The sequence below is a fragment of the Lygodium microphyllum genome, chromosome 5 (assembly GCF_053477565.2).
Source record: "Lygodium microphyllum isolate KBCC chromosome 5, Lygodium_microphyllum_v1.1.10, whole genome shotgun sequence".
NCBI classification, from domain to species: domain Eukaryota; kingdom Viridiplantae; phylum Streptophyta; class Polypodiopsida; order Schizaeales; family Lygodiaceae; genus Lygodium; species Lygodium microphyllum.
Genome location: NC_141139.1, coordinates 158,459,291 through 158,531,379, shown reverse-complemented (window position 1 = coordinate 158,531,379; position 72,089 = coordinate 158,459,291). Strand labels below are relative to the sequence as shown.

Here is a 72,089-nt window from a genome sequence, read left to right as displayed (position 1 = left end):
CTACATCTTGGGGATTGGCCCCTAGATGCACTGCTTTTACATATAAACACATTCGCACAAGACTCCTCTCTTTGTCAGTGAGATCCAAGAGATACCATGTTTTCTCACCAATAAGTTTCCCCAAGAAACGAACGACTAACCTATGGCAAGGGGAATCTTACCGTCTCAAGCGTGGGTCAATTATAATTCAAACAATTGCTATGGATTTCCAAGAGTTGATACCACATGTATGATCAATGCAATAATGGATGTCTCATCGTACACAAAGAGTTATGTTTCGAAATCAACCTATGTGCTAGTATAGAAAGAGTCTTTTCATGAATTCCAACTAATACGTATATGCTTCGTCGCAAGAATCTAGCACCAAGGCAAACCTTGTGCTACTAGATTCCTTATTTCCAAATAGGCCGTTTCCTAAATGCTATGCATTAAAAAACCAATCATGATTTATATTATTTTAGCCCTCAAACTGTTGTACAAAATCCTACTCCCCCTACCATTTAAGTTTTGCTTCGTTGCATAGGTATATAGAGATTATTTTGTCATGATTTAATGAATAAAGAGCAATAAATCACACACTGTAACAAAAAGATAGGGCAAACTGAGGCCAAACCTCATTCTTTGCCCTACCATACATCCACAACCACTTATTATATTTTTTCGTATTTTTCTAAGGCATATTCCTATTTTTCTCTTATTTTCTCCCATTTTTCTCTATTTTTCCAATTAAAAATGATATATTTTCAAAGCTGTGGCTCTTGATTCTTAGAATAGCAGAAATGTAGATTTATTAGCATTTTCTCCCATGTGTATTGGTTTATCCCACCTGAAAATACCAAAAACCCCATTTTTCTCATAAAAACCATGTTTTACAGGTTTCTAAAAATTATCTCCAGCATTTTAACTTTATTTTTTCTTCTTTTTTCATCATGCAAGGACAGAACAAATAGTAAACAACATGTCTACCAATTTTCACCCCATAAGAACAACATTGGCTCAATCAAATATAAAAAACAAGCAATTTTCCTTTATAAAATAGAATTACCGATTTTTTTCCTTCTTTGCGAGTTTTAAAATCTGATGTGGGACTACAAATCAGCCCTCATTCAAGGCTCAGCCCACCTCAGAATAGCCAACTCTAGCCCTCCATCGATCCGGGAGTGATCCGGTAGTACCATATCGGACAAGCATCCTTCAATCGGTTCTCTTCTTGGTTCTTCCCACATGAATTGCCTCTTGGAAGAGAGAGTGGGAGGAGAGAGAAAGACTAATTTTGGAACTCAACAACCGGGCAGCCATTTCAGAGGTCGAAGGCGGCGATAGGAAGCGTAGACAAGATGTAGATCGGGGATGCAATCAATTGTGGGGGGGGGGGGGGGGGGTACATTGAGGCTCTCCAATCCCCCTCATCAAAAACGTATCCGTCCATGGGGTTGTCTGCAACAGCCGTCGAAAAAAATGCCCCCCCCAACGAAAATCAAAATTTAGGGGGGCCCAAAGGGAGCCCCCAAAGGTCACACCCCTTTGGACCTTCTAAAGACCATTTCCACTAGGCCACTTTGGCCCTTGGCCTCCCGTCCGGCCTATCTCCTGCGTCTGGCCTCAGATTTGGCCACTGAAAAATTATGGGCATTCGTCTCAAAGTCCCGCACTATCAGGCATCTCCAGAAGTCCTATCTGACATGTCGATAAATTATGAAAATTCCCCAACCGCCACTTGGTGGGTCTTTAAAGCACTTTTGGACATTGCCGCTTAAAATCATACTGATTGCAGTTGCTGCCTTCGACGAAGTCTATTTTTCCCTTGTAACTCGAAATTTTTGGCTATTTTTAAGCACTTCTCAGCTTCAAAAATCATCTGTCATTGCTCTCAATGAAAATATTATAAAGATCTTTGAACTTTTAAAGCAATTAGTATGAAAACAAGCTTCGAGCATCCTAGGTATGCCTCTTGAAAATAGGGTTGCTCCTTGAGTCATTGCATCAATAGGGCTATCTTAAGACACCAAGGCCTCTCGTTCTCTTAGTACATATGAGATTTGTAATAATATGTTAAAGAACATGAAGCCACCTATGTTTCAAGGAGAGGAACAAGATTGTAACAAGGATACAGTCAATACCTTTTGACAAACGTGGAGTGATTTGCATTAGTTATGTTATACACCAGATTCTATTAGAGCGCTTGAAGCAAGTCTCAAACTTGAGGGCAAGGCTACAAGTGGTCAATGAGTCTTGATGCCACTACTCATCCTATGACATGGGCCAAGTTTGAGGATTGTTTCAAAATGAATTTCTTCCTGAGAATGAAAAGGATCAAAAAAATTTGGACTACCTGGGATAAGTGTTAGATGGAGGGTCTAACATTAACCCAATACATCTCCAAATTTAGAGAAAATATTCTCAAACTTGATGGCTTAGATGATTTTCAAAAGGTTAGAGGATTCGCTCGAGGCTTGGATAATGAGCACGAGACCAAGGTAAAAACTCAATATTCTAAAACACTAGAAGAAGCCATCAAGAGTACACATATTTGTTATGATATGTTATATAGAAAAACATTTGCATATGCATCTACATGTTCAAAAATTGCATCGACATTAGTAGGGAAGAGAAAGTTCAATGATGCATCCAAAAAGAAGAATGCTAAGAAGCCCAAAGGGGTTAGAGGGGCACTCTGAAGCAAAGAGCTTGTGAGAGCCCATAAGGAGAAGTTAAGCTTCAAATTCTTAAGCCCTCATGAAAAAAAGGATTATCCAAAACTCAAAGGCAATGAAACTAATAAGAACAAGAACAAAGAGAAAGCAATGCGAAAGGTACAGATGCTTCCTTTGGAAGCTTGTTTTAAATATTTGATTGTACAAGTTAGCCATCAAACTAATGAGCATGAGTGTTTCTTCACTACTACGCCATGGTAACCCACATTTGGTCCCCATGACTTGGTCCATATGCATGGTATGATCAATGGACAACAATTCTATATTCTTGTGGATGATGGGTCGGCTCACAACTTCATTAACTCTACATTAGTTAAGAAGCTATGTTTGCCCCAATACCTGCTACTCATACTTATGTCGTCTCTCTCATGAATGGGAATGACAAGGATTGGTGGGATACAAAAGTCTATGATGTTATATTAGAAGTATTAGAAGTGCAAAGGGCGTACTACGAAAGTGAATTTTCAAGTTATGAATATGGGTAGATGTGGCATTGGCTAAGAATGGTTGTACAATTGGTTGGCACATTAAAAGGTAGTTATCAACATAATACTATTTCATTTGAGGACAATGGTATGCATGTTTTGTTATAAGATGAGGAGAATGTTTCGCCCTCCCCTCTTGTATGTATATTTGAACTTCATTATTTGGCCAAACATTATGAAATAGAATATGTCTATTTTTGTTATTTATTATCTTTATTTGTTCCTTCAAATGAGTCTCTGTCTTCTATTAATGATGTTGTGGATATCTCTTTACTAGAATCCATTGATAAATTAAGTGCATACCCCCTCTCTTCAAAAGAAAATTCCTCATTGCATCATCCTCTCACAAACTCTTCTTCTCATTCTCTACCACATGTACATAATAAGATGCGCCAATTGCTTAACAAATACAATGACATAGTTCCTCATGATTTGCCTCTAGGTTTATCCACTAAATGTACTATAATGCATGATATTGATATTTTACTAGGAAGTAAGTCCATTAGTCCACTGTCTTATCGACTTAGTGCTAGTAAAGCTAGTGAAGTAGAGAAGCAACTAATGGATTATCTCTACCAAGGATTTATTCAATGTAATTCTTCTCCATGGGCTTCTCCAATATTATTGGTAAAGAAAAGGGATGGGTCCATTCATATGCGCATAGACTATCGTGGTCCAAATGTGATCATAATAAAAAATATATCAAGATGTGCACAACCTTTAATGTCAGGACAAGGATTTTGAGCAGATACGATCTATAGGATAGCTCGATCATAGCACTAATAGCAAGTAATGGACCATTATGCTAAGGTATTGACAAGGTTAAGGAATCAAGAGAGTGTGTACATTGGGACATATTAACCAAAGAGTCAAGGGATAGGCAATCAATGTGAGTGAACTTACTAAAATTTGATTTAAAAATAGTCCATGGATCTACCTAAATATACCAACGCATTGCTAAAATAAACTATCATATTGAGTGGTTGGGGGGTTAACTAAGATTTTCCTAACTTCTATGTTCACATACATGACACAAGTATCAAAGTAAGGTTGCAGCAAAAGATCAAGGAGTGCATGACACCATTCAAGAATAAGCCACAGTAGCCCTATAACCGCATGGTTGTTACACCGTGAACTACACAATGGCATCCTCTTGCAGCTTATGACTAAGGCAATAACCAAGGCATAGACCTTGGCATACTTAGTAAGAGGCTATGAAGGCTTTGTTGGTGTCATTGTTACGCACGAAGTGGAAGCGTTCATTTGAAGAAAAAACTTTGTGGGAGGTCACCCATCCCACTATTGTCTATGCCTAAGCATGCTTGGGTAAAGCATATTTTAGAGGATATGCCATGAGCATATATAAGCAAAAAAAAAAATCTAACTGGGAAGATTATTTACCCATATTAGAGTTTTCTTACAATAGCGCTAAGCATGTGACTGCAGGGTTTAGTCCATTCATGCTTATGTATGGATTTCAACCTCAATCACCAGTTACAATGGGATTAGTCAATGAGAAATCTAACATATGAAGGACTTTTTTAAAGATAATTTTGATATGCTAAAAGTAGCATACTTGAATGTTAAGCAAGCTCTAGACTATTATATGAAATATACAAATAAAAATAGACATATGGTCACTTTTTAAAAAGGTAATAAGGTCTACTCATGTGTTCTAAAACATTGAAGAAATTTGAATTTTGGACCAGTTTCTAGGTTATCTCCACAATGTTGTGGCCCATTTACAATTCTTAAACGTGTTGGTGAAGTTGCATACAAATTGGATCTACCATCCTCTAATAGAGCCCATCCAGTTTCATGTTAGCCAATTGTGAAGCCAACTTAGTAATGATGATAGTTTAGTGGACAAAGGAGTGTTCATAGAGGTTAATGAACCATCACTTCAGCCTCATAAACGAGAAGGATCTTGGATTTCCATGAGCATCGAACATGTCATCATGTTTGAAAACAAGTTTTGGTGAAGAGTAATGTTAAGACAAGGATCCTGAGTGGACATGGTTCATAGGATAGCTTGACCATAGCACTAATAGTTGGTAATGGACCATAACGCTAACATGTTGAGGGGTTAAGGGGTCAAAGAGATAGTCTACATTAGGGCACAATGATATATGGACCAAAGGGTCAAAGGATAGGCAATCAATATGAATGGACTTGGTAAAAGTCTAAAAATATTCCATGGATTTGCCTAGAGACACCAGTGTAGTGCTAAAGAGGCTATCATCTTGATTGGTTGGGGGTTTAATCGAGCTTTTCCTAACTCTGTGTTCACTTGAGGCAAGGAACCTATGCATGCATGACAGGAAGAAGCAAGAAACATACGCGATGATATATTGATCTATGAGCCCGAAAAGTATAACCACTTCCATTTTGAGGCAAAAGCTCATAAAAATTTGCATCCATTGAAACAAATGCCAAAGCGCTATTATATGCACGTATGTTTTTTCTAATTCTACAGTTTGTGGATGTAAGTCATCCAACAAACTACACAGAGGTTATGGAGGTTGTTGTAAAAGTGGGAGAAGCACTTTTCCACCTTTTAAACAATGTTCTTCAATTGAAATAAAATGTACATGTTTTGTTTCATATTCCACAACTTAACCATGTAATGGTCACAAACCTCACAAAGCATACCAATTATATGCACATTTGATTCTTCGAAGAATAAAATGTTGCTAATGGATGAACTTCCAAAATCTGCCATTTTTAGAAAGAAATACAGGAGTATCATTTCCATAATGCTCATGCGTCATCTCATTATATGTATTATGTATACCTGCAATGTTCTATCAAGCAAGGGGAGGTGTGATGATACTTCCATGGACACAATCATGGAGAGGAGGGAAAAATGGCACACTTGGCATAAGAACCTACATATTTCTTTTATCTGCATCATCTTGTTGATGGATATCAAGTTCATTAAGAATCCCAATTGAAGCTTGTATGACTTTGTATCCATCTCTATCTATTGTAGGTTGTTACAAGTGTTGTATTTATGTTCTACTTCATGCCATGTGCCTATGTTTAGCTCTAGTAGCATGAAGCATTTGCCTACATGCACTTCATCCACTGCTTGGATTCGTTTTGTTTGCATTGAGCCCTTGCTAACATGGCATACATAGCATTTGATTATCTAATTTTTTTCTATGTATGGTATATTACTAGACACCAACTTCATGATGTACTTGCTATAATTCTACTCTTAACTCTTACGGTGTGTCTATGTTTAGCTCTACTCCAGTTGAGTATCTGCATGTGCATATCTAATATGGTGTTTCTACTCATAGAATGCACTTGGAGTACCATGCTTGGGGAGGACCTAAGATAAGACAACAATGAAAAGAATATATTAATATTAGTTTTACTAAAAAAATTAAAATATTTTTTTTCTAATAAGAAATAATGTGAATTCAAAAAGCAAGGTAACATGCACATTACTTAAGGGCAATACTCTTTAATGCAAGCAATCTCACATAAGCAAAGAGACCAATGGCTTTGAGGATGAACATGTGCAATGAAGTGAAAAAAAAGTATTGTACATATGTTAACTAAACTATGATGGATTTGAGAAAGAGCCTATACGATGATTTACCTGGGTTAACGTAGCTAAAAATACATTACAGCAAACTTTAAAAGACATAACTTGCACATCAAGGGAAGTGTTCTCCGGTGCAAGTTACTCCATCAATAGCAAATAGACTATGTGCTAAAGGCATGTCTTACATGTGGTCTTGTGCTTAGCACAATATATTCTAGTGAATGAGAATGAACAAAAAAACAAAGGAAAAAGGCTATTAAAACATGACACTATGTATGTGAAACAATGCAACCATGCAATAGGATTTCCTTCAAGTTAACTTTTATCTTAGTAATGGGATAGAAGAGTACCTTAACCTCAAATCATCATTTATTGCCACATAGGCATTGTATGTATGCATTTTCATGAGGAAGCTAGTAATAAGTCTAATAATAAAACCAATCAAATAGGAAATGCATTTATAAAACTCAATCTTGTAATGAAAGCAATGATAAACATATATTGATGTTTGATGAAACAAATGATCAAATAAGCATTATCACAAGAGTATCATGAAATAGTGGTAGTTTTATAGCATAGCAATATTTAAATGGTCTTGCTATTGTTGTATGCATCATTTGAATAAATATTAAAGCCCAATGAGTTAGGTAAATATTGTTGTACCCCTTGTCCTCATCTCAAAACTAAGGCCCACTAATCATGTACAACTTCTTCTATGTCCCCCCCCCCCCCCCAACCTCACTTCTCTCACAAACAATTTTCTCACTTTTAGGGTAAGGCAACCAATTGGTTGTCACTCGACTTCATCTTATTCTCCTTCTCACCCCTCACTCTCACGCTAATTTTTTAAGAAGGATCCCATGTGTATGAGCCATAGATCGAGCTTAGAAAAATTTATTAGCTACTTAATGGCTGTGACAATAGTTATCATGTCAAAATAACAAATGAATTACCTCACAAATTGGCTCACAAATGTAATTTATGGTGACACTCTGCTGGCACGCTTACCCTAAGTCTCATTATTGTTGTGCTTCTTTGAAATCATCATTCCCTTTGTAAATCCACATTCATTGAAATTTTCAGCTATAAAAGGCACCATATATTACAATTAATCATATGCCAAATACACTTGAGAATGAATTATGATTATGGCCTACATGCTTTAAAATAACTTTATGAATTTATGTAACAATCAAAGATTTTGGGATAATTCACAATGAGACATGGAGGTGACTCTTAAATTTACTAGTACATGTATTGCGGATTAAAGGCTGCATATGCTTATAGTCACCTACATTTACTTGTATATAGTAGTTGCACACCTATACATTGCAAGTGACAGATGCTTATCATTGTCACTTTATTCTTTATTCTTTTAGTGACAATAGAATACGGGAAGATAGGTTGCCTATTGTAACTATTGGAGTTCCCACATACAGTCTTTCTCTTCTTATTAAACCTCCGTAGCTCTTACTCTCTTCTTGCTTCCACTCATGCTTCCACATTTCCCTCCACCTTTCACATGCTCATAAGTACATGAAAGAGAAACCCAATTTGATGGCAATGATCATAGAAACACTCATACATTTGAAATTTTTGGCACGTTAGCATAGGTTATCATATGTGATCTTGAGCATATGCTTGAAAGTAACTTAAAGAATCACCTCAACAAAAGCTGATATTCATCACATATATAAAGAATTTTTTCCATATTAGCCTTTCAAACTACTATATAATTCCTTTGTTTCAATGAAATTTCAAACCTTAGCACACATGACAAATAGAGAAAAACAATATCCAATACAAAGACTATTGTTTATGGGGGTAAGGAGGTGGGATGGGGAGCATGGCAACTAGGAATATCATGCCAACAAGGGTGAGCTAAAGACAAGAATCTGGTGGGCCAAATGTTGGTAGGGTGGGCATGACAAACCACAATAATAGCTTGTAAGATCCTGAAGGATATACACGCAACAAACAAGCTTTTTAGTAAGCCAAGGAGGGATCAACAAGTATTTGGTAAGCTACAAGCTTATTGTTATTTTATAAACCTGCAAAGCAACTAGCAACCGATAAATAACTCAATATAAGATGATTGCTAGAATCAAACCTCTTGCCTAACATTAAAGGCGCCATCAAACAACATGTCGTGTTTTTGTGTTGTAGAATGGAAGACTATATGACAAGTTATTTAGCATGTCAAACACAAATCTAGAACAACTACAATCTTATTACAATGCACCCATGACAAGGAATGGTCATGCAAATTTAAGAGAAGTAAAATCACAAAACTACTACACTCTTGCCAAAATGTTATGTTTATAAGGAATGGTTAAGGAGTCAAGCATGGAGCATGCCATCGATAAAGAAAGCCATCGTCCACGCCATGTGTGAAGAAGGCCGCCATCCATTTGGGAAGCACGTCTCATGGAGATGGAGAAGCCCACCATACCAGAGAGAATAAGAGAAGCGGGAGGTGGAGAGAAGTGCAGATAGGCTACAATGCCAAGATGAGCGCACAAAAGCTGTAAAGCCAGGGACAAAGCAGTGCATGGGAAGTGGTAGTATTGGAGACAGGGTTGCTGAAGACAGTGGATAGAGATGGACATGAGTGTTTGAGTGCTCCTTACACACCAAAAATGAACTTCAAATCACCCACACAGACATGTTGCAAAGAAGAGTAGTTTTACCAAAAAATGCAATGGCTACCAACTTCAATTGGGAGTTAGGTCATATCGAGGTGGTGATGAAAAAAAGGGGGTGATAAAATCTAATTATCGAAAATTAAGGCTATCCCTAGTGCTCGGTACTTCCCATCAACTAAAATGGGCCTAAAATTTTATGGTCATCCAAGAATTTTAAAATTCTAGTTTAAAATTTCGGGTCGATTTTAAATACATAGACTGGGATTACTACGCAGACCAATCGAGGATCGCAATCACTTCTCATCATCAAGTGCATTTCTCCCTATGGATCCCAACTCCACGGGGGTCTTGAAGACCCCGTGGAAGATGATGTTGAGGCTAGCTCACCTATATTCCTAGGATGCACTCCACTTCTTGTGGTGGATCCCACCTAGAAAGGAGGGGATCTCCCCTTCTTTTTACCTCGGTAACTATTGCTTTTTGTCCTCCCTAATGGGATGCACATTCTTCAAAAAGTATCACATTAGCAAGTCGGATTTATTTTTGCCCCAAAATTAACCTTTTACTTTTTTATTAAAAATTATATTTTCTTTTCTCAAATGGTACCAAACCATATTACAAGTTGAAATAATCTTTTTTAAACACACTTTTTTGCATTGAATTGCCTCCAAATCAATTTTACCCATACATTGCAAAGGTAGTTGCATACCCACTTTATGCTCCAGTACTTCTCTTAAGTGCCACATCTACAAGGTAGGCTAATTTTGATCCAAAAAGTGATTTTTTCGTCCCTTATAAAAAATGGTATTTTCCATCTCTGATGGTGTCCAACCATATTGTATATTCATCTAAGCATTTTACATACTTTGTTTTGCCCTCTAGTCCTTCTAAATCAACATTATACTAAAAAACTCGATCTACAACATTTCCTCTCCTATCTTACATCTCCTAATGAAACTGCTTAGAGACATAAGCAATCGTAAAAGGAAAGTAGACTTGCATGTTCATGTGGATGAAGAGTATGCAATTATAAAGTCCCCCTATAGCAAGTATGGCATAAATGCAACAATTGCTTCTCAATATCATTTAGAGAAAAAGAAAAATATTGATATTTGGATAGATGGTTCCTCGTATCCAAACTACCCTAATACTAGATTAGATCCTCATTCTAATTTCATTTTTTCATTGCTCACTTTTATTGGGAATAGTAAACAATATCTATTAGGTTATTACAAATGCTTAGGTAGCAATATTCATATGCATCAATCTTATCAATCAATGTTATATAATACATATCAATCTTTGTTACAATTTCATGGTTCTTTAAATTATTGTAAAAATCCTCGTAATACTAAAAAAATAAAGTACAAAATTTGAAAGAATAATTAAAGCACTTCAAAGACAAGAAATAAGAGATAGCATAGGATACACAAAGAAATTCAACCTTGGAGAAGGGACAATGCTTCACTAAAATCACTTCCAGAGCAAATAGAGAAGGATAAGAACATTCTAGAAGCGAAGTTGTAAAGGTGCAAGCAAAATCCCATGGGTTACAAGGAAAGATATATCGACTACTACTAATGATATCACTATCCTTGAATGGTGGAGGGCTAAAAAGATAAGTGCAAACATTGAGATTCATAATAGTCTCTTATTGAAAGAGAAACTAAAATTACTATATATTGTAACAATGTGTCTCTTTTTTTTAGACGGAACATTTTTTATTATACCGAAGGCCAAGGTAAGGGATAATAGTTAGAGCCTTTGAAGGCATTCTTAAAACATAAGCATCTAGTTGTAAGTTGTGAGATTCTCAACATCAAGCACTCCAACTTGCTACTTAAAATGAGGTTCTTATGAATGTTCATAATAGTTTATCATCAGTAGAAGAAGCTCAAATTGTGTGTGAGCATCTAGGGTTAGTCGATCGGGTTACGAGGCAATATATAATATGATAGCAAATGCACTAGCTTGCAACAAGATAAAACATGTGCTCTTGTCTCATCCACTTCAACTTAGTGGTGTGCACATTTTATCCACCCCCTTTTTCCCCTTGATCCCACCACAAGTACCACAAGGTGTCCAAAAGTTGAGGGAAGAAAATAAATTTCCTTCTCTTCCAAAAGGTCCCCTTTTCCTCAAAAAACTCATTTCATGTATATAGTCAAAGAAGAGTTTTTTAATGTGTTTCTCTAAGAACTATTGTTTCTTTTGGCATTCTCCCTCTCCATTCCACAAATCCATCCATCAAATCTTTCCACTATCTCCTTCCTTTCACTCAGCCATAGCCATAGCCTCGAAGGCACCATTGTCTATTGGTGCTTCATTGCCACCATTCTTTCCTTTTTTATGATTAGCTCCTTGCTTTCTTTCTCCCAAGAACTATAAGTTGATTCTTGTTAAATCATTCTAATGGCATCTACAAGTCATCAATGGTATCCTCCAGATTTTGTCAAGACTATCTAATGTTCATAATACAAAGGACAGGCATGGACAATGGACAGAAGCCTCATTTAAGAAAGATTTATACATGTATATGCAACCAAGAGCAACATGCCCTCATTGAGTAAATCGTCATGATTTATTAAAGAATCTTTGGAAAGATAGATTGCTTGCGTTTAAGGAGATCTGAGATAGTGGTCTACACTGCAAAGGATGTGAAGCTTGTCCCCCATGATACGCATCATATATTACCATCTAATTGCAAGTCTCCATTATAATACTCCCTTTCTTGGTTTAGTTGCTTTGCAATTATGAATTTCATCTACTTATATGTATATTCTTTCCTTATTGATATTTTTCCATCAAATCTAATAGAGAAACAATCCTTCAAAAACATAACCAAAATGTATGAAGCCTTGCATGTTAATATGAGCAAAAACTTGATGGCTAGGAAATCTTTGCAAAGCCTTCTCAAATCTAAAGTTTTTTCAATCGAGTGGTCAATCCTTAATCGATGGTCACTATAGCCACCAATAACAAAGATATTAAATTATATTTAGATCTCAATAAAACTTGAAGATTTGTGGGTTTTATTAGTTTGTACTAATTTATGTTTTCATGCATATTTTCAAAGCTACTACTCCGCATCATTGTTCTTCTACAAAGGTATTGGTAGAGCATTCTCCACATCTATTTTGAAGAAGATAAAAATAAGATAGTAATGTGTATAGAGGTAATGTGTACTCAATAGGGTGCCTAGCAATAGCATCACATTTCGGTACTTGATTATACATTCTTCACTGAAATAAGATAGCAATGTGTATAGCAATAGCATTACATTTCAATACTCCATTACACATTCTTCACTATATTTGCGTTTCCATTATCAATGGTGGATGAAAAGCACAAGCAATTGGACCCCTTTGGAGTCCGAGACTAAGGTGGAGGATCCAACTTTGACAAATAAATCCATATGACAAACAAAATGGTGGAGAAAGTCTCAATGAACAAGTATTGGAGATGATTAAATGTGTGATTATCTAACTTCGATGGATTATCCAACTTCAATGGCAAGTGTGGATATTGATCATTTCAGCTTTGGAGTTGGACACAAAAGGTGCATTTGTTTTGAGTTTTTCTACAATATGCTATGTTATGATGCTTGCATAATTTTTTTTTTCCTGCATGGAAAAAAGAATAGAAAATACTCATAGTATCTACGGCTTTGCATGATGTTGAGATCCATGTACAATCTGATGATGAAATTGAGATCGAAGAATGATGTATTATGCTTCTCTGGGAGAAGCAAATGTCAGGTACCTTAAAACAGCATATAGAAAATACTCAACTGGAACAAAGTGTTGCTTTTTATGGTAGTATGAAAGTTACAAGTCTCCCCGACTTAAAAGCCCAGCCATAAACAGCAAAACCAAAGATTCTTAGAAACTCATAAAATGCGTACTTTGTAAAAAAACAACTGTGCTACCTTGAACAGAGCTCTAGGAATTTATTGGCATCAGAGCAAAAGCATTCTTTCATCATTGCTTCACAAAAGCACACTGAAGCTCAGCAAATTCATAGTACAACTGTGGCTATTCATTGCCAGTAATGGTGGAAAAGATGGTCAAGTTCCTCGAATAGGCATCAAGAGTTGAGTGAAGAGTAAAGATCAGTAGCAAAGCCTCTTGGAAGCTTCAGCAGATGAATATCAGCAAATCATTTTTTGCCTGCCATCAATTACAGGCCAAACCCAGATACAAGCACACATACTGTACAGGAGAGTTACAATTTGAAGGGAGCAAGTGCCATTGTCCACATTCTAAGACCACACCAGCAATACTGCACTACAAGGCCATCTCAGCCTGCAGTGCTGCTAGCTCCTCGTCTTCAACACTTGTTTGGGCTGGTATCCTTTGCGGTTGAATTGGCTGTTTAGATGGTACAGAAGGTAGCCGAGAAACAGGAGCTGTTGTTGCAGGTTTAAGCAGCTGATCTTCCAGTTCTGCTTCCTCAAGATCTTCCAACTCAGCCAAGAGATCATCCTGAGAAAGATGACTGTTTATTAAAAAAGGCCATCTTAAATACTGCTCACAGCATTCTGTATGCAACATTCATACTTACCTCATCAAAATCTGCAGCCACACCGATTGGAGTAGACAAGGCCTCCTGAATTTGCTTCATATTATCTGTCTGCTCATTGATTTCATCCATTGTTTTGTCCACGTCATCTATGTTCCTGCAGGGAATAACATGCATAAGAAATCCAGGCTTATTCAGAACCTGCAAAGATAGAGAAGCTGGGATCTGGCTCTTGTAGTTGCATACGTCGATTTTTGGATGGCTTTCATAGCTGCTGCTCCAGTTCTTAAAGCTGCCACAGTCTCAGTTGTAGCTTTTGCACCTTCTAACAAGATCATCTAGAGCCAACAGGAAATGACATAAGACTACAAGCCAAAAAAAAGGCCATGCATCATGCTTGCAGACCTCTGCCAGGTTCACCTGATCATGTATACGCAGTTGATAGTTCCCAAGCTGCTCAACTTGCACTTCATAAAGTTTCTTTCTCTTTAAGCACTGAATCGCAGCTGCAGATACAAAAATGTAACAATGTCATCATATACTGTAGATGGCACCCTAAAAGAAAGCCAAAGATTGTATGCTCTGGCTGGTGCCCTAAAAGAAAGATAAGGATACCTCTTTTATTTTTTGCTTTTGTGAATTCTTTTGCCCTCTCAATTTCCATTGCGATTTTTTTCTGTAAAACTTTTTCTTTTTTCTCCAGCATCTCTAATGTCTGAGAAGAGAAGTTTCAACCACATGAAAAGGCTTCCATAATAAACACATGCATACAGCTAATACAAGTTCCTAATACCAAAGGTGATTTTATTTTTGTAAGAGATGTATGCAACACAAAGACATGCGCTTGCCGTGTATCTGAACAAAGATCAAGACTTCATTGCAGCCTTATCAGCCTGTTTCTCAATAAAAGGAAACGGACAGACTTAACACTCCTAGTTGTCATACTGTTTGCTTGCATGGGGAGACACCTTGAAGTTTTCTTATGCAATAACTAGGGAAATTTTAATTGAAGAATGTTTGACCTAGCCAGTTTAATAGCAAGTGTAGCACGGCTCAGAAACGCGCCTCAAATAATCCAAACAGTCAAACTTACTTTCCTGACCATTTCAGTCATTGGGTTTCATGAAGAGACAATTCAATCTACACACTTGGCTGGGTATGGTGACCTCTGTACGAATTGTGGCCATCTGCACAATAGGGGGGAAAGTGTCGTCAAAGTCTACACCTGGCTTTTGAGCAAATCCTTTGGCCATCAAATGGGCCTTGTGTTTGTCCAATGTGCCATCACTCTGACAACCTGTCTTAAACAACCACTTCACTCCTACCACCTTGCAAGTTGCAATGAACAAGCCAAGACACTAACTCCCAAGTCCCATTCTATTCAATAGCACCCCCAATTCGTATTCCATGGCCCTACACCAATGATCAACCTTTAGTGCGCCCCGAAAAAATGTAGGCTCCCTATCCACCATGGCAGGAGTCATCAACCCATCATTGGTCTATGAAAGCATTCTGGTATGCACCTATTCTTTATGAGAACACGGTGGCCCTTCCTACCACTCCCACTCCACGAGGATATCCTCAATGCCAACATCACGAAGGATCTGACAAATCAATCAACAAGGAGGCCGATATGCCCCCTGCTCCTCAATCTTTGATGATGTCTCTAGATCAGCACTGGATGGGAATTTGGTAGAAAGGCGATCTCCTCCTTGGGAGCAAAGACTCTGACGGCTCCTCTTGTACTGGCTGCAGTACCTGCTTGTCACCTAGATCTCCAAGCACTAGGTGCTCCTCACCCCCCTCAGAGACTTGAAGCTCTGCAAATCTAACATCTCTACAGCTAGTGTAGACATCCTAAGACTCTAAATCATAAATAAGATATCCTACTAACTAGGAATTATAGCCCACAAACACCTGCTTGGTGGACTTCCTCGAGATGTGGACATACACATCAGCTTTTAGGTCGCCTCGCAAGTTGATGCCTTCAAGTTGAAGCATCTCCCGCACTACTCATAGATTCACCCTTCTCTGTGCCTTTATTCATCTTTCGGCAACTCCATGGGCACTTAAGGAAGCTAGTCGTTAAGCCTTCACATCGTTTATATGCTAGCATAGAAGCTGTCCATATACTTAGAGACAATGTCATCATCAAAGAGAGCCTGGAGTAAAAGGATACACGAAGCAAGACTTTAACGAAGCACATAAAGAAAATGTCCACATCCTACCATTGCTTCTAATGAAAATATTCCACTTTTTCACTGCTACAACTTGAATCAAGTGGAGAGCATCATAGCTCAAGCACTCACACAGTCTGTCTTTAATTACAACTCCAACTAGGTAGACAAACCATCTTCATAGATTCTTTTACACACAAACAATCTGGAGTACCTCAAATTGCATATTGAAGCAAGGGTACTAGCCACCCCATTCAACCAAATAGATGAACTTTCCATCATGCTTGCTACTAAACTTTGAAATGTCATCATCCCTTGTTCTTTCTGGAGGAGAGAAATCTGGAGTCTTATAGCACTTGTAAAGTGCCCAAACATGCTCAAAGAACTCCTAGATGCCCAAAAAGAGATAAAAGGAAACAAGACGACAAATGAGAAGTATGAAAACAATCCCACTCACTTTCACCCTATCCACAATCAAAACATGCTCCATGCAATTCGCTCCACACTCTGAGCCCCTTCAAATTTCTTTCAAAGACTATCATTTTGAAACATTAATCTAGCTTAGTAGAAAGCGAGTTCTTGGCAAAGGGCTGTCGCTTCCACATGTGTTACTTCCACTTGCAACATGAGCTTTGTATGAGGCTGCCATGATGAATAAGGGGCCCTTGCACTGCTATTTTGGAGAAGTGAGAACCAAATGGGCATAACCCTATCGATTTCCACCTAATATAAGTTTAGGATAATGTCACATTTTCAAACTTCAGAAAATTCCCATCGTCCTTCAACATGATCAGCAAACCAATCTCATAACCTAATATGCAGCCTTTTTTTGGTAAGTTAAGATTATTTTATTGAACATGAGAGAGAAAACTATGTGAATATTCTACAACCTTTGATCTAATACATGTATTTTTCCTTTTGCCTACATTATGGGCAAGCAACAAGCCCTTGCATACCCTATTGAGCTAAGATAAGCATTACATGCTGAATTAGCCACTTAAACAGCCCCAAAAATGCTTAATTAACAAAAACCATAAAATAGTGCACAGTTATAGAGAGTTTTAAAACAATGCATAGTATGAGGTCAAGGAACTTTCTATAAATAGACATGTTGCCCTCCATTCAGCCCAATCTAGTCTTTCGCAAGTTTCAAGCCCTCTAGCTTCATTGCCCACACCCCATTTGCGGAGGACATCTCATCCGAAGCTGCTCATTGCTGTCTACATCAGTCTAGCACCTATTTCCAACCTCCACCCTACTATTCTCTCACCTTCTAGCCATCACCTTGTTGATCCAACCACACAATTGCCCCATTTGCTGCCTAGCAACCCCTCTCCATAGTTGGCAATTGCTTTTGGACCACTTCCTACTACTAGTGACCATCCAAACTTTGTCACCTACTAGGAGGACCACATCAACATTTGCGTTTTCAGTTTTTTGTTGTCACCCAGTTTCTCTCTCCTCCGGTACCTACGTTTTCAATCTCTCTCTCCTCACTACCTATCTACATCAAATCCAACTTCCATAGCTGTGTTTGTTGGTGTTCGACTCTCACAGGCTGCCTTTGCTACGTTTCAAGATCCATCAAGAGTACGACACTCTCCCACTCAGCACCTTTACCTCGATCCTTGAGACACAAGAGTTCGGGATACAATTTTCATTCCTGCATAGTTTGTTTGTTGCATGAGCGTTGTATATCAGTATTCGTTCAAATTCCATTGTTTTCATTGTCTCTAAGTTACACTAACCCTAATTGTGCTATTTTGCATTTATGCTTTGTCATATGCTTTCATTTATGTTTCTGCCTTAGGGTATTTCTTCACATGGTATCAAAGCAAGGTTCTCTTCCATGAAACCTCAGCTTTTGACCTGAAAGCCCTCTACAAGAAGCAAGGACAATAGGAGAGCAAGATGACTTCGAACGCATCTTCACCACATCATCATTATGCTCCCAAGCCTAACACATCAAGACATGCGACAGAGTGGACTTCACAACTCGCTCCATCTGACATGGCTGGAGAATCTTCGGACTACCATGGACTCCATAGACCATACGAGATATCATGAGCCGAAAGCGATTGACCTCAAATCGAGCTCAACAATAGATTGAAGATAAATTTTAGTTTTTCCCTTTGGATTGGAGCATCAATCTAATGATTTTGCAAGGACAGAAGCTCCATAAAGGACTGATCACTGTAACATAAAAACTAGCATGGAATACAAACCATTTTCCTCTCTACCACAATCATCTCCATATCCACCTCTTTCATCTTTTCCATACACTTCTCAACCTTCATTCACTCTTATGTCAAATAAGCATGCTACTACTTCTCAATCTTTTGAGTATTCTTCTTTTCCGCAAGATATTGGTGATACTCAAGATGAAGAAACTCTTTATACTAAGTAAAGCCCTAAAGAGGACAAGAAAAAGTAAGCAAAAGTTGCAAGAATCTATGGTGAGTGCTCCTTCTTCATCTTTTCCTTCCACTTTTACATCTCATGATCAATATCATTTTGATGATTCATCCATTTCTTCATCGGTATCTAATGGACAAAAGGAACCTAACATATTTCCCACAACTCCTCAAATGACAAATCCATTTAATCTCCCACCTACTAGTTCCACTACACCTTCCTTTCAACCTCCATTAAGTGCACCATAAATGTCTTCACACATCACACTAAGGAGTCCTTTACCTTTAGGCACACCTTTTAGGACCTCCTCTTTTTCCCATCCAGGTGGTGTCTCCATGATGGAGGTTCACCCACCCATCCCTACACTTTTGGGTTTTTTACAGCTTGGAAATGTCACCCAACCACTGTTGGGTGTAAAGTCCCTTAATCTCTGTGTGTATAAACTTATACGGGTGTGAACACGCCCTTATTTGCACCCTAACATATAAATACATTTTATTCTTTTGTGTACCGTCATTGACTAGTACACGCATCTTGGGATTCTCTCACTCTCACTCTCGACAATACTACTGCTCCATTTCTGTCCTGCACTTCATTGCACACTCATCCCAACATACTAATATCGAAGCTGCAGCAAGAGTGCGCAATTCCCGAGGACGGTGCGAGCCAATTCAGCATGCGCACACAAAGAAGGAACCAAATTGTTCATCTTTTAGCCAATCAATGGGCAGCAACGTAGTTAGCAGGAACGGGGAATGCGAACGGGACCCCCTCGGAACAGGGAAAATGCCCAAAGTTAGGAAACGGAAATGGCATAATATATATATATATATATATATATGTATATATATAATATATATATATATAGAGAGAGAGAGAGAGAGAATCAACACTTAAGTCTTAGAATCTAGAAAGAGATATCATATCAACCATAATTCGTAAAATTAGACTCTAGAGATATAATAATCAAGTTTCAACAATAATAAAGATTCAAAACATTGTAATCAGTATGGATTGTAGCATTCATGATTCAACATTGTAATCAACAATGTTGCATAAGTCAAACAAGTGTGCATTGCAAAGACACAAAATATACACTAAACTTTAAAGTCTAAAGATCCAAGTTATAAGAGCTCCAATTTCCAAGTCAATACTCTAAAGTTCCAAAAGGCTAGCTGCTAAGTGATCTGATTCATGGAAGATGGCTCCACTATGCCTGAATGCTCATCCCGCTGAACAACATCCTCACCATCACCATCACCATCATCATCGTCGTCTTCTTCCCAACATATAAAAGAATCAACCTTTAAACTGATGTACGAGCTAACAAGCAAAGATTGGAGTTCACTTAAACTAGGTCATTCGTCTTCATTGTACCAAGACAAGTTCTCTTCTTTGAGTGAATGTGATTGAATGAGCTCCATAGTTGCTCTAAACAAGAAGAGCTAATTGTTCAGCTAAGAATACGAATAGCCAAACTCTCCAACTCTGAAGCTTCTACCCGGTAGTCCTCCCACCATAAAGCAGCCGCAATATTTGTCTTGTCCTCTAGTGCATCCTCTGTACCAAACATCCCTAATGTTTGCCGATACACAGAGAGAACTGATTTTTAATTTTGCATTGCATTTCACGGCTAGGATAAAGCCTTGCAAGCAATGTGTCTCAAGCCTTGACCACTTCATGGTCTCTTTCTTGCATCTTTCCTTGAAACTCAGGATCAAGCACATATGCTGCAACATGCATAGGAGAGTCATACTCATTCCATCTGCTAATGCATAACTCCTTGATCTACTCATACCTGTCTGCATTTGGTTCCAAACTCTCCAACCTCTCAATCATGTGATCCATACCTTCATAGATCTTCCCAATGCATGGATCCATGCCATCTGCAAGCCTCAACATGTGCATAATAGGATCAACCATTTGGGGCTGGGGCTGCCACTACTACTGCTATGTTATGTAATGCATAGGACTCTGATAGAGATTTTTGGGATGAGATGAATTGCACCAACCAGATGGTTGATCCTATTATGCACATGTTGAGGCTTGCAGATGGCATGGATCCATGCATTGGGAAGATCTATGAAGGTATGGATCACATGATTGAGAGGTTGAAGAGTTTGGAACCAAATGCAAACAAGTATGAGCAAATCAAGGAGTTATGCATTAGCAGATGGAATGAGTATGACTCTCCTATGCATGTTGCAGCATATGTGCTTGATCCTGAGTTTCAAGGAAAGATGCAAGAAAGAGACCATGAGGTGGTCAAGGCTTGAGACACATTGCTTGCAAGGCTTTATCCTAGCCGTGAAATGCAATGCAAAATTAAAAATCAGTTCTCTCTGTGTATCACCAAACATTAGGGATGTTTGGTAAAGAGGATGCACTAGAGGACAAGACAAATATTGGGGCTGCTTTATGGTGGGAGGACTACCAGGTAGAAGCTCCAGAGTTGGAGAGTTTGGCTATTCGTATTCTTAACCAAACAATTAGCTCTTCTTATTTAGAGCAACTACGGAGCTCATTCAATCACATTCACTCAAAGAAGAGAACTCGTCTTGGTACAATGAAGACGAATGACCTAGTTTATGTGAACTCCAATCTTCGCTTGTTAGCTCGTACATCAATTGCAAAGGCTAATTCTTTTATACATTGGGAAAAAGATGACAATGATAATGGTGATGGTGATGGTGAGGATGTTGTTCAACGGGATGAGCATTCAGGCGTAGTGGAGCCATCTTCCATGAATCAAAGCACTTAGCAACTAGCCTTTTGGAACTTTAGAGTATTGACTTGGAAATTGGAGCTCTTATAACTTGGATCTTTAGACTTTAAAGTTTAGTGCACATTTTGTGTTTTTGCAATGCACACTTGTTGGACTTATGCAACATTGTTGATTACAATGTTGAATCATGAATGCTACAATTCATTGCCGATTACAATGTTTTGAATCTTTATTATTGTTGAAACTTGATTATTATGTCTCTAGAGTCTAATTTCACGAATTATGGTTCATATGATCTCTCTCTCTAGATTCTAAGACTTAAGTGTTGACTCTCTCTCTCTCTCTCTCTCTCTCTCTCTCTCTCTCTCTCTCTCTATATATATATATATATATATATATATATGTCATTCCCGTTCCCTAACTTTGGGCGTTCCCCCCATTCCGGGGGGTCTCGTTCGTGTTCCCCGTTCCTGGTAATTATGCTCCATGGCATTATCTAGTGGGCCTTACTAGTCATTTTGTTATACCCCAACCAACCATTGGACAAGGCTTACATGTCTTGATGCCTCCACCTCCACCAACACTTTATGGAAATATTCATGTTCCACTACCTCCGCATCAGTTGGCACCCATTGGACACTATCAATCTATTTCTACCTACTCAACTCCCCTTCCTACTTATTCCCTCTACCACCTTCTTTCTATTCCACTTATCCGACATATCATGGTTCTTCTTCCTCATTAGCCAAACATGCCTTTAATGATAAGACCAACCTGATCTACCACTTGTTCCATACGAGGTTGTCTGCTCATGGAAGGCTAGAAAAGCCTCTACTATTGTCAAGCTAATGCAAGGTCTATTACTTGAATTTTATTCACACCTTCAGCATTTTGACTTAGCATCCGAGCATTATGCACACTTGACTAACTGCTATGTGACTCAGGACAGGACCCATCGCATCAATTTGAATCATAAGCTCCAAAAACTTTCAAATCATTGATCAAGAGGACTTGAAAGTCGAGCTGGCTGAGTATTGGCGCCTTCTCATCAAGTTCTCTACCATGGGGACTCCTAAGTCCTCGGACGATTAGGTCACATTATTTCTAAACAAGCTCCCAAGGAAATACTTCCATTTTGTACAGCATGTAATCTCACAACCCACCATGCCCACATTCTATTAATTTGAGTGTTAACTACTGCATTACACTTGGTTGTTCGATCAGTTTCAAAGTTTGACCATTACAAAGGGGGCTCTCGTTACATCTTCTCAAAAGGGGCAACAAGGGAAGGGTAAACAATATTGAAATTCCAATCAAAATCAAAAACAAACTCAAAGAAAAATCGGTATTGTCAACATTGTTATAAGGCCAGCCACTTTAACGATGATTATCGATCAAATGCAAGAGGTGCAACATTAAAAGCTAAGACTTAGATCCCCACCCCTCAATCAAGTAACCCTCAATAGGGGTCTAGGGAGACAAATGTTAGAGATGTCATTCTCTGGACAGTGCAGCAGACCACATCATCGCCACATCAGCAGACTACGTCATCACCATGTCAGCAGCCACGTCAGCAATCTGCGCAGGTGCCACATGGCAGCCTGCAGTCGGCCAGGCTGTGCAGTTGGATAGATTTTCTATCAATGACCTGGTCATTTTTGGCCTTTTCTTTTCTGCTATTTATAGCAGTCCTCCAGCACATTCTGATCACTTGCATCTGACAAAGACAGCCTGCTAGTGACAGACAGCACGCAGGTTGACAGAGATCGAGGTCCTCAAGGCGGAGACATACGCAAATATTCTCTCTGCACCTGTGTATATTTCTGCATTCCTATACAGCATTCTACACTGCAGATTTTCTGTGTTTCACTGACTCTCTCTCTCTCTCTCCGTGTTCACTCTCTCTCGGTCTTGGTCCCACGCTTCCACATCGCTGCACTTTGACAAGGTATCAGAGCGGTGAAGACGGACTGACTAACTGAGTCAAGAACCTATGAAACCAGCCTTCCTTCTTGGAATGGGTGGTGATAACCTGATTTAAGAGTTAATTACAGCAATAAATAAATACACATAAAATGAAATACACACTTTACCTTAACATTCTTGGACAATAGACTCCCTGTTGGCCCCAAAACTGGCGCCCCTTGCGGTATTTCTTTAGCTTTCATTCAATTGGAAGGAGTACAACTTGAGATTCTTCAATCTCCTCTTGCTAACCAATAGCTCTTGCTGTCATACATGCCCAGCAAGCCTTTTGGGTCATTTGCCCCTTGATTCACCCAGGACTTCTTCTCCAATTTGACCCTTGGCTGGCCAAATGTTACCCCAAATCAATTCGGGTTGGGCTGGATCCTGAAATCCCTTGATAATCTTCGATTATCAGCTGCTGATTTCAGTCCCTTTGGCCTTCAATCTCTGGTACGGATCCCAAGGTGGCTGCTAAACCCTAATTTCTGCTGTAAATTAGGGTTTACTGCAGAAATTACAGATCAGCCCACCAAAAATGGCTGAGATCTCCTCCGAATGGCTAAGAATTGCTGGGAATGTCTAAGCATAAGCTGAAGGAGATGAGAGAATGCTATAGAGAGAGAAAATTCTGAGATTTGTCACGAAGAGCTAATCAAAATCAGTTGCTGCCCTGTTGTACCAGCCCCAAACGGATGCACCAACAACAATAGGAGCATTAGAGACTGTGATCTTCAAGAGAAAGTGCATCAGCAGCAATTGCCAGCTTCCCAAGGTCAAGAATATGCAATCTCCATCACCAAAATGGTCTCCAATGGCTGGGAATTGACCCCAAAAGCTGGCAGCAACAGTCCAACACCTCTTTCCAACAACTCCAAAATGAAAAAACGAGATTTCCCTCTCCCTTCAGCCCTATTTAGCCTTTCCCCCACTTGCATGGGAAAGTTTTGCCAAGTGGCAGCTTTCTTAATCCATTTTCAGCAATTTCCAGTCATTTAATTAATTAATTCAGCCCTTAATCCATTCCCAGAAAATTGACCTTGCCCATCCAAAAATTAATTTGCTAGGCCATTTGCAACCCAAAGTGGTCCCATGCATTAATTGACCCTTGGACAAGCATGAATCCATTAATTAATGCCTAATCCCTAGAGTCACCACTGACACTTAATGGCCAATGAATGGTCCTAGGGACAAATTGACACCAAAATTCACCTAGAATCTAACAAGTGTAACTTGTTACAACTTTTGCCTTTGACACCTATCTTTTTCACAGGGTCCTTCGGCCTTCAACTGTGAAAAAGTAGCTTGCACCCCACATGTGCAACACATGTGCATCTTTTAATTGCACATTTAATTAATCCTTTAATCAAATGTCAATTAAACATAAGCAAAGCATCAAATTTTCACGTTCTCGTGACAACCTACCTGAAGAGGAGATTCCAACGCGACACAAGGCTGCGTCCAGCATTCGAGGGCAAGCAAGAGGGCTGCGCATCGAATCGAGGCTGAAGCGAGCATGAGCATGTAGGAAAGGAGTCCAATTGGTGAATTTGCTGCAGGTTGTTGCTGTTTGAAGGGGAGAAAGGCTGTGTTTTAGGCCTTCCATTGCAGATTTTACCTTTTCATCGCCTCCGACGGCTGAAGAAGGGTCAAGAAGCGGAGGAAAGAGCCCTAGCAAACTAAGTCTTCACAGTCAGAGGGAAATGCTTTTGCGTTTGTGCAAGTATTGCAGGTGAAAATGTCAGGCGACGGAAGGTGCCTATCCTACTGGCTCTTCCATCATATCAAAAGCTTGATGGTGACAATTACCGTATTTGGCGAGTGATGATATTGGCCATTTTGGAGTCTTATGATTTGGAGGAGCTTGTGACAGAGGAGATTAACCGGCTCTCAATGAGAGATGAGTCCAAACTCTCTTCTAATGCTCGTGCGGAGTTGGCCAAGGCCCAGTCTCATTGGGACAAACTGAATGCCAAGATTCATTCTTTTCTTTTTCCGTCTTGTACTACAACCGTGATAGCTCACATCGAGCACTTGACGGTGGCTCAAGAGATATGGCTGGAGCTTGACCAGATGTATAACCGGATGACCCTGATGAAGAGGGTTTCTTTGGAGATGCAGATGCGGATCTTGTCTGTGAATAAGTCTTCTTCGCTTCGGAAATACATCAACAAGCTTCAATAGCTTCAAATGCAGGTTCAAAATGCGGAGAAGCCTATTTCCTCCGAAGACATGGTGATCATTTTATTGTCCCAGTTGCCACCACGATTCGATACTTTTTATTCCGCTCTTATTGCATCAAGGTGGAAGTCAACTCTTCAATGGGAATAGCCGGTTTCTATGGTCTTGGACCAAGAGAAACAATTGAAGGGACAGAATGCTTCCAAATCGGAGGCATTGGTTGGTCAATCTTCTTAGAAGAAGGGGAAGGACCAAAAGAAGAAGAAGAAGTACAACAAATCCAAGAAGGACAAGAAGGAATCGACCTACCATATTTGTGGTAAGACCAGTCATTGGAAGAAGGATTTCCCCAACAAGGACAAGAAGGACACCAAGAACAAGGACCCGAAGGATTCTGGAGCAGTGGTTGCACCCTCATCAGCTGCTTTTCTACACTTACAGTCATTGAGAACCCTACACCGAAGACTTTTGATGCTACAATGACAACTCCCTAGGCTCGAGAGTGGATCGTGGATAGTGGTGCCTCCCGGCACATGACTCCTCCCATTGGTGTTGCCCATTTGCAACCTTCGCGTGGGCAGATTCTCATTGGAGACAACTCTTCTATGTCTATTGCTGCACGGGGTGAGATGCAACTAATTCCAGAGAGACTTGGTGGTACCCATACTTCCGAGGTGTTGCATGCGCCAGGTTTAGGGTATCATTTGCTTTCACTCCATAAGATTTGTTCTCTTGGCCTCTTGGTGGAGTTTGACAGTGATGATGTTCGAGTTCTTGATCGTGGATCGAGGAAGGTTCTCTCTTCAGGGTATGAGGAGAACGACATTTACAAATTGAAGTCTTCTACACCTCTTATCTCTCTTCTTCTTACCTCTCACACAATCCGAGCTATAGGATCCTCGGTTTGGCCACCTCAACTATGAGTACCTTCAAAAGGCGTCACGAGGATCGTTTATTCGAGGTTTGCTAGACATAGTGGTGAGCCAACACCCATGTGTCTCTTGCATTCGTGGAAAACTGCATCAAGATGCGATTCCCAACAAAGCTTTGAGACGGTCTACTTCCCCTATGGAGCTTGTATCTACAGATCTTTGTGGCCCCATGAGGACCGAGTCCTTGAGGGGAAGCTTGTACTTCATATTGATCTTAGATGACTATAGCAGGATGACATGGGCCTATTTCTTGACGTTGAAATTGGAGGCTTTCTCCCACTTCAAGGATTGGCTTCTCTTTGAGAAGAACCAATCTGGCTGGAAACTGAAGACCTTGCGCTCAGACAAGGGTGGTGAATTTGTGTCTAATGAGTTTGCTCGTTTTTGTGCAGATGGGGGCATTCACTAGGAGTTTGCTAACACCAACACTCCTCAAGAGAATGGCATTTTGGAGTGGAAGAACCAAAGTGTGATTGAGATGGCACGCACCATGATGGAGCACCGAGAGACACCTCAGTTTCTGTGGGCCAAGGCAATGGCTACGGTAGTTCACATTCTCAATCGATCTCCCACTTCGGCCATTGACAAGATCATAGCTTTTAAGGCTTACTTTGGGACTAAGCCTGATGTCTCTTATTTTCGGATCTTTGGGTGTGACGCCTATGTGCACATCCTGAAGACACAGCATGACAAGTTTGAGGCAGCTTCCTGACGACAAGTTTTTGTTGGCTACAACTCCCAGTCCCAAGGTTATCGTTTGTTTGATCCTATCAAGCAGTGGGATGTCTACACGAGCTAAGATGTGCGGTTCGTGGAAGTTTCCGCCCCAAAGGGGGGTGAGAAGCGTCCCATCCTTGGAGATCCAGGGGAGAGTTGGGCTCCCGAGACACTTCCTTTGGAGCCAGAGCCTCTTGATGGAGATTCTTCTTCTAATTCAGAGTCCTCTCTTCCACCGGCCACCCCAGTGGGGCTTCCACCGGTGGATGTACCCAAGTCTTCAGCATATGGAGAATGATGAGGAGAGCTCCACCGACCTCCTTCTCGTTGGGCCCACGACACACTCCGAGATTCAGAGATCAAGAAGGTCCCTGAGGAGTGGAAACCGTAGGATGGACCGCGGAGGTCACGGAGAAACCAAGCACATTCTACGAAGCTTGTTTTCTCCAACTATTGTTTGATGACCAATGTTATGCAAGATTGAGAGCCCACTTCCGTAAAGGAGGCTTTGCAGTCTGACCATTGGCGAAAAGCTATGGAAGCTGAGTTGAAGGCTATTGAGAGGAATGGCACTTGGTACCTTGTGCCTCATCCTTCTCACAAGAAGGTGATTGGCGTCAAGTGGGTCTTCAAGACCAAGTACCTTAGCGATGGTTCTTTGGACAAGCATGAGGCTCGCCTTGTTGCTAAAGGTTTTGCTCAGCGCCCATGCATTGACTTCCATGATACTTTTGCCCCCACTGCTCGTATGGCGACTATTCAAGCTATTCTTGCCTTGGCTGGCAATAGGCAATGGCCTATCTATCAGTAGGATGTGAAGTCAGTCTTTCTCAATGGTGACTTGCAGGAGAAGATCTATGTAGAGCAACCTCCTAACTTTGGATCCTCGGATGAGAAAGTATACAAGTTGAAGAAGGCCTTGTATGGCCTAAAGCAGGCTTTGCGTGCATGGAACAACAAGATTAACTCGTTCCTTTAGTTAAAGTTAGAATATCGGTGCTCCAAGGCCGATCCGTAGCTTTATGTGCACACTTCCGAGGCTGGTCATCCGTTGTTTGTGTTGTATGTTGATGATTTGATTCTTACAGGTGACCATACGCAGAAGGTCCAAGAGACAAAGGCAGCTTTACATCAGACATTCGAGATGACGGACTTGGGGCTTCTTCATTTTTTCTTGGGTCACAAGATTTATCAGTCTCAGAGGGGGATTTTCATCACTCAACAAAGATACATTTGGGAGCTCTTGGTGACTTTTGAGATGGAGACTTGTCGGACCATTTCTACTCCTATGGATCCGAACTAGAAGGCCACTTCACACTCAGCTTCTTCCTTGACGCATGCTTCTTGCTACCGTCAGCTAATTGGCTCCTTGATTTGGCTACTCAACACTCGTGTTGATCTTTATTTTATTGTAGGTCTTTTGGCTGGGTTCATGAGTGAACCCACATAGGTGCCTTGGCAAGCTACCCTGCGGATTCTTCGGTATTTGAGAGGGGCCTCTGACCTAGGGATTTCTTATCCAGTAGGTACAAATGCTTCAGTTCTTATTCTTGCAGGTTTGGAGCAACTCGAATTGGGCTAGCGATGTGTACCACCGGCGGTCTACTACATGCTATTGTTTTACCTTGGGTTCAGGTGTTATCTCATGGAGTAGCAAGAAGCAGCCCACAGTAGCCCTTTCTTCTATTGAGGCAGAGTATCGGGCCGCGTCTTTCACCACATGTGAGGTTGTGTGGCTTCGGAGATTGTTGGAGGAGCTTGGCTTCCCCCAAACTCGTCCTACTCTTCTGCGTTGCGAAAATGAGAGTTACATTGCCTTGGTACAAAATCCTGTATTCCATGCTCGGACAAAGCACATTGAGATCCAGTACCACTTCATTCGAGAGAAGCTTTTGGATGGGACCATTCATGTGGAGTACTACAAGACAGAGGATAATCTTGCAGATTTGTTCACGAAGACGCTTCCCCAACTCTTTTCGGCTACCCACAGACAGGCACAAATACTCTTTAGACACATCACACAGTGGAAGAAGAGAACATTCTTGGCCCAGCTAGAGCGAGACCTGTATCAGTTATTCTTGACCCATTGCCCGACCACACCTATTACGTCCACCGCTATATGGGAAGAGTATGCAACTAGTCTCTATATTGTGGAGAGTCAGCCACCTCTTCCTGACCCACTTGAGCCTTGTCCAGAGACCACCACTTTCTTTACAGAAAGTAGGGTCTGAGAGGCCATTGACAAACTTAGCAGAGGAAAGGCACAAGATCATGATGGACTAGTAGCCAAGCACTTGATCCATGCTAGAGATTTGGTGGCAAGATTCCTAGCTTACATGTTTAACAAAGCCATGTGTGAAGGTCTACCAGAAAGCTAGAGCACAAACACTATTATGCCTATCCTCAAGTCAAGGGACCCTACTCTACCCAATAACTATCGGACTATCATGGTTGGGCATACATTGGCTAAGTTATATGCTTTCATCCTAAAGGAAAGCAAAAATGCCTAAGTGGTGTGCGCAGCTAGAATGGAGTATGTTCAGCAGTAGAGAGTGCAGAGAGAGTAGAGACTTGAGTTGGGTGTGTACCAGTGTGGCACACACAAAGAACGAAAGAATGTATTTATGTTTTAGGGTACGGTACATTTACACCCGCAAGAGTGCGGTCACATGTACAAGTAAAATATATACACGGGAAGTGTAGCGAAGGGCCTTTACATCCAACAACCTCCCACTTAAAGGTCATGAGCAAACCTTTAATCAACTCCCACTAGTCGAATGCAATGCTCATGCTGAGCCTTTGCAAGATTTTTTGTGAGAGCATCTGCAGGGTTATCTTGTGTTTTGATCTTAGTCAGTGTGACTAGACCATCATCCAGAACTTGTCTGATAAAGTGGTACCGTACATCAATATGTTTAGTACGTGCATGAAACATGGCATTCCTAGCCACACATATAGCACTCTGGCTATCACATCCAAGTACAGGTGTTTTGGTGGGCCGCTCAAAATCCTTGACCAAGCAACCAAGCCAAACAGCTTCTTTCGAAGCTTCAGTGGCTGAAATATATTCAGCCTCAGTGGTAGAAAGTGCTACTATCTTTTGCAATCTAGAGCACCAAGAAACTGCCCCACCAGTCAAGGTAAATATATACCCACTAGTAGACTTGCGAGTATCCAAGTCACCTGCCATGTCTGCATCACAATATCCCTGCAGATCTAATGTACCCTTTCCATAGCAAATATATTTTCCTTGTGTGCCCTTAAGGTATCGAAAGATGCATTTCACTGCCTCCCAATGTGCTTTGCCAGGGTTCAACATAAACCTGCTCACAATTCCCACTGCATGAGCAATGTCAGGTCTAGTGGCAACCATAGCATACATGAGTGATCCACAAGCTGAAGCATAAGGAACACCCTTCATAGAGTTGGCTGCCATGATCAGATTTGCTAAGCTTAAGGTATGGTGGTAATGGAACACCAAGTGACTTAGCATCTATCATAGAGAAACGATCAAGTATTTTGTTGATGTACTTTTCTTGTGAGAGAAATAAGAGCTTCTGCTCTCTATCTCTCGTCACACGCATGCCCAAAATATGTTCAGTTGCACCCAAGTCCTTCATGGAAAAGGCTGAATTCAGCTGTCTTTTCAATGCATTAACCTGGCTCTTATGCTTACCAACAATAAGCATATCATCCACATAAAGCACAAGGATAATAAGGCTTCCATCATCAGCCTTCTTTGTGTATAAGCAGTGATCTGCATTGCTTCTTTTAAACCCATATGAGAGCATGAAGGCATCAAACTTCTTATACCACTGTCTAGGAGCCTGTTTTAAACCATACAAGCTTCTCTTAAGCTTGCACACCAAATGCTCCTTTCCTAGCATAACAAAGCCCTCTGCTTGTTTCATATACAGCTCTTCTTCTAAATCACCATGCAGGAATGCAATTCTAACATCCATCTGATCAAGTTCAAGATCCATAGATGCAACAATAGCAAACAATACCCGAAGAGTCGTCATTTTGACAACAGGTGAAAAGACTTCTTGAAAGTCAATCCCCTCTTTCTGAGTATAACCCTTAGCCACAAGCCTGGCTTTGTATTTGGGTTTGCCATCCACACATTTGATTTTGTAGACCCACTTGTTAGGAATAGCTTTCCTATCTTTGGGCAATGAAACCAAATCCCAAGTATCATTCTGATACAATGACTTCATTTCTTCCTGCATAGCTTGCTCCCACTTTTTCTTTAACTCACATGACAATGCCTCTTTATATGTAAGAGGCTCACCCTCATCTGTGAGTAAAATGCAGTCCAAAGAGGGATCAAACCTTTGTATGGGTCTCCTGACACGCGTAGACCTTCTCACCCAATGATCTGTGTTATCAGGCAATGGATCTACATCCAAAGGAATGTCTATGACCTCATTATTTGGCTGCTGAACTGCATTTTCAGGTTGCTGTAATAAATTTTCAAGCTGCTGTAATTGATGTTCAGCATGCTGATTTTGTTGCCCAAACTGATTTTCAGCATCCCTTTGCTGCCCATTTGCATCTGGCTCAATAATGACACGCTGATTATCATAACCACCATCAGATGGAGCTGAATTTTCAGTGGCTGATAGCTGTTTAAGTGGCTGATCATGCTGAAATTTCACTTTCTTTTTGTCTACATCACTAGATGTGGCATTTTTCAGCAGCTTTGATTCATTAAATACCACATCTCGGCTGCGTAGCACCTTTTTCATGCTTGGAACCCAAACTCTATAACCCATTTCACCATCATCTCCATAACCCATGAAAATGCCTCTGAGGGATTTCATGTCAAGTTTAGTTCTGCTATCAACAGGCACATGTACATAGCATTCGCAGCCAAAGACCCTTAAGTGGTCATATGAAGCAGGTTTGCCAGACCAAACCTCTTCAGGGATGCCACTATCAAGTGCACGATGTGGAGATCGGTTGCAAATATGCACCGCGGTTTTAAGTGCCTCCCCCCAAAACAATTGCGGGAGATTAGTTGTGGACAGCATGCATCGAATCTTCTCACATAAAGTGCGATTCATTCGCTCAGCCACACCATTAGATGACGGATTATAAGGGGCTGTAAGCTCTCGTTTAATCCCATTTTCATCACAAAAACTATTAAATTGTTTAGATACGTACTCTCCCCCATTATCTGTTCTTATGCATTTCAGTTTTAAGCCCTTTTGAGTACTAACAAATGCATAAAACCTTTTAAAGGCATCCAATGCCTCACTTTTCTGCTTAAGCAAATAAACCCATAGCTTTCTAGAGTGGTCATCAATAAAAGACGCAAAATAACGGAAACCACTATGAGTTTTTATTGGCATGGTACAGACATCGGAATGGACTAAATCCAAGATACATGCCTTCCTAGAGGCTCCATGAGAGTATAAACTCTTTACATGTTTTCCAAAGACACAGTCATCACAAAAGTCAAGCTTTGAGTTTTTCACATCAACTCTTCCAAGTGAAGAAAGTGCATCCAAACCCTTTTGGCTCATGTGTCCAAGACGCTTATGCCATAGCTCCATGCGTGACTGTACTTCTGCAACTGCAACAAACTTTCCAGGAAGTGCCTTGCAATGAAGATAATACAAAGTTCCCTTTTTACCACCTCTAGTGACCAGCATAGATGCTTTTTGTATTTTCCACATTCCACCACCAAAGGTAGTGTAGTAACTCCTGCTATCTAACTGCCCAACAAAAAGCAAGCTCTTCTTAATGCTAGGTACATAGCTAACATCATGAAAAATCAATTCCTAGTCATTTTCAAGAGCCAGGTGTATGGTGCCCACTCCTTCAATGTCACATGCATGATTATTCCCTAGGTAAACTTTCCCAAGATTGCCTGCTGCATAAGTAGAAAAACACTCCAGAGATGGAGTTACATGAAATGAGGCACCATTGTCAACAATCCACGATTGTGACAAACCATCATGAGCAGATAACAAGGCATCTATCACATCCCTTTTAGTGATATACATGTCTTCCACTGTCATAGCATGTGAATCTGAAGATGCAACCAGCAAATCAGCATCTTTATCATCTTCTATCTCCTCAATGACAACACTAGATACCATATTTGCCTTTTCTGTTTCTTTAGGAGTAGAGCTGCTATCCTTCTCATTCTTTTTGCCTTTTGCATTAGCCTGCTTCTTGCGTTCTTGCTCCTTCTTATCTTGCTCCTTCTTATCTTGCTTCTTCTTATAGTACCTGCAATCGGGCTTTTTATGCCCTTTGCGTCCACACTAATAGCAAATGACATCTTGCTGTTTTTCTTTGCTTTTGCTGCGATTTTTATGCTTATTTGCAGCATTTGACTTCTTTTCAATCCGTCCTCTAACATTATAGGTTGATCCACTGTTTTCCCCACTAGACTTGCGTCTAATCTCCTCATTGAGGATAGAACCACGTACACCATCAAATGTCAAGTTGGGGTTGTTGCTCAATGACAACCAATGCTTCCCATGAATCTGGCAAAGTCATGAGCAAGAAGATGGCCTTTAGCTTAGGATCAAAAGCCAACAAGCCTGCATCCTGTAACTGACTTAAAATACCTGTAAATGTAGCCAAATGCTCTTAGGCGAGCTTAGACTCATCAAGCTTTAAGTTGACTAACTTTCGCATGAGATGGACCTGATTAACAGGAGTAGTATTCTCATACGTAGCCTTGAGTTTCTCCCAAACTGCATATGCACTGTTGAGCCCCTTGATATCAACTAAGATATCATCAGTAACTGCCATTTTTATGTAAGTAATGGCCTTTTTATTCATTTTAGCCCAATCTTCATCTGACAAAGCAACAGGTTTTTGTTTTGCCAAAGCATCTTCACAATCCTTCAGAAAAAGGATACCCTCCATACGACCTTTCCAAAGATCAAAGCCATTGCCATCAAATTTGCGAATCTCAAAAAGATTCTTTGTGTCAGCAGTGGATGCACTTCCAGCCATTTTTCAGCAATAAATTTCTGCAATAGAATGCTGAATGCAATCAGCCAATAGCAAGGTTGCTGTATATAACAGCAAATACACAAACTTGCACTTCAAAGTGTGCCCAAGAAGCAGATATTTTGCTGTAATTGCAGTCCAAAGGGCTGATTATAGCATATACACAAAGCAAATCTGATACATGTGCATACAAGACAGGTCCCACTTCAATAATACATCACCGTAATGCCCAAATGCAATAACCCGAGTGCTGTATGTGCCACTGTTTCACTGCACAATGAGCATTCAGCAATACATGTACCAAGAGAAGCTGCTTTTCATAACATTTGATACACCCCAAGTCCAAATTTCTCCCACTTAGCAGTGAATCTGCTGTAATTCCACTGTCAAAGCACAAATCGGCTCAAAATACATCACTAATGTGAAAAGCCCCAAATTTTCTGCAATAAATCTGCCCCAATTGCATTAATACATGTTCCCGAGAGCATAAAACGGGCAAATTCAGTAAAATTTCATAAAATTTTGCAAAAGCCCCAAATTTTCCGGGTCCAAGTGTGCACGAATGTCAACCAATCTGACTTAGCTGAGCAAAATTTCACCAATACAGCAAAAGGCCCAAATTTTATGGGTCCAATGTTGAGAAATTTTACTCAAACGAGCAAAATTTCACCAAATTTGGCAAAATCCCCAATTTATACGTGCACAATGTCTGCAATTTTGACGCAGATGTCTGTATTATGCATGAACAGCACTAAATCTGGAAAAGCCCCAAAATTTCTGGCTCAAATCTGCACAACTGTGAGAATTGTGCTTGCGCGCGCGAACCGGGGCCTGTTTTAATGTGACAAGTCACAAAAAATTGCAAAAAATGACTGTCGTGACCTGTCGACTGATCACGCTGATCAGAAGTGAACTGCCGCCTGTCCACGCTGACCTGTCAGCTGCTGTCGCCTGACTGTCGCTGAGCAGATTTGGCTGTCACCTGTTCACGCTGACCTATCAGCTGTCGCCTGACTGTCGCTGAACAAAAACGTGACCTGGAAAGCTGACGACCTGACCTGTGCTGACCTGGAATGGCTGCGCCCGATCTGTCTAGTTACAGACTGAGCAAAAACGACCCTGCAGCACTGTCTCCTGTTTCGCGCGTGCTCTCGCCTGACCAGCAAAGATGACGACTTGCTGATTTCTCACGAGCGAAGCGCTGGCGATGTCTCGCACAGGCTCCGGGAAGCGCGCACACCTTAGCCGAATGCTCTGATACCAGTTTGAAGGAAAGCGAAAATGCCTAAGTGGTGTACGCAGCTAGAATGGAGTATGTTCAGCAGTAGAGAGTGCAGAGAGAGTAGAGACTTGAGTTGGGTGTGTACCAATGTGGCACACACAAAGAATGAAAGAATGTATTTATGTTTTAGGGTACGGTGCATTTACACCCGCAAGAGTGCGGTCACATGTACAAGTAAAATATATACACGGGAAGTGTAGCGAAGGGCCTTTACACCCAACACATCCTTCAGCATGAGTTAAGTAGGTGGGCAAAGAGGTGGGGTCTTAAAGCACAGGGACAGGCTGGCTTTAGGAGAGGCTTCTCCACATTGGATCACATCCTCGCACTCAGAGCAATCATTGAGGAGGGAAGGGCCCATGGCCGACGAGCCTACTGTTGCTTTGTGGACTTCCGCAAAGCCTTTGACACAGTACCGAGAGACAAGCTAATACATAGATTGCATGCCATGGGAGTACCGAAAGAGCTCAGTTGGGGTATTTTGGCACTGTATGAGAGAGTTGTGGGCAGAGTCCAAACACCTGAGGGCCTTTCGGCACCTATTTACTCCACTATTGGGGTGAAGCAGGGATGCCCCCTCTCTCCGACATTATTTGGCTTGTACATTGATGGGATTGCTGATTACATTTCACATGAAGGAGATAGAGGAGCTCCACTAGCTGGAACTTCAATACCTCTCCTATTGTATGCAGATGACATTGTATAGATAGCTGACTCTAGAGGGTCTACAGAGACACTTGGATGCATTACACTTCTATACTTTGTACAGTGGGCTTTCAATGAACCTTGGTAAAACCAAGGTGATGGTACACTACACCACAATGGGTCAGGAGATCAGCACCTAAATTCACATATGGATCTAAGGAGCTGGAGTATGTTGATTCTTATACATACCTATGAGTCTTATTCACAGGGCCCACCTTTTCTATGCGAGCGGTAGCAGACACTAGACTGACTCGCGGATACATAGCACTAGGTGGTTTGGAGAGGATGTGCTCACAGGTGCAATTCCAAGAACCCTACACCAAGCTATGGCTCTTCGATACACTGGTCACATCCACACTATTTTATGGAGTACAAATATGGGGGCCCAGTCTTGACCACCGTAGCAGATCAGGGCGCACTTATGACGGATGGAGATCGATGGAGAAACCCCTAGTGTCCATGATATCCAAGATGATTAGATGTAAGGCCTCAATGCCACATGAGATCATCAGAGCCGAGCTAGCAACTACAATGTCATCTGCATACAATAGGAGAGGTATTGAAGTTCCAGCTAGTGGAGCTCCTCTATCTCCTTCATGTGAAATGTAATCAGCAATCCCATCAATGTACAAGCCAAATAATGTCGGAGAGAGAGGGGGCATCCCTGCTTCACCCCAATAGTGGAGTAAATAGGTGCCGAAAGGCCTTCAGGTGTTTGGACTCTGCCCACAACTCTCTCATACAGTGCCAAAATACCCCAACTGAGCTTCTTTCGGTACTCCCATGGCATGCAATCTATGTATTGACTTGCATGCCATGGGAATGGTGGTTGATGCCAGGGAAAGAGCTAGGGACAAAGATGGCTTTCCACCGTGAGCATTTCCTTCATACTACAGATGATGGATTTATTGCTCGCCCGAGATACATGGACACCCACCTTTCCCATGGGATCAAAGTACTATTGGCCAGTTGCGCACCTCCTCACATCAGCTAGAGATTGAGACTGGCATATATAGATCCATCCCATCGGAGGAGCGCATATGCCAGATATGCCAATTAGAGCCAAAGACAGAGGAGTATTATATCTGCCGTCTGACCAACGTATTATGAGGTCCGTGGTCGTTTCCACTGTCTTTTTAGAGACCAATTTGGACCACTGGATTTTACCGATCAGCAATGCCTTGGCCTCTTTCTTCTTGAGATACGACGGCTTCGTGACATGCATCTCAAGAGTACAGCTGCTCCAAGACATCGAGACCCTCCACAGAGGCAGCTCATAAACTTCTTTGCAAGGGAGACTCAGAAGACTTCAATACAATTACAGCCACAGTCCACACGAGAGCCTCTCTCACCACCACAATCCACACACAGGCAAGGAGTACCAAGTCTGAAACTTCTGGTTGGAGTGCAGAATTGACCATTTTAGCCTGCTGTAATTACTGGTTCAGACCTGTTCTGGAACCTGTTTTCAGCTCATACTGTTCCCAGTACTGTTCAGCCCACTATAATTACTAGTTCAGACCTGTTCTAAAACCTGTTTTTTCAGCTCATACTGTTCCCTGTACTATGCTCCAACATCTGTGCCAAGTGCCCCTTGATTCTGGCATCAATTAGGCTCTGAAATAACCTCTGAACAGTCCAGAATCTGTACTGATTTAGTGCTGTTTCAGACACCTGCTTGGTGAGGTTACCACCCTCACCTGTTCCTGCTTGTGGGCAGCAAACAACTGCTCCTATTCCTGGAGAAAGGAGGCTCTTGCCTCATGCAAAAACAGCATATTCCCACACAGCTGTACCTGAATCAGAAGAAAGGCCCTTGATTCTGAAGCATAACCATTCTGTCAGGGAGAAAGAGAGAGAGAGAGTAGGGAGTAAGCTCAAGCCTCTGTGCATCATGGACAAGGTAGGCAAGCTCTCAAATCTTCTCCATCAGCAACTATTCCTCCATCCTCTTCAAATGAGCCCCCAAAGACCCAGAAAACTGCACGCCAGCCCTCTTTAAAGAGGTAAGTGCACCAATTTGTGCCAAATGGCAGCATTGGAAGATATTTCCCGTTCTAACCTTCCGGTCTAAAATTCTCCATCCTTGGTGCAAAATTTGACCTCGGCACAGACCAGAGGATTAATCCTCGTGCAAAAATGAAGATAATGACGCGAACAGATTCTGGGGTCCAAAAATAGTAACTCCCTAAATTTTAGGAGTTGCTTCCATTGCATCCCCACTAGTCTTCTAACCATCTTTGCAGACTATGGCTACATCCAAATTTGCAGTGTAGCTCAACTGAAAGTGAATTTCCACTGATGACCCCGCATGGACTAGTCTCTTGGAGATTTGTCCATCTTCACTTTGAACTAGTCTCTTCCAGGCTAGTCCTTCAACACACTTGTCCATATACACTTTCACAAGTCTCTTCCAAGCTTGTCAATCTACAGTGCCATCAGTCTCTTCCAGACTTATACTGGACCTTAACTGTCCAGTCTTGACTCACTAGACATTCCTGTCTGTTTCATATACTGGCCATGCAACTCGGGCGTTTAGATTTCAAGAGGGATCCTTCCAAAAAGAAAAACCAAATAAAGTATGTAATAAAGATATCAACAAAAAGGTAATAGTTGTCACAGTCTTGTGACATACCTCCCTCTCGAAATCGCAAACGTCCTCGTTTGCATGAATGTCATGCATGCTTCCAGCTAACCCAGTGAACTTACACTTGGCAGCACATGTACAACACATACATGCTATCAGTCAACATTGTGTACTAAACACACTGTTAACACATGTATGTTCTAACTGTGAAACATGGCAAACTATCATCATGTGACTCCACATCACTGTTTCCAAATATAATGGCCGGTACACCACAATGATATCCCCATAGTGGCAGATTCTGATTTGATAACTCCACATCACCCTGACTAGAGATCTAATGGCCGATACATCAAAATGATATCCCCACTGAGTCAATTCACAGAATACATACCCGATCGAGTAACCATTGTTACAACATGTATTCAATTCAATAGAAGTAAAAACTGTATTCTTGCAAGCAATACTTACTTCTTTAGCACTGAGAAAACCATATGGACACAATAAGTGTTAACCTGTACAAAATCTGTTTCTGTACATAATTTCTTTCTTGAGCAATTGTCACTTTGATAATCTATTTCAGCTTAGAGATAAGGGGTCAAGGTAGGTTGCAAGCGAAATGCTTCAAGGTAAAGTTCCAACACATTAGGTGACTCTGCAAGTTCACCTTCGTCCATCCACTTAGCATCTATAGCTAGATAGTTCTTGAACTTAACCAAATACCTTCTAGCAGCCTTGCCTTTCACCTTCCTTTCCTTGTGTGCCAGTACCTGTTCTGGAACAAGAATTTCATCAAGTTCCTCAACTTCGGGCTGTTCCTCAGCTGGCATATCTTCTGGTACATCACCCACATAGGGTCTAAGAAGACTTACATGGAAAGCATTATGAATCTTCCAATTGTCAGGCAATTTCAGCCTATAGCTGACATCACTAATCTTCTCTGTTACTTGAAAAGGCCCATAGTATCGCATACTAAGCTTAGTGAAAAGACTTTCCTTGCCTTTCCGCTTCTTTAAGCGTGCCTTTTCAAACCGCAACAGTACCCAATCACCAAGTGAATATATCAATTCACAAGGGTGATGATCAACAGCTTTCTTTTGCTTTGCCTGAGTCCTTTCAAGGGCATGCTTAACTTTCTGATACATTTCATCTATACTCTGCACATACTGATCTGCCTTAAAGATCTTATCCTTTGTATGCAAAATGGGAGGAACCTTTTTACCACCTTCAACAATTTCAAAAGGGGCTTTGCATGTTGACGAATGCACAGTATTATTGTATGCATACTCGACCAAAGGCAAATACTACTCCCACTTTGACTTGTGCTCTGACACATAGCACTTAAGCAGATCCAAGACAGTAGAATTTGCCTCTTCTGACTGTCCATCAGTCTGTGGATGAAATGACGATGAGAACTTAAGCGTTGTGCCCATGTTCTCAAATATGCCTCTCCAGAATAGACTTGTCATCCGTGGATCATGGTCACTGACAATAGACTGTGGCATACCATGATACTTGAAAACATTGCACATAAACAAACGTGCCATCTGATCTGGTTTTATCTTCTTCCTGACAGGAATGAAATGAGCCTGTTTGCTAAACCTGCAAATAATAGTCCATATCCCATCATTTCCTGTCTGTGTCCTTGGAAGATCAAAGATAAAATCCATAGCTATGCCTTCCCATGGTTTATCTGGAATAGGCAATGGCTGTAAAAGCCCCGGTGCTTTTTGCCTGTCAAACTTGACCTTCGGGAAAATCAAACAGTGCCGCACAAAAGCATCCACATCTCTTCTCAAAGTAGGCCAATAAAAGAATGTCTCTATTGCTTTGACTGTTGCATCAATACCACGATGCCCTGCATACGGTGGAGAGTGACTCTCTGTCATAACTTTCCGTCTCAATGGCATAGTCACACATAGTCTACGATGCATCAACATGAAACCATCCTTGAGAAGATAATGCTCATGATGTTGTCCATTGACAAGCTGATCAAAGATCCTTGCAAAATTTTCATCATCAGCATACTGTTCCTTCATATCATCAAGCTCATGATGATAAGGAATTAACACAGCTGAAATTTGTGGCTTTCTTGACAAAGAATCAGCCACAATATTCTTTTTGCCTTCCACATGCACAATTTGAAAATGGAACATTGACAAAAAGTTTGCCCAACGCATATGCTTTTCTGTCAGCTTAGTCTGAGTTAAGAAATAACGCAATGTCTGATGGTCTGTCTGGACAACAAAATCTGCCCCAAGTAGGTAGTGTTTCCAACAAGTAAGCGCATGAATCACAGCCAGCAATTCTTTCTCATAGACCTGCATAGTCTTCTCTGGCCCTCGCAAGATTCTGCTTTCATAAGCCACTACCCGGCCATCTTGCATTAACACTGCACCAATGCTATTGCCACAGGCATCACATTGGACAACAAATGACTTCCTAAGATCTGGCAGAATGATCACTGGACTAGAAGTCATCTTTTCTTTAAGAAGATTAAAAGCTGAAATCTCTTTCTATGTCCACTGGAAAGAGATTCCTTTCTTCTGTAAAGCATGTAAAGGTGAAGCAATCTCTGCAAAATTGCGAATGAACCTCCTGTAGTAGGAACACAAACCCAAGAAGCTTCTAACATCATGGACAGTCTTCAAATCTGGCCATGTTCTAATTGCTTCAACCTTAGCAGGATCCATTCGAACACCATCCTTTCACACTATGTGCCCCAAGAACTAGATTTCTCCCAAGAAGAACTCACTCTTCTTGCCATTGATAAGCAACCTATTACAGCGAAGCTCATCAAAGACTGCTTTCAAGTGTTCTCTATGCTCCTGTTCATTCTTTGAAAAGACAATCATGTCATCAAAGAATGTACCAACAAACTGCCTGTATGGACGAAAAATCCTGTCCATCATTCGATTAAACGTAGCAGGAACATTAGTAAGTCCAAATGGCATTACCAAGAACTCATAGAGACCAAACGTGGTCCTAAATGCAGTCTTATGCACATCCTCTCGCTTAATCATGATCTGATGGTATCCACTCTTCCAATCTATCCTGCTAAAAATTGACGCTCCTTCCAAACGGTCAAGGATGTCGTCAATTCTTGGAATGGGGAACCTGTTCTTGATGGTACTCTTGTTCAACGCTCGATAATCTATGCACATGCGCCAAGAGCCATCCTTCTTCTGTACTAAGAGCACTGGTGAGCAAAAGGGAGATGAACTTGACTGAATCAGCCCTTTTCCTAACAGCTCATTCACCTAGCTCAATATCTCTTTCTGTTGGGCTGCACTAACCCTATACAAAGGTCTATTTGGTGGGCTACTGCCTGGCACCAAATCTATTGCATAATCCTCAGACCTCTCTGGTGGCAACTGTGATGGTAATGAGTCAGAAAAACAATCACCGAACTGAGACAAGAAAGCAGACCTGTCCATATTAAACATAGAGAAATTTGACTCTTCATTATCCTTGACATCACGTGCAAAAATCAAGTACGCAGAAAGATGATTCTTTATTATAGATGTAATGGCAGAAGCCGATACAGCAGGTGCAGACTCTCCTTTAAGCTTCACATCAAGCACATGAGTCTTTCCCCTATGTTCCAAAGTCAGTGTCTTGTTAAAGGCATCCAACACACCATGCTTTCTGAACATCCATGGCATTCCCAACAAGACATCACAGCCTTCAAGTGGCATGATATAAAATTCTTCTGCATCAACATAAGACTGTACATGAAGACGCAGCTTTCCAAGAATGGGTGTCACAGACTCTGAGTGGCCAGGACATGCCAACCCTGCCTCTGCTATGTAGCCCATCTCATCTGCTCTGATGCCCAAAGTAGAAGCCAACTCTGGTGAGATAAAGTTTGCCTTAGCTCCAAGATCAAAGAAAATAAGTACATGTTGATCCCTAACTTTACCCCAAGCTCTGCAAAGCTCATTAGCACCGAACACTGTTCCTGGTACATAAATCTAGTTTCCAGGCGCATAACCAGCCATACTCTGAAATACAGATCCACCTCCAAAGTATCCAATATGTACAGAGGTCGGTGGGAAAACCTGTGGTAAAGCCTGAAAACTGTTTCCCTGTCCATTTAAACCAACATTTGGCTACTGTAAAGTGGCGAGCTGAACTGGCAATGCTTGTGTAACTAGCGTTTCCGCCACCTGTTCCTGGACAGTCGGAACCAATCTTGGAGTCTCCATTGACTCCGCAAGCTGCCTTGGTGTTTCCACTGAATCTGCAGCATGCTTACCCTTATCCTGGACCTCTACTAGATCCGAAATCTTTGCAGGTTGCCCAACTTGCTGTAAAGGAAGGGAAGGCTGCAAAAATGCCAAAAACCTTGGATTCTGCATCACTTGAGTAAACATACTCACAGCAGCAACTAATTGAGTCTTGAAAGTGTCTTCATCCATAGAAGAAGCCGTAAGAACTTGTGGCTCAACCATAGCAGGAGGAGTAACAAATTGTGGAGGTCTAGAAGACTCTCCCACCTCATGAACAACAGGGATCTCCTGTGATGAAGACGCTTCCTCTCTGGTGTCTTCCTTTGTATCAGGCATAATGCACAATTCTGTGTCTTACACCCAAACAAACCCTGGCTCACTCTTTAGGGAAAAAGTGATTCGATCCCGGCAATGGAACCATGAAACCGGCCTGTTCACTGGGAAGGGCGGTAGTGTACAACCAAAATATATAAATGCTTTCACCCAATTCACAGTCGCCCACTTTACCTGAACTTAAAGACACAGAATCAAGAAGACATACAGGAAGCTAGAATGCTCCTGTTGTGAAATAGACACCCTGTTGGCCCCTAAGTTAGGCGCCCCTTGCGGTATTTCTTTATTTTTAAAAAGAGAGAAAGTACAATGAGCTGTCTTTCACCTATTCTGGGTGAAATTTAGCAGCATAACAGTACAATTACTGACCCAAAACAAGTTGACCAGCAGGGGAAACTATGCCCAAGTCTGAAACTTCTGGTTGGAGTGCAGAATTGACCATTTTAGCCTGCTGTAATTACTGGTTCAGACCTGTTCTGGAACCTGTTTTCAGCTCATACTGTTCCCAGTACTGTTCAGCCCACTGTAATTACTGGTTCAGACCTGTTCTGAAACCTGTTTTCAGCTCATACTGTTCCCTGTACTATGCTCCAACATCTGTGCCAAGTGCCCCTTGATTCTGGCATCAATTGGGCTCTGAAATAACCTCTGAACAGTCTAGAATCTGTACTGATTTAGTGCTGTTTCAGACACCTGCATGGTGAGGTTACCACCCTCACCTGTTCTTGCTTGTGGGCAGCAAACAACTGCTCTTGTTCCTGGAGAAAGGAGGCTTGCCTCATGCAAAAACAGCATATTCCCACAGCTGTACCTGAATCAGAAGAAAGGCCCTTGATTCTGAAGCATAACCATTCTATCAGGGAGAAAGAGAGAGAGAGAGTAGGGAGTAAGCTCAAGCCTCTGTGCATCATGGACAAGGTAGGCAAGCTCTCAAATCTTCTCCATCAGCAACTATTCCTCCATCCTCTTCAAATGAGCCCCCAAAGACCCAGAAAACTGCACGCCAGCCCTCTTTAAAGAGGTAAGTGCACCAATTTGTGCCAAATGGCAGCACTGGAAGATATTTCCCGTTCTAACCTTCCGGTCTAAAATTCTCCATCCTTGGTGCAAAATTTGACCTCGGCACAGACCAGAGGATTAATCCTCGTGCAAAAACGAAGATAATGACGCGAACAGATTCTGGGGTCCAAAAATAGTAACTCCCTAAATTTTAGGAGTTACTTCCATTGCATCCCCACTAGTCTTCTGACCATCTTTGCAGACTATGGCTACATCCAAATTTGCAGTGTAGCTCAACTGAAAGTGAATTTCCACTGATGACCCCGCATGGACTAATCTCTTGGAGATTTGCCCATCTTCACTTTGAACTAGTCTCTTCCAAGCTAGTCCTTCAACACACTTGTCCATATATACTTTCACAAGTCTCTTCCAAGCTTGTCAATCTACAGTGCCATCAGTCTCTTCCAGACTTGTACTGGATCTTAACTGTCTAGTCTTGACTCACTAGACATTCCTGTCCATTTCACATACTGGCCATGCAACTCAGGCGTTTAGATTTCAAGAGGGATCCTTCCAAAAAGAAAAACCAAATAAAGTATGTAATAAAGAAATCAACAAAAAGATAATAGTTATCACAATCTTGTGACACCTAGGCCTCAACGCACACACCAACGACACCTTCATAGGCAGATACAGGGGATTATTGCTCGGGCTAAAGCTAGGCCCTCCATACCCACATGAGATTGTACCATTTGGAGCTCATTGTTACTAGATAGAGCTCTATGTTTTACACATAGCCATAGTTAGTTTCCTTTCTTATTTTGCTTTGTGCTATATATTTTGGCCAGACAGTTGTACCATCATACACATGATCGTAACTCATGGTCTCATAGGTCATTTTGGCCTTTTGTAGACATTAATATATCATTTCATTTCTCTCTCTCTTCTCTCTGTGTTTACTCTCTCTCAATCTTGGTCCCACGCTTCCACATCGTTGCACTCTGACAACAAGGTAGTGGCAATCCTCAATTGAGGCAGTGGCGAGGCTAGACCCACACTGCCACTAATCATCATCACAATCGACAATGTTCTCAATGCCAAAGGGCTTGTCTAACTAGTCTACAAAGACCCACATCATCTCCATAGAAACATTTAAGACTACAAGTCTTGTCCATATCTACGAGTTGCCTCTTGACAAGGTGACTACAAAGGCCCACTCATCACAGCCTTGTACTTCAGCTACTCCTTGGATCATAGATAATGGAGCTACTCATCATATGACCCACATCACGAACATTTTTCTTTCTTGAGCCCTTGCAACCGTGCAGATCTGAGTTAGAAACAAATCCTTAATGATGATTCAACCTCACAATCACATTAGTTTTGCCATTGACCAAGGCTTGGATCACCCTATCGTTGGAAATAAAGGGCCACTGTGCCTTTTATATGTGCACGAGTACCCTTAGCACTTGTACTTTACATATATCTATCTCGAAAACCTAAAAGAGGTACACTATTGTACTCACACATCGTGCATCTCTCTCTACTACTGCTCACGTTTTTCTCCATCTGTCATCGTCATCACTAACCATTGCATCTCCACTACGCATTGAGCATTTCAAACTGGTATCAGAGCATCGATTATCACAAGTGCACTTCTTGGAGTCCATTTGAGCTATGTCAACTCTTCCCATGCGAAGAAAACAAGAAGTCGTCTTCAGATCTAGTCAAAGGCAATCACACAGGTCACTAGGAGCGATATGCAAGTCACGCAAGTCAAGGTCGCAAGTCATGCAGGTCACCAAGAGCAATCTATAGGTAACCAAGAGCAATCCACGGGTCACGCAAATTAGGTGCAAGTCGCAGGTTGCAGTCAGTCGCAAGTCGTAGGTCATGGAGGCAGTCAGTGACTCAAGCAACAACCTCCACATCAGCTCAGGACAAACGACAAATTGTCCCAAGTCACGCAACAATTTACGTTTTTTCTTAATTTAAAAATTCACGTTTTTTTTCCTTCAAAGGTTCATCTTTTGGCAAATTTTGAGGGCTATCACACGTGTGTAAGCATAGATTGACGAATCTCAAAGATTGTGCATGCATTTACTCCCAAAATTTAGGGCTTTTGACATATGCTAGGATTTTATTCTGCTGAGTAAAATTTGTGAAATTTGCACACATTAGGGTCTCAAAAATTGGGGCTTTTCATGTATTTGTGAAAATTACATAGTGACAAGTACAATTTCCTGAAATTTTGGCACATCGAACCCGATGCAATTCACAGCTTTTGCAAGATTTGCAAAATTTATATCAAATTTGGTCTTGATATGCACTTACACTGCAATTTCTATGCAAATTGAGCACATTGAACATCTCTTCTTCGAGAGGGAAAACCAACAGTGGCAAGAACTCACAAGATACGAAGGCAAGCCAAAACAAGGATAACACCACTTCCTCCAACGGAACCAAAGAAACAAGACCCCTTTGGCAGCAAATTTCTAAGAAAAATAGATTTTGTACACATTGCCAGAGATCAAGCCATGTGGACGAGAAGTGTCGTACCAAGGCCCAAGGTCTTTCTCCTAGAAAACCACCGCAAACTATTGTGATTGCCCCCACTCCGATTGGCTAGTTCAATGGAGCTACACCTGCCACCGGTACACCATCTACTCCATTTGCCCCCGTGGCTACTAGACATCCAGCACATAGACAGCCTCAGTCACCTATCTCCTTCACTACTCCTAAAAGATTGGTTGATTGATCTACTAGTGGCTCACATATCGCACTCTATGAATCCATTCCAAGGGCATCCATTGCACCTTCTAGAACCACTTTTCCACCTTGGCGTATACGATGGTAGCCACACACTAAGCCTTTTCCTTTTTAGACTTCTGCTACATACTTACATACTCATTACATTGCACTTACCTTTGCTTTCTTTTATTTTCAAATTTGTTTTTTGGAGCATCTCACTACTCACCTCTGCGCTTGCAATTTTTTCCTCTTTTGCAAGGTTTTGTATTTCAATGTCGGGCTAACATACAAGCTTGCACCAATCCTTACTGAGCTAGAGAAAGGAGATGCGCACCATTCCTTTCATGGTTCCATCTACTCAGTGTTTTGCTCTTCTACCAACATGGAGGCTTCCCCTCCCATAGCAGATCATGCAACATCTCTCTTGATGCTATCATAGCGGTGACTTCTATCCTTGCTCTTCCACTAGGGACTCTTCATCATCTTCATCCACACAGTTCTCCACGCCACACGAAGACCGACATCATCAGGCTTCTCTTCCTTCTTCAGCATTGACATCCAAGTTGAGAAGGGGTTCCTACTCTTCTTGGTATTCTACAGGTTTCGGCACTTGTCTTCGACATCAACCTTCTCCCCTATTGTACCTTTCCCTATGTATTGCATGATTTCATCATCTTTGTACTAGGGCGCTTGAGCAAGTGAACAACTTTCCCAAGAGGGACACTATCCAAGTGACACCTACTGCATGAGCATTCTTCAACATATAGCATACTATACATCTTATTGTGCAGAGCACCACTAGACGGATCCTAAGCTATTTTCATCGGCGGACTACACCACCATCCTTCTTCACATGATAATACTTCATCACCTTTCCCTCGTCATCAACATCCTTAAGTGGTTGGGTAAGCTTGTATTGTTTTGTGATGTGTTGGATGTACCATCTCTACTCCCCTCTTCTAGGTCACTATTACTTAATTGGCCCACCACTCCTAAAAAAATTTCACCACCAAAAAAAAAAAGTTCAACGTGGTTCCATCCGCCTTTGTAGGGCTTGGTAGGCCACTAGGCAGCCGACGGCACCTTTCATCCAATGCCATGTCCTCTCTGGGGTGACTACTTGGACTCCCTTGGTAAGATAATCATCACCTCCGTAGTCTTGGTAGGCCACTAGTCAGTCAATATGCACCCTTTCTCTGATGCCCTAACTGCTTTGGGAGGGCCGCCTTGGGGTAAACATTACTAGCCTTCCCTCTTAAACTCAATTTTGGGCCTGAGAGGGGGTGTTGAGCTAAAACACGCTTTACAACTGATTAGCATTTTTAAACAGCCCCAAAACACACTTAATTAATGAAAAATAAAAATTTGGTACGTGAGTCCCACTAGTCCCCCAAAATCTTAATTTTTAGGGCACCCCGTTAACATCTATAAATAGATAGGTTGCCCACCATTCACCCTCATCCCTTCAGCCTAGATTCTTGCTCCTCTACTACATTTGGTCCATCTACCATTGCTAGCTCACAAACTGCCTCCTCCGTGCATTCAACTCACCATCAACCAAGCAACAAGCGGCACCGCTCCTTCATCATCAATCATCAGCCCTGCAGTCTACATTCGGCCTTTTTCACCCCTCTATAACAACTGGCAACCATTCTCTCCCTGTTGGCAACCATCTTCTTCCTATTGGTAGCCATCCTACAACTGCATTTGCAACTTCCCTGCTGCCACTCTTTGCTCCAAGCACCTTCCCTCCTATTGCCTCAGTCATCTAACCCTTCCGTGATCAATGCTTGGTGTTTTCCTTGACTTCCACACTCTGACTAGTGGTCACTACACTTGGAATCCGTTGCCAATGGACATCACTCTCCGACATTGCATTGCTCTACCCTCGAGCATTCTGTACACTCTTACATTCATTTATAGCATTCATTCACTTTAAAGTTTCTTCTCTCTATCATCTATGTTCATCTCTATGTTTGAGTTTTGAGTTTTTGTGTTTTGCGTTTTGCATTTAGAGTTTGAGTTTTGCTTATCTCTATTTAAGTCTTTGTGTTTCAATCTTGGTCATACATATTGTGTTTCCTCAGTGTAAACCCTAGCATATCTTCACAAGCATTGTATATTCAGTATTCAATCATTCATTCAGATTCCACTGTGTTCATTGTCTCTAAGCTACCCTAACCCTAACTGTGTTCTTTTGAGTTTATGTTTTGTCGTACACTTTCATTTATGTTTCTACATTAAGGTGTTTCTTCACATACCCCAACTTCAATGGTGCTTCTCTAATGTAATGTAGAGCACTTCTATAAGAAAACTTGACTATTTGGGAAATACTTTTTTAAAAGTATACTCCTGGCAAAAATTCTAAGTTTGCAATTTCACTATAACCATTAGTTTTGGGGGTAATATGAAGGGAAGTTCTTGTGTTCTTAAAGGAATCTCCAAAATAAACAGGTGGTAAAAGACTCTGGTTGTATGCAGACTTTATTCTACAAAACTTCAAGCTACGTACATTTGACCCATTTGACCAGCACCATTATATTCCTTCCCATGAATAAAAGACACCATATTTGCAAACTGTCAAATTGATGTCTCTTTGTACATGTTTCAGTACCCCCTTCAACAAAAACAAAAACAAAAAAAGCACAAATACACTCACACATGCACTCATGAAACAATGGATGGACACAGATGGGTGCAAGCATGTGAGAGAAAATGCAGTCGCTCCAAAATACTTATTATTACTGCTGCATATTAAGACTGAGCTACAATGGAACAAAGGGAGAAGGCCGGAGGGCTGAGAATACAGGAAATTAAGGAAAACATGAAGGTGAGGTTTTGAAATGGAAAGGTCCTCATGAACGGCGGACGGTTGGTTTGTTGCCCACTAGACCAACTCCAATTACTGCCATGTGCCTTGTGCATATGCTCACAGCAGTGATGATATGGCCCTGCCCTCCTTGCTATCTGTGCTGCCCTTCCCACCATCTTTGCCCCTACCAAAGATTCCAAAAGGGAATGATGCAATGTGGACCAACATTCATCTTTTTAGCAAACATTAGTTTCACGGTAGATGGGCAAATATCCACTGATGTACACAATACGCACTTCCATCGTATACTGCAGCAATGGTGCCTGAGATTAAGGCATACACACTAATATGTGACTGCAGCAATGTGCACCCATAGTGGATATATAAAACTTCTCAGGAAACACTCGCAATATAAAATATCCATGGTGTACACAAGCGTATTTCCACAGCATCATCTACATAATCACATACTCCTACTGCAACAACAATACCCCTAACCAAGATGACACAGCAACACGTGAGTGCAGCATTAAGCACTGATGGAAGGTACATTAAACTTGTCAGGAAATTCTAAACACTCCTTATGCTCATTCATACGCTATCCAACGAATCAATTTTGTCCTTTTCTGGAGCTCTTACCTCGTTTAGTTTGTCTAAGGTAGCCAAAGTTGCAGGCTCCTGTTTAGGCTTCCCAAACAGTCTTGTGAACATCTTTGGCAGATCCTCAGTCTTTCGCTTTCACAGGTGCTTGCCAGAAGAAGGGGATGATTTTCGGCAGATCCTCTCTCTCTCTCTCTCTCTCTCTCTCTCTCTCTCTCTCTCTCTCTGTGTCTGTGTATTCACTTGCACAGGCGCTTGCCAGAAGGGCGGATCTTAATGATGCTGAAGGGAGTCGGCCGTCGATCTGCTGAACTTTTTGTTCCTTCGAATTATTGGAAGCCTTAAGAGGGCGGCCGACCGAGGAAACGCAAACCTGGTTTTGACGTCAATTAACGCTTTTTCCTTAAAAGCAGCTTAACTAGTGCCCTTATTTAGCACTCTCTAGGATAACAGCCATGCCACACGCAAGTTCTCCCCCTCCCGTCCTTGAACTTGCCTTGGTTCCAACTGATTGTTGAGGTCTCAATGGATTTAATCATTAACCCACTAGCAATCCAATTATACATATGAGTGCTATAGTAGCCATAATCCATGAACATCAATATATGAGTGATAACTATTAACCCAAAAGTGAATTGAGAAATAACCTATAATTGACATAAGAGTCCCGATGAATGTTGAAAGGTCACCTATGAGTGTTGAATACCTACATTGGCAACATACAATCAATCAAGAGATGGACAACAATATGATTAGCATGGACCCCATGGATGTTGATGTGAAAGAAGGAGAGAATGTGTCAGAAGAAGGAAAACGAAAGTTGCACTATAAATGACTAAAGTCCAACTTCACTCTCGCAAGTCATGTCACATAATTAGAACTAATCAATGCACCAAGCTGCATGTCCATCACACTTCACCAAATGGACTCACACACATTTTCCTACACACATCATGGCTCTAAAGGGGCCGGATGTGTACATTTAACTTGTAATACAAATTTTTCCCCATGTGAGGCACCATGGGAATAAACAATGAGTTACAGCCCCTCCACTCCTTCACCCCCTTTCTCCTCCCCATCTTGCATGTACTCCTCATTCCTCTATTCACCCCCCTCCTATGCCTTAACTACTCAATAGTTTCTCCACCCCCTCCACCTTGTTGAAACCCCACCTATCCCTCTATATACACTTACCTCTCTCCAAACCCTCCTTATTAAGACCTCGATTATCCCCTAAATCCTTGCCAATCCTCTCCTCTAAGGCCTTCTACCCTTTGTACTCCCTTCTATCTCCACCTACCCCCTCCTCCATCCACCCACTTGCCCCCCTCAATCTTTGCCTACCCACTCTATCCTCCCACTTATCCCTTCCATCCCTGCCCCCCTCTTTCCCCACCTATTCCCCTCCTCTATCCTAGCTACCCTTTTTATTCCCATCGAGCTCCATGTATCCCCTATAGCCCTACCTACCTCCATCTTCTATCCTCAACAATCAATCTCTATCCCCACATAGCTTCCCTATATCCCTACCTACCCCACTACATGCATGTCTATTCCTCTTTACCCTTGCCTAACCTTGCCTATTGTCTTTCCACCTACCCCCTCTACTTCATCTCTATCCCCGCTTACCCCCTCACCACCTACTACCCTTCCTCTATCTCTACCTACCCCATTACTACACGAGTGTGTTATTTTTGCGAGCTTTCGATTTCATGCTTTTGTAATTGAAATTGATTTTTCGAGCTTTTTCAAGCTTGCAACAAGACATATACTATCCAGAATTGAGAAGTTGCGGTACAAAATTCTAGAAATTTTCCAAGATTGCTACACCCAAAACTTATGCATCACCCAAAAAGAGTGCAATATCTAGAAAGAGTATGGGCAACCTTCCTCCAGTGAGCAATGAAGAACTTCTGTATCTCCCAAAAAGAGTACAATATCTAGAAATTTTCTAAGATTGCTACACCCTAATCTTCTTGCAACAAAAAAGGACATGCCACACCCTACTAATGTGAGCATGATGACAAGTGGGCCAAAACAATGAATGAGTTATGCTTATTTCTAGGCTTTCCACATGACAAGGACATATCTTACGTGATTGCCCTAACACAAAGGCAAGGTCAGTGGGAGTTAGTGCAGGCTAATGTATAACCATGTGCTCCTTAGGTCGAAGGCCAAGTATGTGCACGTACACATAATACATATGTTTGCAGGCAAGAAATGCCTTTTGGGTAGATTCTCTTCTTTGAAAATCAAGACAAGTACACCTAGGATGTTCTTTGATGTGCACATCATAACAACTCTCTGTCAAGTCTCGAAATATTGAATGTTGCCTCTCAAGTTTCACTATCTCCTCCAAGAAGGTTGCAACCATGCAAGCAGCTACCTCTATTCTCTTTTGTGCGTCTTTGGAAATTCCATGCCTCCACTTGTGTCTCCTCCCACTTGAACCACCCTTTACAAAAGTAAGAGGCTTTCTCTTCTCATTCTTTGATGGTGTTGCAAAGCAGGTAAACTTGAAAATAGTATGTTTTAGACTACTACACTCTTCCTTTGATATATTTGTCCCTATATTAACTGGCCACAAAAAAGGAACTATTGGTGATACTATCACTTGTTTCTGCAGTGTTTGTATGTGTGATGTCATGATTGCAAAATCATATCCATTGTGCAATGATCTTGTCATTATAAGCTCTCTCGAACCAAAAGCATGGTGCGACTAGCCCCACTTGTCGACTTTGTAACTTGTTGCTACACCTCTTTCTACCCTCCATACCAAAACATTTTCTCACACAGTTAGGTGGCATCCTTCGTAAAGCCCACTCCTCATGCGCCACTTCTACCTCTTTTACATAAGTCAATGTTCCTACATTTGGCACATTTACTCCACTTTCCAAGGGCTTGACTAGTATCTCTTCATTCTTCTCAGCATCCTGAATATATATCTCTTCCAACTCACCATCATCAAACTGTATAATTCGTGGCCAACCCCTATTTTTCTTTTGCCTTGACTCAATCACTTATCCTGGCTTGTGGGAACTTGCAGTTGCTTCACTTCCCTTCTTTTTTCTATGCACAATCTCCCTATCACCTTGCATTGTGGGCTCCTCATACAAAGGACTGCCAACTACAACACCTTGCAATGCACGCGCAACAAAGGCAGGATTTGGGGATTTCCTTTTGCTAGCATTAGCCATCAAAGAGTCCATTGAAGGCTCATATCCAAAATACCTACTTGTGATATAGCGCCCAACCTCTTTGCACATTGGATATATGCATTCAAGACATCACTAACACATGCATCATAGAGTGATATCTTTCGTTTTCCACCTTCACCTGCTAACCAGCTAGCATGGATGCTTTCTGACAAGTTTATGCTCAGAATCTAAGCACGTTCCCAGAGACTTTTGTTATCCTATAAAGTCAAACCCAAGAACAAAGTTAGTGGCTCTCTCCATTAGTATATTGTGTAGCAATTCTTTTAATGAGCTAAGAAAAATAGCAGACCTACATGAGATTCAATTCTTCCCCAATGGGTAATTCTTTGCTGCCACCATTTTAACCACCCATCCAAAGCCTTAATGTTATCCTTGTTTAAATTTTGTGCCCACCAATCTCGTATAGCAGAGGCGTGAAGCGATGCCTATTGACTTGTCATTGCTAGCCTCCATGCTTCACACATTTCAATGTGATGCATTTGTTTATCTATAGTGACTAATTTCTCGGTATGCCTTTGTAAACTTTGCTCCTTATGAAAAAGACAAGAGCACTCTCTCCCTTCCATTATGTTATGCGATCCTCCATTGTATACAGCCCTTACTGCTAACCAATTTGCACTTGCCTCATTGGACATGAATCCAACAAAGTCAGGAGGATCATGACCACATCAAACCATGACGAAATTCAGATTTTTCCAAAACAAGATTTGAGACTCTTCATCCTCCTCTTTAAATTCACATATTGCAATTACCTGCAATGCTCTCATGCTAGTTGATGATTGATACATTAGCATGGTATTTGCTAGCAACAATTCAATTTTAATGTAAGCTATAACAATGTTACCACATACCCAGGATCATAAATAGAACAAGACATTGTTGCCCATCCATCAACCCTATGGGTGTTATCGAAGTGCACCCATGCACTTCGTAGATCTCTGGTTCATGTTCGCCTCATACGATTCACTAAGTCCACCCTTGATGTTGGTCCCTTAGTGGACATTTTAAACAAGAAGCACTTCTCCTTGGCATCACCTTGCCTAGGAAATCTACTTCCATGGAAAAATGGAAAGACACAACGTCTTTGCAAAACAAGTATGTTGTCAAACCCATCACCAATGACCTAAACTTGATTAGCTCTCTCTTGTGAAACAATACCTTTGAACCTGTGTGTTTGCTAGATGGTTATTTTAAATGTAAGGCATACAACATTAGTACAAAGTAATGATACACAAGCTTACCATTTATTTTGCACCAATGGCATAATTTCTTCTAAAAAATGATTAAGATCCACCTCAATCGCCTCTGATCCATCTTCTTTTGTCAAAGATTCAAACAACATCTATCGAGTAACTAGCATCTGTATTTTTCATGGGCCTCCCTTTTTTATTTTTAGGACTATGCTACCTTTTCAATGGTTGCTCTCTTTGTGCCCTGCTGAACATCGTGAGCATGCTCCCCAACATGGATCACCAACCGTGTCATTGTAGGGTCTAGTGGCAACACATAATAGATTGAGCATCTGAACGGCTATACAACTAACAACCTTTTGACAACAGTGACATGTTATCTTGGAGTTTCCCTCACTCGCAGGATATCCCATGCTCACCTATCAATCTAAATGATCATGGAAAAAAACATCATTTTATCTTCTCTCAGTTATGTAGTAAGGACAAGTTACCCTGGGGCATTGAAGACTTCTAAGACAATAGCTCAAATGCACTGTGCACTCTATTGCCATATTTGTTTGTGAGGGTCGTGACCAATGGTGACCATCATATTTTTGTTCCATACCCATCGTTCATTTCTTACTGTGTGTAGCTGGAAGCTCAAAAGCAATCATACCATTATACTCACTTGGGAGCTCATCCACCTTTTGCAGAGATCCACAAAGTGCTAGTAAATTTTTCAATCTAACTGGCCTAGCTTTCTCCTCAATGAAGGCCACAATGGACTTATCATAGGAAGACACATCCTTGCTTTGGCTACCCACATGCAACTCCTCCTCAATATTTGTGTCATGCATCCCTGTGTGCACACCTTTGTCATTGTATTCAGCTTTTGACATTATCACTTGGTCAACATCCTTGCTATCATTTGAGGGTATATCAAGATACACTAGAGTTGACTTGCTACCAATACCACATTTTATTGACTCGATACCATCAAATACATACACACAATCATTTGAGTGCATGATGGAGTAGGTGATTGATAGTGTGCTACTTACTAATCATGAAGTGTGCATGCCCTTCATGATCCCATCTTGGAGACACATTGACCTTGTTTGCTCCACCTTCATGCTCTACGACGGCTTGCAACCCTTGAAATTTTTGTGTTGGAGATAATAGATTGTACAGGTAGTTCTCAGTCAGAACAAGCTCTCCATTTCTTAATGAAACCTTGTGCTCTATGTAATCACTAGCTATCCTCCATGATAAAATGGCAAAACTTGACATGTTGTACTCTCTGTTGGGTTGGAAATTGATTAAAAACAAGACAACTCTATATTGAGCTTACAATGTGGATTTGTTAAAGAGAAGGCAATAGCTCTCGAATTAAGGAAAGTGCAAAGGAAAAAGGGCATCATAGGGGAAGTCTCGAGAGGGTTTGAATAATGTAAAAGTTGTAGTGGGTGGCCATCATTGTAACTTGAGAAGACTAATTAATGAATTAGTAGAATCATCAAAATTTAAGAGCCACAGAAGGACTATCCATTTATGACACATCATAGAGAACGTTTAGTAGAGTGAACGGCTCAAAAACTCTAAAACATCATTAGATTGAGTGAGAGACTTGCATGAAAGATGTAATAGAAGTGACACATAAGGACATTTGGGCTATTTGCTGGGACATTTTACACACGCATTAGTATGATTCTCTAGGCCTAGTAATATAATCTCTAGAGTCACTGCTAGCTACCTTGGTAGCAAAAGCCCAGCATGATCCTACTTAAGAACGTTGCCTTGCCAAAGAAGACGTCTTTCAACATGAACTCTTGATTTTTCAATGTCTTACTCTCGCTCTTGCTCTCACAAACCTTTGTGTCTGCCCCCCCTCCTCTCTCTCTCTCTCTCTCTCTCGCTCACACACACTCTCTCTCTACCTCTGTGTATGTATTTCTCTCTCACTCAAAGATCGTGAAGCATTGGGTCATTGAGCCACAAGTCATCATCCTCAAGATTGCAAAGCAGTCAGGTCGACCGCGCACATGCAGATCACAAAGGGAGGTGTACAAGTGAGTTCACTAAGGATCTTGTCCTTTGCATATGCTTCCTACCTACACTAAGAAAAAAGGGGGGTAGCAACCCCCCCATCATTTGCGTGCACGTGGAGGATGGGGGGCTTCCAACCTCCCTTTTTTTGCACATTATGATCATATAACCATTTTAGGTGAGACAATTGGTGCGTAGGCCAAGATGAGAGAGAGAGAGAGAGAGAGAGAGAGAGAGAGAGAGAGAGAGAGAGAGAGAGTGTGTGTGTGTGTGTGTGTGTGTGGACGTGTGAGTAGACATGTTTTGCTACATTGGATAGACTCCATTGTAAAACAACGAGGATAGACTCTTGTTGTAATAGAAAAATGCATAAGAGTAGGCATGATTGGGTGCAGTCCCTTATTAAAGGCTTTAAATCTACTCTTGCCCTCTCTAGCATTAAATCCACCCTGGCCTAGATTATTCCAAATAGCAATATCCAGTTGCAAGCATTAGCCCATGTGCACATATCCTAGGTTTAAAGGAAGTTCAAGGTAGCATTAGCTTTCTATTAAAAAATAATTGCTGCATAGCTTTCTATAAAAAATAATTGTTCAAGGTAGTTATTACCTTTCTATGAAGGTTTGGATTATAATATCTCTTGTTGTAAGACCGTTCATTTTGTTGCTATGCACGAACTTGTCTGGGACAAATGTGTACTTCCTAATCCTTCGGTCCCTACTTGGCCATTTAATGGTCAAGGGTAAGAAAAAGCAAATCATTGCTTTTAGGAACTATCAAATCGGATGATCGAATGAATTTGGAGGTTGCAAATTGGATGAATTTCAAGACATGACATCGATTGAATGAATTTTGGCCTAGATGAATTGATAGTCAAATTTGAATCTAGAGATCTTTAACTAGAATCAGTCATATGAATCACAATTAGGTGAATCTAGAGATCTTTAACTAGACGAGTTTTCCATTAGACAAAATTGGATGAATTCTAATGGTCTTGATGGCCTTTACGATGGACAATAAAAAAAAATTGTAACACCATGGACAATCAAATGAATTTGGAAGAGAAAAGCACACAGTTGATTGTAGGTAATGAAACCTTAATGGGCTAAATATAATTGCACATTAGTCTTCTTGAGGCCTTGTGGCCTCAAATGTCCTCATAAGTGTGGGTACGCCCTAAGGCCTTATTATTTGGTGGGTCAACTTTGGAAAGGCAAAGGGCTTTTGATTATCTTATTCTTGTGAGAAAGCGTGCAAAAGCAAGTGATGACCATAGGAGCTACCAAATCATCAGTGCGGACGCAAACCAGAAGTGAGCTCAGCTCCTTGCACGCATCAGGTAATCCTATGTTTAGCTTTGGTCATTCATCATTCTTGGTGATTCATCGCAAGCCAAAGAAGAAACAAATGCATTCCTGCGTTTCACTCTGGTCATCACATCGCAAGTTTGATCCGACCAGAGGCTAATGGATGTGCATTGGTCAATACAGCTGTCAATAAGGCTAATGGTCAATACGGATGTCAATATAGCATAGCAGGACGCACCATATGACTGTCAATGCACCATGCGGCTGTTAGTACACCATACAACAGGATTTCCCCTTGTTATTGCAATTGTGGATCGCGATGCATCAGTGCACCGTACGACAGGCTAGGTGTCAATGCACCATATGACAGGTTTTGGGCGTACGACTGTGGATTGAGAAAGGCGTTGTGGATCAAGAGGCATCAATGCACCATATGACAGGTTTTTGTGCTTACGGCTGTGGATCGAGAGGCATCTACACCATACAACATTGTAAGAGGTGTCAATGCACCATACAACTGTGGATTATTATGGATGCCTCTCGATTATTGGGTTGAATAACTTTAAGAAGGTGATCCCTGAATGCTAGAATCAAATCCAAGAGGTGGCTCAAGGGAAAGGGAACGCTCATAGAATAAAGCAGAAGCGTAGGTTCCATTGGTAGGGACTTGAGCTTCCACTAGGGTTGCAAGCCTTCAAATTTATATAGTTGATCTTTTGCTAGAACAAGGATACCTTGTGGATAAGACATGGCAGTCGAAGCCAATGCATACAATTTTGCCACTTGATGCTAACCTGATTCTTGATTTGCCCATGAAACTCCTATTGGTTTATTCGCTATTGGCTTCACTCTTTTTCTAGAATGAGTAGTCACATTTGTAGTATGATCAAGAAGTTCTTCCAATACTTGAAGGCATTGGTGCACTATCTTGCTCTTTCTGCTTCTTAGCATTATATGCTTGAGCCTTCAAACATTATATCTGTAGTGGCCTTCCTGGATGCCAAAGAAGCATTGTTTCCTTCATAATCAAGGGACCGCATGAACCTCAACCCATGCCTTGGGTTGGAAAATCCTATTGCACATAAGATACTCCTAGTGTGGACACCCTAGATGGCCCTAGTGCATGTTAATTGCCAAGTGCATTCATCCCCTTGCCCTACTAGCCACTAGTACGGGCCATTAGATTGTGTGCATTGCAACGGTACATGTCAGTGTGAAGTTTTGCAGGTACTACACCACCACTAATTTAGGCCACAATATGTTGTCAAGTGGCTTAAACTGTTACACCTGGAATACCATAAGGTCTTGATAGTAGATTTGCAAGTACCATTTAATGATTTATTGATGTTATCCTTTATCTTAAGGGCTTCTTTCCATCATCCTCATCTAAATTCTCATTGTCTCACTATTGCTATCATCTTTTGGGTTTGTATCCAAATCCAAGTCACTGCCCTAAGACTTTTGACATTTTTAAGGGGATTCAAAAGATTTCTTTGACTTCTTGCTAGAACTAGCCATAGGCTTAGTATTGGTAATCTTGTGGAGAAAAATGTATGTCTATATGGAATTGTTGTGTGATTTTTTATGTGTGCTCACTTTGTGACTATGCTAAAAGAGGATTTTAACAATATTACATAGTAAATAATGGTATCATGAATTTTAATGGCTGCGAGATGGAGCTATAGCGAGAGAGAGAGAGAGAGAGAGAGAGAGAGAGAGAGAGAGAGAGAGAGAGAGAGGGAGAGGGAGAGGGAGAGAGGAGTTACCCCGAGAGGCTGCGAGAAAAAGAGTTAGCTTAATTCCCTCTATCTCGGTCTTCGACTAAGCCATCTTCTCTTATTCTCTCTCATCTCGAATTCATTCCTTCTTCTTTATCTCTCGAATCCACTTGTAGACAATAAAGGACCATGGAAACCATCACAACCGGTCAAGGAACGGGTATTGGTAGAGATACGGGAGTGCCCGAGGTTGCAGGAGTTATCACTACCAATGGAATATCGGGTGTGGCAAACGCAAGTGCGAGCAAAGAAAAAATTCCCAATGTTATCGTATCAAACCAGGTTATTATTTCGCCACATAAGATAATTACATAAAATATTAGCTTTTATATTTTACTCTTACATGAATTGACAATTTCATCTAGAAAGCATACTAGTACACACATAAATGATTAATCACTACGATTTGTAGTTAGATTAATTGAGACTCTAAATCATAGAATCATGATGAAAATAGTTGGAAGAGGTTATTGCACATATGAATTTATGTGCACTCGAGATTAGTAAATAACTCGATATAATTATTGTCAAACGCGATAATGTTAAGTGTTGACTAATGCTTAAAAAGTGAAACTCTATTTAAAGGGATCTGTAAGTCATCTCATGAAGTTATTGTCACAATATAGTTCTTTAATGAATTTCGCTTATGTTGGGTAAGATAGCCTCAAATGGAAAATTCATGCCTTGCTTAATATGTTATAAGAGATGTACTCAACACTTCTTTATGGGGAGGAGAATCCTCATTAGAATGTAAGGTTATCTTAGGATAAGGTCTATCTTGGCTATGTGAAGCTGTGAGCTACACGATGGTGTGATTATCATTGCATCATTTGATATACATTTGAAAGGACTATTTGTGTTTGCTAGAATCTAGATCTCTCATTGAAAATATTGACAAATAGGATAAAAAGAAGAATCGTGCTAGGCTACCCCCAAGTTAGTTGTGAGATCTTACTCCAAGGGGGTCATGGTTATTACTTTGAGAGGCCTAGGCTCCGTAGTGAAAGGTCTGTCCGTAGGGATTAGTCTCTGGCAGTAGGGAATGTGGGTGCCAGGGGGGCCATAAATCCTGCATTGTTCCTAGAATCTAACAAGCCCCTTCTTGACCCAGGATGGGATCCTGGAACCCTAAATACTAGTTACCAGGGTGGAATCTTGGTGGGTAGAATATCCTCGTGGAATTCTGTGTATCTTCCACAAGATCGGAAAGATGGAAATTGTAATAACTTTTAATATAATAAAGAAGTTTGTTTTATTCAAGGATTGTTTGAATTGTATGCGTGTCTGTGAGATAAATTATGTGAAGGAACATGCAATTTAATGAACTAATTAAGGAAGCTGGTTGTATATGTTTCAATAAATGTGCTGTAGGTAATTAAAAATCTAAAGATGATTCCATCATAAAAGGAAAGTAGGTGGGTGTAACCCCCGACAGGTCCGTCTAATGGTAGGGTGGTCCCGATTAGCTGGGAGCTTTTCTAAATCGGCAACAGAAATATGGCGACTATAAATTGACCAACTAGTTGTTAGGTAAAACCGACTTGCATTGTTTTAGGGGGCCAGAATGGGATTTTGCCTCGTGGGCAAGATGGTTAACGTACTGCACTCCTCGCCATCTCCCATTCTCTTTGAACTAAGTGCAATGGCAAGTCCGCTTCAGATTGAGTAATTCTATAGAAGTGGGAACTCGAAATTACTGACGCTAGCTGGCTGCTAGGAGACCCATCTGATTTAGGAACCTAGAAATTCAAGTTGATCCTAGTAGGTTCGATTGGAATACTTTTGTTGCGATGTAGACTCAGTGGGGTCTAAGTAACAAATCCCATGAAGGGAGCGCTGGGTGGCATCATTTGGAAAATCTACTGATGGACTACATAAAGGTGTGCCTTGCAATGAGCTTGGGGGACATCTCACAGTTGGTATCCGAGCGCATAGTATAGAATACGATATAAGCTTAAGATTTTTTTTAAAAAATACAGCATAGGACATGTATTCTTCTCTTTGTTAATGTATGTTTTTGAATTATGGTAGAATAACAAATCTTGGGAACGATTCTTGATCTTCAGAGTAATGATTATGTCAGTTATGCATTCATCTAGTTTTGTGTAACATGCCCGTCTATCGGTTGTCTAGCCACACTTTTAGCGGTCGACGCTGTCCATCACTCCCATGGAATGTTACGGGGTTTGTCACCTAGGGTTTCTCGAGCCCGCCTTACAACGAAACATTCGCGACCGAACCCACTAGGATCAACCTGAAATTTGGGTTCCTAGTGGACAAGGTCTCCTGACAGCATTCTAGCATCGGGTCTTGGATATCCTACTTTACGTAGAGATACCCAAGCTGAAGCAGATCCATGCCGCACTTGGTTCAAAGAGAATGGGAAACGAGAGAGATGCGCTACTCAACCTTTCTACCCATAAGGCATAGTCCAATTCCGGTCCCCTAAAATGGCTTGAATCAGGATTTCAACCTAATAATTTCTAAGGGTCAGTAAAACCTTGTGAGAAGCCTCCCAGTTCTCTAGGACCACCCTACCGTAGGACGGACTTGTCGAGGGTTCCGCCCACCCGCTTTCCTCAATAGGCGTTCTTTAGTTATTTATTTAGGTCCTATCATATTTATGTGTGACATTTAAAGTCAACTTCTTTAATTAAGCCTCTTAGGGAACATGGTTCGTTTGCGTAATTTACATCACAGACACGAATATAGAGCAAGCAATTGACCAGCCAAAGATCAAGTCACTTTTAACTAGGTTGCCAAGCCAACTCCTAAGAGTTGTTGCACTGGATAAGTGATATTGGTACCTAATTCCTATGATTTATCTAGCCTTCCTTGATAGTTACGACACTCATTCGTAGTAGTCCAACTAATCTAATATCTAGAACTCAATAAGCTTACTTACTCTTGTACTTCGTTTTTGTTTTAACCTTCATGGCTATGTCTCTATTTTGGATACTAGGATACTAAGCCTAGAATGTTTATCCTTAAGGGAATTGGTTTCAGCGCATAGATCCAATAGATCTATATGCATATCTCTATTTAAGTTCCTTTTAAGTTATCTCTTCTTTGCCTTTATATAATAAACTCCTTTTATTATTAATTAATCAACAAACATTCAAAACAAATCATCTAACATTTCACAAATCCATAAACTCTAATTTCCCTTTTAAATGTCTCCTTTGTTCTATATAGTATAACTTAATACTTTGTGAACACTCTTAATTTGCATAAAGTTGGAAACACTATATTTTATATTAATAGTGTTTCAAAGTTATAACATGAAATTAATTTTCTTTTTCTTTAACCCCAAAAAATTCCATAAAACATCCAAAATCATATTTTAATTTTTCCATAAAAGATCCTAATTTTTGTTGAGTTAAAAATATGATTTTTATCAATAAATACTATAATTTTCATCCAAAATAATTGTTTTTTATTTTCAAAACATGTTAAATATCTTTTAAATCTAAAAAAATTAAAATAATTTAAGTAGCATAAAATTCATGAAAAAAAATATTATCTCTCATAATTATTTAACCATATATTTTATAAAAAAATTATATATGTCATTTTAAAGTATTTTTAATTATTTTAAAAAAAATATAAATTAGATATACATAAATACTAACAACTATTCATAGTTGAAAATCAGATTTAAAGATATTTTATAAAAATTATAAACCAAAGAAATATTTATGCTGCATCGTTTATTTTTGTTAAATGAGGTAAGACACGCGATAGTACGAGAGTCGCTATTACGTTTTTGAAGGCTGTGTCCTTTGCAGTCCCAAAGTCTACTTAGTCATCGTGAACTGCAAGCTCCCCATTTTTTGCTTCCCTGAGTTTTCCTTTGCCAATTGCATTGTTGCTATAAGAACATGCACTTAGAACTCTCTTGAGATTTAATCTTGATTAATTTTAAACTTAAGAGCTTAGCTTCCATGGAGTTCATGTTGACAACTAAGAGAGGGAAAGAGAGTAATTCAAGATCTCCCTTATACTTCCATGAAATCACTGGCCAAATAGAGTGATTGAAAGGCATAAAATTGCTCTCCTACACCATCACTTCAAATCGGGTGGGTACATTGAAGCTCCATTTTGGTGTTTAGGGGGAAGGCGTGGTGATGATCAACTGATGAGATGATGATGATCCATAATAGATGGTGCTGTAGTTTTGTTGTTTACAGTAGTTTGATGACTTCCTCTCCTCATTAATTTTTGTCCAAGGCTGCGATGATCATGTAGAGTGTGAATTGGGTGTACTATATCCCTCTTTTCTCCTTGTTTCTCATGCTTCCTTCCCGACCTCATGAGATGGTCTTTGTTATCAGCATCAACTATTGTGTTTGTCGACAGAAAGGTTTAGCTTAGCTACTACAATTTGCCTCATCTTGTGTATGGTCGTGTTGAGGATGGTGATGATCAATTGATGATGATGATGATGATGAACTTGCGATCGACATTGACGCTTAGGATGATGGCAAGATTGCCTCCTCTCCCCCTCCCCCATTTCACTGGACTGAATGGTGTTCTCTCTCCCCCCTTTAGTCTTGGAAGATGGTGTCTCTTCATAATGTTCTCTCTCTCTCTCTCTCTCTCTCTCTCTCTCTCTCTCTCTCTCTCTCTCTCTCTCTCTCTCTCTCTCTCTCTCTCTCTCTCAAAATCAATCAAAACGAAGTCACGAAGATGCAATGCTTGAATCAATGTTGTTCCTCAGAGAGTCAATCCCGGCAAGAATATAGATCAACCACCACCTTAATCGAGAGACAAAGAACTAGCATGACACAACCATTCCAATTCTTCAGCAGATAGTGAATGATAGGCCCCCTTAGTATTGCGGAAAGGCAGGCGATGGCGAATTGAATGTAAGCCCAACTTATCAGTGATCTTTGTAGCATTCTTGGCATTTGGAAGGTCTTGCTTGTTTGCAAACACAAGAAGGTTGGCATCCCGAAGTTTATCCTTGCGTGGAATGTTGTTTGCAAGCCAATCCAAACCCTTGTATAGTCCTTCACCTGAGGTTGTGCAAGTGCTTTGGATATACCAATGGCGATGGCATTACAGAGGACCGAGGCACTCCTTTTTTGCTTGTTGGAAACCAAAGCATCTGCGTTGTCATATTCTCTCTCTCTCTCACGCTCCTCAACAATGGCCCCCCCCTTCTTGCCTCACAATGCCCCCCCCCTTCTTCACGACATCATGCAACGGCCTCACTTTCTCTCTATTTTTCATTCTTTCTTTTGGTTTAAAAAAACCTTCTTTCTCTAACCTTAGTCATATTAAACTTGATAACCCTAGTCATATTAAACTACCCCATATGAACGTTTGCCTTGAGTGCTCCCCCACAAATGTATAAGATCTGCCGTTCTTCCAATGTTGTGTTAGTTTTGACCACCAAATCTACTATGCTTCCTCCACAATACTCCATCTCTATCAAAAGATAATCTTCGGCTTGATAGCTACCCAAGTAGTGTACAACATTTTGAATGATTGCACTCTTTCAGCATTTCAATCTCTCCACAAATATCTTCATAACCTTCTTCCTCTTAGAGAACTTATTAACCTTACAAACTCGTAGGGGTAGAGGAGGAGAACCCAAGGAATATGTATATGGGAGGTTTAAAAAAACAAGCATGTGAACAAGTTTTAATATAAGAAAACATGGGAAATATATATTTTTCGTGATTAAAAGTAAGGAGGGGTTATCGAAAGTAGACCTCCATCAGTTCCTCACTCACACACAATATTTTGTCTTGTCTTGACTCCGATGCAGATCCTCCATAACATTGTAGAACACTCCGCACTGATTGAGCTGTCCCACCATATGCTTGCATTGATGCAATCTCAAATGATCATCATAAAATCTAATGATCATCACGCCTTCATCACAACAGTATCAACATTGATGATGACTAAGCAGCAACAAGAGGGTTTAATTCTTAATCATGCATGTTGGTATTTTGTCAGGTAATGTCTCCATAGGTAGAATTATGATGATTTAATAATTTCCTTGGGAGGTAACATAACTCATGAAATTCCCACCCCTAATTAATACTAAGAGATCCTAGCCTCAAACTTTAAAATTGCACTTCCAACACCATCATCTCAACCAATCAAGACTTTGGCAAATCTAAAAACCCCCCACGAGAAAATTTAAAACAGCCACGTTAAGATTCACTAAGAAAGTCTATCATATTTTATTTATAACACCACCTTTCTTCCTTTACAAAAACTTCATTGTATAGACATCTCCTGGCAAACTACAGAGACACGTCCTCTAAAAACAGCAACAACAAACAGCGCATCTGCATTAAATTAATGTAGAAAGTTGGTAATAATGTGCAAGTTGTGTACAATTTACTAAAAAAATTTACAATATTAGGCATTGTTTCTAGGTGTTTTCATTCTCCCCCACTTAATTGCAAAGTGTCCTCAAGAGCACAGCTACCACGAGCACTGCTACGCATCCTCAAAAGAAAAAATATATTTTTCTCCACTTATTTACGAAGTGTCCTCATGAGCACATCTACAAGATGTGCAAAACCGCTCATAGAAAACTAGTAGACACTGAAAATGTAGAAGAATACTTATTTGTGTCATATTATAAAGCAAGCAAGCCAAATGTGTCAATTAAGTTGTGTAAAACTTGTGCAAATGAACATTCCCTTTACTCACTCTCTCCAATAAAGTGCATAACATAGCTTCATTCAATGCATAGAAGATACCAACTAAGAAGCTTTCTAGAGCCGCTAAACAACAATAATCCCTCTAGGCAAGAAAATGCCACACTACTATCCCACTAGGAATGTTGCTTCTGAAATAGCTAATATTACGACACCAAATAGGACTCCTATGGTTTAGTTTCTAATCCTCCATGTTCTACTAGAATAACCAGTCCAATGGTCCCTAACTTCCAACTGTCCATGGTGTTTTTTTGTTTTTTAAATAGTAGTAGCTTTTTTTAAATGCCAAAAGAGTATATACATTTATTGTCCTTCCCAAAAGGTCCCACCCTAAAGAGATGCAAGGCATTGGGCGTCAAGGAAATCCCTACAGCCTATCACGACCTCAAGGCGATGGTTATCTTCTTTTGGTGTTTTTCTTTTGTTTTATTTTCTTTCTTTAACCCTGCAGTCTCAAGGCATTTTTTACCTTCTTTTTCTTTTTCTTGCCTTTTTCGAAGAATAGATGTATATACTCTTCTGAACTTTTATTATTTGGATTGAAATTTAAGTGTTTTTGTTTAAAAAATATATATTTTATAATAAAGGATCAACTAGAAGGCTAAGAATGCATCACTTAATTGAATGGTCAAACATGTCAGCTCAACAAATTCACTTGAGAAATCTAATCTAGCACATAATACTAGTCACTCCGGTTGGGCAAATGATAAGCAAAAGATACTCGCCAGCTCAACATCTCCCTTTCGTGCTACTCCTAGTCAAAATTTCGTGGAGAGAACCTTGTTATTTAGCTACCCCCACATCTTTAAAAAAATGACAAAAAGTCAAGGGAAAACTCTATTGGCTTCCTAATTAGGCTTCCACATAATGAAATTCACTATATCATGCACACACACCATCCCCTTGCAATCACTCCCTGGTAGTAAAACCCATCCCTTGTGGGGTGAACTCTCATATAGACTAAATTGGTTATATATTGTTCGGTGTATGTGTGTTTTAAATGTTTTGTGCTCTATTTTTTTTTTGTAATTACTTGGCCTTGGAAATCACCAAATTATTTCAATCAATACATACATACATACATATACATACATACATACATACATACATACATACATACATACATACATACATACATACATACATATATATATATATATATATATATATATATATATATATATGAATTATAATAGATAAATTAGGTATGAAACAACCTATTATGTACATGGATATTGCAACTCCAAGATAATGCAAAGATAAACACATAGTGGTTCGCAAATTGCAATAATCATCAAACCTGCACAGAACTCAACTACTAACCACTAAAATATTAATATGTTATATCAATAAAGAGTGAAACTCCTTTAGAAACCAGCCATCTAGTCAAACTTCTTTGTAATGAGATCCTAGCATTAAAGGAGTATTCCAACAGTGCGTGCAACTAACTACCTACCCATGTGAAGACTAACTAAGCTAAAGTGCATTAAATCCTAAAAGGTAAAGGTACCAACAAACAAAAAACTTTTTTAAAAATGATTATTTGTTTTTTTTAAAAATATGGAAGAAAGTAAAAACCCAAATGACTAAGAAAATAGAAGATCTAAACTAAAATCCTCAAACTCCCTAAGATCTTCTAACACAAACAATAAAGTCAACCCTAAATCGTCTACACTATCTGAGTCAAGCCTATCAACTAAATCATCAGATAAAGGATGCTCATGAATAGCCTCCAGCATAGGCACATCAGATGTCATAGACCTGTTATCAGGTGCATCGCTAAAAACCTCCATCACATCATGGAGTGGAGCTGCAGCTGCATCATTATAACAGGGCATAGGTGCCATTGGCAAACATCCTAAAGAGTAGCCCTTGGTCGCATCCATATACCAATATATATAATCCCAACATGGACAATTGAAAATGACGTGATTATCGGGATATGATGGAGTAAAATAGTAAACAACAGCTCGATATCGGAAAAACTCTTGCTGCTCTCTACCCACCCTATACTGAGCAACACCACGCTCAGGTGAGAATACACTATTATAATCGTGGCACTGACAAGTGTAACCTATAGCATCCTACATGACAGTGGTACCATAACATCGAAAGTATGTGTGATACTGCCAACACAGGAGCTACCCATGCACATAAAGATGATGCTGACACGGTCTACAACCAAAGGGTGGATGATATTGCAAACAAAAAATGATCACAAAAGAAGAACTGCAACAGGCCCCTCCCCTCGGTGCATATAAAGACTTGTCATGTGTTTGAAAATGTGGAATACTATAAGGCCCGACATGAATAGGATGAGAAGTATCAGCATCAAGATGAGGGTAAAGCACATCCATCCACAAAAAATCCATACCTACATCCCATTAAAAACCCAAAAGAAAAGAACCCAAATGTAGATTAGTTAAGGGTAATTCTAACCACTTACCTAACTATACCTAACTAAATTAAGTCACAAAATTTTTAAGGGTGGAGGTAGATCCATTATCATAAACTTTAACAACCTTAAAAGGTCCTAACCAACGAATTTTAAGATTCCAAGAAAATTTGTAATAGCGACTGTCATATAGTAAAACTAAATCACCCTCTTTAAACTCTCATACTTTAATGTTCTGATCATGTCACGCTTTACGACGTTTTTGCATCGCCTCTAAACTTTGTAGAGCTAATAATCTTTCCTCATCCAACTTTACCAATTGTAACATCCTTTGTTTCAAAGATTCTACCTCACTTAATCGTAATGATAGGGCTACTTGTATTAGTTGGATCCATAGCAATACCCTCTTTAGAAACGATATGTCTCAACAATGTTCCTTTTGGCACTCCAAAAACACATTTATCAGGGTTCAAGGAGATACCGACGTCATCACTACACTCAAACACTTACACCAATAGCTAAGGCATTTCTTTTGCTATCCCAAAGACACAAGAATCATCTAGAAAAACTTCCATCCATTGTCATAGAAAATCTTGATAAGCCGCAATCATAACTCTTTGAAATGGCATAGATGCGTTATATAAGCAAAAGGCATCACTTTATAAGCGAATGTACCCCATTCAGTAGTAAAGGTAGTTTTAAATTGATCTTCAGGATGAATTAACACTTGGTTGTAGCCGTTAAATCCATCCATGAAAGAATATAGCTCATGGCTTGCAACTTTATCAAGTACCTGATCTATAAATGGCAAGGGAAAATGATCTGTATGTGTTTTGCTATTCAGCTTTCTATAATCAACACAAATGCAAATCTTCTCATTGTTCTTCTTGGGTACTACCACACTTGGGAAAACTCATTCACTATATGTAATATAATAAATAAATCCCGCATCAAGAAGCTTAGTAATCTCAGCTTTGACCAGTTCTGCATACACAGGATTTGTTTGTCATTGGCGTTGACATACGGGTTTTGTGCTGGGTTCTAGATCAATATAATACTGAAAAAGTTCAGCTTTAATACCTTTAAGGTCAGTATAAGACTAAGAAAATTCCCCAACATGTGCTCGTAATACCTCCTCAAATCGATCTTGGGATTCCAATTGAGCTCCTAGGTTTAAATATTTCCCTTTTGCCATTTCTATTTTAACTACTTCTACTTGGCTTTTCAAGAAACAAAGAGGCTATTTTCTGAGGCTTGATTATAGGTACATCCTCAGACATCCCCATTGATACATTTTCAGGCAAACTATTCATCACTCGATTCTAGTCCTTCTTCCCCCGCATTCATAAAATGTACCAAGAGTAAAGCCCTATAAGGAATAATAGCGAGATTATCTTGAGTAGCACCATCAGCCTCTATTCTATAGACATTTGCTATCTCGAAAAAGGATTTTGCAATATATATTTCCCAATTTCTATCCAAGCAGCCATTAGTAGCTTTTAAATCATTATTAATCTTCATTATAAATGAGGATTTGATAGAATCATCTGGTCTGAATCACATGGATATTGAGCATGTAACTTTTGACGATATTGACGTAAGATTTTATTATTCGTTTCTAAACATTCTTGATCATCTAAACTCCAAGACCATTGGTTACCCTTAAGCTTGAGAATCAACGAATGCAGATCCCCATTTTCCTCACCTTGAATTCGACAACCCAGATAATGTATGACTTATTTAAGTTCTACAAAATCCCTAGGTGTCATAGGTTCAAACCATCTAAGTTGTGGTTCCTTTCCATCCCCATAGATAGTAAAATCCATCACCCTTTCTTTTGGATGAGGCAACACAACCTCTTGCATATTTTGCATATTGATCTTAGCGAGTTTAGATTGGACTCGTTGATAACCAACTAGTGGTCCCTTAGAATAATGATACATCTTTTGTGTACTTCCATTGAAGCGCTTAAAGGGATGATACAACCAAGGAACACTAGTAGGGTTTTTCACTCGAGTTTGTGGTTCAAAAGTACACTTCGATTTATCTTTTTTCCAAAATCTATTAGTCTTTTCATATTCGTCCCAATAGTTCTTATCTATAGGTAATACTTGTTCCATCTGTAACTCCCCACTACTTAATTTCGACTTTTGTTCTTCTAAATATAACTCTAGAAGCGAAATTTCATCTAGATATCGCCTTTTTCTAAATTAAAATTCTACCTTTTATTTTTGTAACTCAGTAATTTTCTTCATTGCTTCATTTACAACAGCCATTACTACCTCATGCTCTACTTCCAATGCCTTGTTTAATTCTCTAATGATCCTAACATAATTACCATGATGTTCACTAGATATTTGTGTAAACCTATGTAAGGCCGGAAGGTGAGTCATCCTCATCATCATGCAATATTGGTCTTTCCAATGGTTTGCACCTCTTCCAACTCTTCCTTTCTCTTTCCTTTCTTTCTAGCTGGTGATAATAAGTTCTTTTAACTATATTTAGCAATTGTTCAAATCCAAAGGGTAGAGCATTTTCCTCATAAGGGAAAGCAACAAAGACCCTACTCTCAGGCATGCCATTATTATTCTTAGTAACATCAAATTCGTCCATATTTTCCCAAGCCAACCCAAAAGCAAAAATTTGTAGATGGTCTTAAGCTAGATGTGCATTATCATGTAAGCCTGCTACATTGGTAGAAGCAAAAAGCCATGCTAGATGGTGGAAAGAAGTGCAGCTTACTCAACAACAATAGAAGGACTTATTCAAGGAGCCTTGGATGGATTATCCTCGTAGTTCAAGTGGAGTGCCCAAGAACTTGTCCTATGTGACCATTCCATTAAATCTAACTACAAGTTCTAATGTGCCAAAGGTACCTTTGAATCCTTATACTTTGATTTTAGCCTATATGATGCAGATAGGAATGCCATTGGTGCCCTAGACTCAGTCTACACTAGATGAAGCCAAAGTAGTAAACATAATCACAATGTCTCTTGGAAAATTAAAAGAGAAGATAATGGATGCAGTCCAAGCACCATTAAAAGAAATTTATTCAATAACAATGCAAGCCACCAATATATAATGACCTTCAAGTAGTTTGACTACCAATCCACCTAGATTAAATATATGGTGTGGTAATTGCCATGGGTATGGTCATGTGGCTATTGAATGTACAACTCCC

General features: G+C 40.4%; 1 protein-coding gene across 1 annotated transcript; it reads right to left on the bottom strand.

The window, feature by feature from the left end:
- Window positions 1-13,261: 13,261 nt before the first annotated feature.
- LOC148036590 (vacuolar protein sorting-associated protein 32 homolog 1-like) lies at window positions 13,262-50,698 on the bottom strand. The gene is made up of 6 exons (XM_087678582.1): window positions 50,349-50,698; window positions 14,537-14,636; window positions 14,342-14,427; window positions 14,168-14,259; window positions 13,964-14,078; window positions 13,262-13,884 (listed from the first exon to the last, which is right to left on the bottom strand). Exons 1-6 carry the CDS (start codon window positions 50,418-50,420, stop codon window positions 13,687-13,689), a joined length of 663 nt encoding a protein of 220 aa, XP_087534708.1. The 5' UTR covers window positions 50,421-50,698; the 3' UTR covers window positions 13,262-13,686.
- Window positions 50,699-72,089: the final 21,391 nt, after the last annotated feature.

Excerpts from the sequence above, each read along its gene's own strand:
- LOC148036590 (XM_087678582.1), bottom strand. The coding sequence starts at position 50,420 with ATGTTCACAAGACTGTTTGGGAAGCCTAAACAGGAGCCTGCAACTTTG. Across the intron at positions 14,260-14,341 it reads AACTGCGTATACATGATCAG|ATGATCTTGTTAGAAGGTGC; the intron begins GTGAACCTGGCA and ends TGTTGGCTCTAG. Across the intron at positions 14,079-14,167 it reads AAAGCCATCCAAAAATCGAC|GAACATAGATGACGTGGACA; the intron begins GTATGCAACTAC and ends TATTCCCTGCAG.